The sequence below is a fragment of the Simochromis diagramma genome, unplaced genomic scaffold (genome assembly GCF_900408965.1).
Source record: "Simochromis diagramma unplaced genomic scaffold, fSimDia1.1 OVJJ01000821.1, whole genome shotgun sequence".
NCBI classification, from domain to species: Eukaryota; Metazoa; Chordata; class Actinopteri; order Cichliformes; family Cichlidae; genus Simochromis; species Simochromis diagramma.
The window spans coordinates 28569-100657 of NW_024387547.1; the positions used below are offsets into that span (position 1 = coordinate 28569).

Consider the following 72089-nt stretch of genomic DNA (forward strand, 5'->3'; position numbering starts at 1 on the left):
CTTGGTCAATTAAATTACCTAAACTCTCTCGCACCCTGCAGGGAACCTGTTGCAGATTATCTAGACCGATCTCTCTAAAACAGGGGTAGGCAACCTTTCTGATGATGAGTGCCATTTAAAATTTCCTCAGAAGTCAGTGTGCCATATGATCGCATTAGCAATAAATTTAATAACGCTCTATATTAACGGTTACAGACTATATAGAACCACTTTATAGAATTATATTTGTGCGCAGATGTTGGCAGCTATCAGCGAATAGTTATCAGCTATTTTGAAACAAAAAAAGACTTTTTATCCATCTGAATCTGAGGAAGCTCCGCCATAGCCACCACCAAACAACTGAGTTATTTTTACACACCGACCAGCATCTGACCAATCCACCACCTTTCATTGTTTATACCGTTACAAAAAAAAAAGTCACCGGGCCACCAAGCAAATGCCCGTGATCTAGAAACCAGGTCAATATGTCTGTAGGTTCTCAGTCATCCAGGTCATGGTGATCTAAGGAGCTTGGAAAGAAAAAACAGACTTATTTAAGTTTCTTGAAGACCTTTCATCCGAGAGGCTTCTTCAGTTCTAAAACCAAATGGTGGAGATCCCAGATATTTAAACCTGAGAGGGAAAGACAGCATGTCGCTGACCCACTATTGATCATGTGATTAGTCGCATGACCAGTAGTGGGTCAAAAATATAACAACTATATATATATATATATATATATATATATATATATATATATATATATATATATATTGGCCATGATCCTGATCCTATTAGGATCATGGCCAAGCTTGAAACCTGGATCCCCCGCAGCCGGTTACCAAGATTACGTGAAGTACCCTCAGAAGGTCTGCTAGATGATGTTAATGCAGCACTACGGACGATACCTACAACCACGATTACCGACACTAACAAGCTGATCTACAATACGGCAGCAGTGATCAGTGAGATGCTTGGCTACAAGTTGAACAGCCACAAGGGGCAGTACCCTCCATGGAGAAGGAGGCAAGAGGGCAAGATCAAAGTAGCACGGAGGGAGGTTAGCCAACTAACGGAGTTGCAGAAAGGTGCGACAAAGAAGGTGCATAAGAAATACAGCAAGCTGTCCATACCTGAGGCCTTGGAAACTGCCAAGTAAAGACTCACAGCCTTGGCCAGCCACTTGAGGAGGTACACCAGAGAGATAGAAGGCAGGTTAATAAACCAGTTGTTCTTCACAGAACCAGCAAAGGTGTACTCTCAGTGGCAAGGGAACAATAATAATAATAAGAGAACAGCACCACCAAGGCTGGAGACGGAGCAATACTGGAAGAGCATATGGGCGAAGGACGCAACCCATAACGGCAATGCTCAGTGGCTAGTGGATCTGAGGGCAGACCATAGCGACCTCCCTGAACAGGGTCCAGTAACCATCACAGTGGCAGATATCCAAGAAAGGGTCTCCAGTATGAAGAGTTGCACAGCACCAGGGCCCGACATGGTTCACGTCTACTGGCTAAAGAAGCTGACTGCACTCCACGAGCATCTGGCAGCACAAATGAACCAGCTGCTAGTTAACGAGAGACACCCGGAATGGCTAACCGAAGGTCGGACGGTCCTGATCCCCAAGGACCCCAAGAAGGGACCGGTCCCCTCCAACTACCGACCAATAACCTGCCTCAGTACCACATGGAAGCTCCTGTCAGGCATCATATCGGCTAAGATGAACAGGCACATGGGTCAATACATGAGCGGGACACAGAAAGGAATTGGCAAGAATACCAGAGGTGCAAAACACCAGCTACTGGTAGACAGAACAGTCAGCCGAGACTGCAAGACCAGACTGACCAACCTGTGCACTGCCTGGATTGATTACAAGAAGGCCTATGACTCAATGCCCCACAGATGGATACTGGAATGCCTAGAATTGTACAAGATCAATGGGACCCTAAGAGCCTTCATCAGGAACTCAATGGGGATGTGGCGCACAACACTAGAGGCCAACTCCAAGCCCATTGTGGCTCAAGAGTTGGGAGTTCGGAAGTTGGAAGGTTGCCGGTTCGAGCCCCGGCTTGGACAGTCTCGGTCGTTGTGTCCTTGGGCAAGACACTTCACCCGTTGCCTACTGGTGGTGGTCAGAGGGCCTGGTGGCACCAGTGTCCGGCAGCCTCGCTTCTGTCAGTGCGCCCCAGGGTGGCTGTGGCTACAATGTAGCTTGTCATCACCAGTGTGTGAATGTGTGCGTGAATGGGTGGATGACTGGATATGTAAAGCGCTTTGGGGCCCTTAGGGAATAGTAAAGCGCTATATAAATACAGGCCATTTACCATAAATACAGGCCATAGCACAAGTCACCATCAAGTGCGGGATCTACCAAGGAGATGCTCTGTCCCCACTGCTGTTCTGCATAGGCCTGAACCCCCTCAGTGAGATCATTAACAAGACTGGCTACAGATACCGACTACGGAATGGAGCAGTTGTCAGCCACCTCCTGTACATGGATGACATCAAGCTGTCTGCCAAGAGTGAACGAGACATCGATTTACTGATCCACACTACCAGGCTATACAGCAATGACATTGGAATGTCGTTCGGACTGGAGAAGTGTAGTCGGATGGTAACAAAGAGAGGGAAGGTAGTCAGAACTGAGGGGATTGAACTACCAGAAGGCAACATTGCAGACATAGAGAACAGTTACAAGTACCTGGGGATCCCGCAGGCGAATGGGAACAATGAAGAGGCCGCTAGAAAAGCTGCAACCACCAAATGGTAAATGGCCTGTATTTATATAGCGCTTTACTAGTCCCTAAGGACCCCAAAGCACTTTACATATCCAGTCATCCACCCATTCACACACACATTCACACACTGGTGATGGCAAGCTACATTGTAGCCACAGCCACCCTGGGGCGCACTGACAGAGGCTGCCGGACACTGGCGCCACCGGGCCCTCTAACCACCAGTAGGCAACGGGTGAAGTGTCTTGTCCAAGGACACAACGACCGAGACTGTCCAAGCCGGGGCTCGAACCGGCAACCTTCCGATTCCAAGGCGAACTCCCAACTCTTGAGCCACGATCGCCCACTAGTACCTGCAGAGGGTCAGGCAAGTCCTGATGAGTTAGCTGAATGGTAAGAACAAGATCCGGGCCATCGACACGTACGCCCTGCCCGTGATCAGGTACCCTGCTCGGGTAATAGGCTTGCCAAAGGAGGAGATAGAAGCCATTGACATAAAGACAAGAAAGCTCCTTACCATGCATGGAGGGTTTCACCCCAAGTCCAGCACCCTGAGGCTGTACGCTAAGCGGAAGGAAGGGGGCCGGGGACTGGTGAGTGTCAGCACCACAGTCCAGGATGAGACAACGAACATCCAAGAATACATTGGGAAGATGGCCCCAACTGACCGAGTGCTCAGTGAATACCTCAGGCAGCAGAAACCCAAGAAAGAGGAGGGAGACGAGGAACCATCATGGAAGGACAGGCCCCTGCACGGTCTGTACCACCGGCAGATAGAGGAGGTGGCTGATATCCAGAAATCCTACCAGTGGCTAGACAAAGCTGGACTGAAAGACAGCACAGAGGCACTAATCATGGCAGCACAAGAACAAGCTCTGAGTACAAGATCCATAGAGGCTGGGGTCTATCACACCAGGCAAGACCCCAGGTGCAGGCTGTGTAAAGATGCCCCAGAGACAATCCAGCACATAACAGCAGGGTGCAAGATGCTAGCAGGCAAGGCATACATGGAACGCCATAACCAAGTGGCCGGCATAGTGTACAGGAACATCTGTGCCGAGTATAACCTGGAAGTCCCAAGGTCAAAATGGGAGATGCCCCCAAGGGTGGTGGAGAATGACCGAGCTAAGATCCTGTGGGACTTCCAGATACAGACGGACAAAATGGTGGTGGCTAACCAACCGGACATAGTGGTGGTAGACAAACAGAAGAAGACGGCCGTAGTGATCGATGTAGCGGTTCCGAATGACAGCAATATCAGGAAGAAGGAACACGAGAAGCTGGAGAAATACCAAGGGCTCAGAGAAGAGCTCGAGAGGATGTGGAGGGTGAAGGTAACGGTGGTCCCCGTGGTAATCGGAGCACTAGGTGCAGTGACTCCCAAGCTAGGCGAGTGGCTCCAACAGATCCCGGGAATAACATCGGAGATCTCTGTCCAGAAGAGCGCAGTCCTGGGAACAGCTAAGATACTGTGCAGGACCCTCAAGCTCCCAGGACTCTGGTAGAGGACCCGAGCTTGAAGGATAAACTGCCCGCAGGGCAAAAAAGTATTTAGTCAGCCACCGATTGTGCAAGTTCCCCCACCTAAAATGATGACAGAGGTCAGTAATTTGCACCAGAGGTACACTTCAACTGTGAGAGACAGAATGTGAAAAAAAAATCCATGAATCCACATGGTAGGTTTTGTAAAGAATTTATTCGTAAATCAGGGTGGAAAATAAGTATTTGGTCAATAACAAAATACAACTCAATACTTTGTAACATAACCTTTGTTGGCAATAACAGAGGTCAAACGTTTACTATAGGTCTTTACCAGGTTTGCACACACAGTAGCTGGTATTTTGGCCCATTCCTCCATGCAGATCTTCTCGAGAGCAGTGATGTTTTGGGGCTGTCGCCGAGCAACACGGACTTTCAACTCCCGCCACAGATTTTCTATGGGGTTGAGGTTTGGAGACTGGCTAGGCCACTCCAGGACTTTCAAATGCTTCTTACGGAGCCACTCCTTTGTTGCCCGGGCGGTGTGTTTTGGATCATTGTCATGTTGGAAGACCCAGCCTCGTTTCATCTTCAAGGTTCTCACTGATGGAAGGAGGTTTTGGCTCAAAATCTCACGATACATGGCCCCATTCATTCCGTCCTTAACACGGATCAGTCGTCCTGTCCCCTTGGCAGAAAAACAGCCCCATAGCATGATGTTTCCACCCCCATGCTTCACAGTAGGTATGGTGTTCTTGGGATGCAACTCAGTATTCTTCTTCCTCCAAACACGACGAGTTGAGTTTATACCAAAAAGTTCTACTTTGGTTTCATCTGACCACATGACATTCTCCCAATCCTCTGCCAATCCATGTGCTCTCTGGCAAACTTCAGACGGGCCTGGACATGCACTGGCTTCAGCAGCGGAACACGTCTGGCACTGCGGGATTTGATTCCCTGCCGTTGTAGTGTGTTACTGATGGTGACCTTTGTTACTTTGGTCCCAGCTCTCTGCAGGTCATTCACCAGGTCCCCCCGTGTGGTTCTGGGATCTTTGCTCACCGTTCTCATGATCATTTTGACCCCACGGGATGAGATCTTGCGTGGAGCCCCAGATCGTGGGAGATTATCAGTGGTCTTGTATGTCTTCCATTTTCTGATGATTGCTCCCACAGTTGATTTTTTCCACACCAAGCTGCTTGCCTATTGTAGATTCACTCTTCCCAGTCTGGTGCAGGTCTACAATACTTTTCCTGGTGTCCTTCGAAAGCTCTTTGGTCTTGGCCATGGCGGAGTTTGGAGTCTGACTGTTTGAGGCTGTGGACAGGTGTCTTTTATACAGATGATGAGTTCAAACAGGTGCCATTCATACAGGTAACGAGTGGGGGACAGAAAAGCGTCTTACAGAAGACGTTACAGGTCTGTGAGAGCCAGAGATTTTCCTTGTTTGAGGTGACCAAATACTTATTTTCCACCCTAATTTACGAATAAATTCTTTACAAATCCTACCATGTGGATTCATGGATTTTTTTTTCACATTCTGTCTCTCACAGTTGAAGTGTACCTCTGGTGCAAATTACTGACCTCTGTCATCATTTTAAGTGGGGGAACTTGCACAATCGGTGGCTGACTAAATACTTTTTTGCCCCACTGTATATATATATATATATATATAGTAACTGAGTTACAATATTCTAAAAGTAATTAATTACTTGAAAAGTAACTATTGCGTTACTGTAAAAAACATTTAACCCTCTGGGGTTTAAAAACTATTTCCTTTGCCTTGTTTGATATCTTCAGCACAACCTCACGTGTCTGAATTTACAGTCATGTTTTCATTTTTACACACTGTATTAACAAAATTGATGTAAAATCAGACGAAAAATATAAAATCGGAGTAGAAAAAGTTATAATTTTTACTGTAACAACCACAAACATGTTTAATGAATCATATTTCATAACTTTAATTGCAAATATAAATTGTCAATTTTAAAATCCTATGCACAAGTTTTGCAAACAACACAGTTATTTGGAGCCATTGACCTTTTACCTTTATTTTTTAAATAACCATTTCAAACTATTTACAGAACAATCAGCTGTTCTTCAATTAGATGCCACACAAATTATTTGTGCCACTCCAAAAACATAATTTCTGTCCACTATAAAGAAGAACATCACAGCCTGATACCTGCAGGTCTGACAGCAGTAGGTGTATCACTCCTGTTTCTACCTGGAGACAGCAGTCGCCTCATTGTTCTGACACACAACACAAAACTATCCACAACACATCACACTAACTACACAAGACAACACATTAACTACACACTCCAAACACGCTAAACGTCACAAATCTCTCACATCTCAAAACTCGCGCTCTCTCTTTTTCTGCTCTGTCTCTCTCTCTCTCGCCGTCACTCCTAAAACTTCCCGTTTTGGGTTTTTTTTGGTCATAAGCAGAGAGTGCTTGCTAGCACTGTCCTTAGACAGTAAGCATGACGAAACTATTGAGCTACAGCCACCCCAATGATAATGATAATAATAATTAACACCAACATGGTGTTAATTGGTCTGTAACTGATGATGTATCACAAGTCCACGGGGTGGCTGTAGCTCAGGTGGTAGAGCAGATCAGCCACTAACCAGAAGGTCTGTGATTCAATCCCAGGCTGCTCCTTGTCTGCATGCCAAATATCCTTGGGCAAGATACTAACCCCATGTTGCTCTCCGATGCATCCATCGGAGTGTGAATGTGTATGAATGTTAGATACTCAGCACTTAAACGTAGAAGAAGTGCTTGTGTGAATGGGTGTGATTGGGTGAATGAATTAATTGTATAAAGCGCTTTGAGTGCTCAGACAGAGTAGAAAAGCGCTATATATGAACCAGTCCATTTACCATTCCACAAGAACACAAGTACGCATATTGAGAAACAGCCTCAGAGTCAGTTTGTGCCAGTATTCATTTTGTTTTGGTTGTCAGTGAATTATCAACTAGTAAAAAGTTGCCACACCAGACAAACCAGTGTTCCATGTTAACTGGTTTTTATGGGAACTGGTTACATTTGTTCATGTTTTTCACTCTCTGTGTTCCAGATGTTGGCTCTGCAGATTCCTCATTTTTATTGAACGTTCATCTCCGTTTGTCAGTGTATCTGATATTTGATTAAAGACCTTGGCAAAATAAGCTTTCCAGTTTGTGCCAGTGCAAATGCATACACATATCATTATCTTCTTCAGACAACAATTATTTTAACCCTCTCAGGCTCAAATTAAGTTTTTTGTTGCTAATGCACAACCAAGTCCTGCAGTGGTACTTCTGAGTAAAAAAAACTCATAAAATATGTATGTAGGGTAATCAGGTTGTTAGTTTTTAACTGTTGCAAATCGGCAATGCCTGCCTCGAGAGGGTTAATTAACTCAGATTAACTGGTGATGGTGGCAGACAGTTGATGGATGTTGTGAAAAATAAATCATCTTAAATAATCAATCTCAGGTGTTATGGGCAATATCAAACGTCACCACTGTGTATTTGTCATGTTTTATTATAGCTTAACCTCCTAGGACCTGGTGTCCACATATGTGGACATCCTATTTTGGGTTATTTAGACCAAAATACTGAATTTTGCTCTATAAGGGCCTGATATCCACTTACGAGGATATTGTACTGCTACTGTTCTATCAAAATTTTAAACAAATATGCTAATATGTGGCTCTCATTTTTCTTAGAAACAATAATAAGGCAAAAAAAAAAAAATCTGGCAATATCAAACGTCACCACTGTGTATTTGTAATGTTTTATTATACCTTAAAATAATAAATGAGTTCAGGGTGCTGGGAATTTATTTCTGAGAATGAGTCATTTAGCAATTCACTACAGACACCTCAAACAATAAATATACTTCTCATCTTTACCTTCATTTTAGTACAAAGATTGTCTCACAGAAACGTACTAGCACACGTCTCACACTGATAAATAAAGCACTTAGCATTAGATGAGTCAGATTGGATACAAGTTTCAGGAACCTGGATGAAATCATGTTTTTCTTGTAGGCTGATCTGCTGCTCAGTGTCCATTGCTCCTCATTTTAAATCCTGTTTATCGTCTTCGACTCGGGTCAGTCACTTGGAGGGAAACACAAGTTCCAGCAGCTCTAAGCTCAGGAAACAAACTTCATTTACTTATTTTGTGCACAATATTGTGGTGATGTTATATTGAACAGCAGCTGCCCACATTAAACTATCACCAGGTAACCTGTGTGTTTCCCCAATCAGCGGCAGGTGTTAACCAGCTGACAGGTGAGCAGAATGTATGCAGGTAAAATGAGGATCTGTTGAGCTGATCGTTGGTGTCAGGAGGAAAATTTCAGCTTGTTATTAAGTTCTGAATGATGTTACAGAAACACAGAGACACAAGACCAGGCAGAATTTTAATGAAAATCATTTCTTGAAAAGGAGCTTTAGACACAGACATACTGAAACACTGAGGACAAGACAGACCATGTAATATACTAGAACAGACTCATAACTAAGAATACAGAGAGTAATCTAAACTAGACTTAAAGGCAACCTGTTAATAATACTAAAACTTAACATCCTTTAAATATACCTAAGAAATCACAAATACAACAATAAACTCAAAATGCTGGGTCACATGACCCAGGACCGTGACAAACAGATGGAGCCACATGTTGTATTTGGGACAGATTTGATGTCAGATGCATAAAACTGCTCTTCCTGACACAAACACTGAGGCACTGGAACTTCTTAGAATGAAAACATTTTGAAACTGACTTCTCTCTGAGTAGAGATGTCAGTGCTGATCAGTAATCAATAAGTAATCTGTGTTTTTTAATAGTAATGTGCCATCTGTTAGCAAAAACAAACAAACATGTGGTGTACATCTGAACATGTAGTATAGAGAGTATCGGGGCTGCCTGGTGCTTCTTTACTTGTTTGACAGCAGGGGAAGGATCTCTCCAGATTACGAGTCATCTGCTTTAGGGTACGTGTTTGAGAATTATACCACGGAGTCAGGTACTTCTGATTAGATTTCACTGGAGCTACAGTATCCAGAGTCGTACGTAGTGAGGAGGTGAAATTATTAACAAGATAATCAACCTCTGTTGGGGTAGTGTCCAGGTAGCTGCTCTGCTCTGTGTTGGTACAGGGCATTGAAGATGATAACAGTGGGTGGATTATATTCTTAAACTTAGTTACAGCGCTTTCAGAAAGACATCTACTGTGATAAAGTTTGCTCTCCACTGCTGTGTAATCAATTATTGTAAATGTAAATGTTATCAGGAAATGATCAGACAGGAGAGGGTTTTCAGGAAACACTGTTAAATGTTCAGGTTCGATGCCATATGTTAAAACAAGATCTAGAGTGTGATTAAAGTGGTGGGTGGGTTCTTTTACATTTTGAGAGAAACCAATTGAGTCTAATAACAGATTAAATGCCATGTTGGGGCCGTCATTTTTAGCATCTACATGGATGTTAAAATCACCCACAATAATTATTTTATCTGAGCTCAGAACTAAATTAGATATAAAGTCTGAGAAATCAGACAGAAACTCTGTGTAAGGCCCAGGTGGACGATAGATGATAACAAGTAAGACTGGTTTCTGAGTTTTACAGCTGGGGTGGACGAGGCTAAGCATCAGGCTTTTTAAAATAAATTAAAAGTCTGTCTTGGTCTTTCATTAATTAATAGGCTGGTGTGAAAAATTGCTGACACACCTCCCCCTCGGCCTGTGCTTCGAGATTTCTGGTAGTTAGAATGACTCGGGGGTGTTGATTCATTTAAACTAACATAATCATCCTGCTGCAACCAGGTTTCTGTAAGGCAGAGTAAATCAATTTGTTCATCAATTATTAAGTCATGTACTAACAGAGACTTGGAGGAGAGAGACCTAATATTTAATAATCCACATTTCACTGTTCTACTCTTTGGTTCAGATGTGGATACTGTATTGTTCTTTCTTTGTAATTGTTTATGTTTAAGTTGTTTGTTGCTGGTTTTTAGTTTGTTTTTTGTCTGTTTGGGAGCTGACACAGTCTCTATGGAGATGGGTTTTTTGGGGGGTAGCAGGAGGAGAGAAGCTGCAGAGAGGCGTGTAAGACTGCAACTCTGCTTCCTGGTCCCAACTCTGGATAGTCATATTTTGGGGGGTTTAATAAATTTGTCCATATTTCTAGAAATGAGAGCTGCTCCATCCAAAGTGGGATGGATGCCGTCTCTCCTAACACAACACGTTCTCACTCCCAAAGCGTAACATTTTACGCTAGGTGACAAATCGTCAACATATTACGTTTTCGGCTACCCACTACGTTCCTAAATGACGACCTCGGAAAAAAGAGGAAATATGAGAACCGTCTGGACTCCATCTACACATGTTCGCTCTTTTTCTTCAAATCGCTTAGAAACACGCTATTTAACATCATTATAGTCCTGGTTAAGCTCAGGAATAAGGTTATGGTTAGGGCTAGGGATAAGGTTAAGGAGAACATGCGGCTAAACATGTCACTCCTGGTCTGATTGGGGAGGGGACCAGAGAAAACTACAGAGTCCGACATTGTTTTAGCAAAGTTGCACACCGATGTTTTTTATGTTGCGGCTTTTGAGCCGGGTCGTAACATAAGTGGCGGCTCGTCCAGGATATTTGGACATTTTAGTGGATATTGAATATCAGTTTTTTGTATTGCTTTTAAGTGGGTGAGTGAAGGTGTCACTGTGATTGAGTAACGTCCCTTTAGTCAGTGTGTTTCAGCTGGATGGCTGTGCTGCCCTTCCATCGAAGCACTTGTTTGTTGTTTTGCTTTGTTGTTTTAATTTGTTGTGTTTGGTGGCTATCCTGGGTGGGGGTACACTTCAGTTTGGTAGGAGACTATATCTCTGGACTGCTGCCTGCTCTCGAGTTCACGTTTAAAGTTGCCTCGAGCCTGGTACACCACTGAAGACTAGTGTAGGTAAAGTTAGGCTTTTGTTGTTTTTAGTGTTTTAGGCTGGGAGTTGCACATAGTAAATCAGTGGCACCAAACTTGGTAGGAGGTTTGAGACCATTCATGATTATGGTCTGTAGCTGAGGCAGGTAGGCTGTTTTTAAGTTGGCATTGCGTGTACACCATGTGTGTGCATATGTCAGTGTTGATGGATGCTTATGAGATCCTTGTGAGGTGAGTGTTTTGTGCTGTGCCCTTTAGTGTTGTGGGGACTATGGCTATTTTGTTGGATCACTTGTGAGTGTTGTTGGCCAGGTGATGGCAATAACACTGTGGGGTGCTGAGTCACCCTTGATGTGATCATTGTGTGGCCATAGCTCTCCATTTTGTGTTTGGTCACTAGTGTGCTTGATTTACTGAACTTTTTGGATTAAAGTAACTTGTTGTGGTATAGGGCCACTTGTATGTGACTGTTTGTGTGGTGGAGACAACAGATCACTTGTGATTATTTGTTGCTACTTTTGGTTTTGTGTTGTAGCAGATCAGGTAATCATTTTGGGTTGGTGACTGTTGTGCTCCTTTGTGTTGGTCACATGTTACTTTTTGTGTGTGTGTTCAGTGTGGCAACTTCAAATCCTCATGCCCATCCATGCTTAGAGATGCCAACTATAATGTGAACACTGTGCTTCTGTTAGCTTTAACTTTTATTCCAGGTTTGTGGGTCAAGGACCTGAAGGCTTTAGAGGGGCTTTTAATAAATTTAGGGGTCCTAGAGGAACCCTTTTAAGGGAGGAGGTGTTACGTCCCTCTACAGCCTCTAATCTGCTCAGTGTGTTCAGCTGGTGCTAATTGGCCACACCTAGTCAGGTGTGGATAAAAGCTTACCTGAGGCAAGCTTCCCAGGGAGCTCACTTGTCTTTGCCTTGGTGGCAGCAACCATTTTAGCCAACCTGGTTTTCCATTTCAAGATGAAACCTCTTCTCACCCATACTCTGGTATTCATCTCCGTTTTTATGTTGCGGCTTTTGAGCCGGGTCGTACCAACTGCTGTTTCCAAAGTGCAATGTGAAGGATCCAGATATATTCTTTTGTATGTTTGAGGTTTTCAGATTGAAGAGGTTGATGGGATGGTGAACCACTACAGTCTATTTTCACTGCACTGTAGTGAAAATGACACAGGAAGTGTTTGCAGCTTTAACATCAGAACTGTGCAAATCCTTTAAAACAGTGAAGGATATTAAAAAGGTATTAAAAGCAGATGAAATGGCATTATGGTCCGTTTATTTCACTTTAGATTTTTGAATTCAACAAGCTGCAGGAACTCTGTTCAATGTGAGTGCAGAACACCCAAGTCTCCTCTTCTGATAAACCTCCATCTGTGCCACTGAAAACAGTTAATGATAGTCTGACTCTGACGTGTTCTATATTATATGTTCTAAGCTGACACTCATGGCCTGCTACACTAAACCAAAGGAATCCCAAAAAGAGTGAGGACAGACTGAGGGAGCCACTGCTGCACATCATCTGTGAGGCTTTGCAGCCCTGATGATCCACCAGGACAAACTCAGCAGTGTGTGAGGAAGAGGACGAGGAAGAGCCAGCAGCAGCTGACAGATGGAGAGAATAGACAGACTGTTCCCTGTTTGTGAAGGACTGCTAGGAAAGTTTAACATAACTGTCTGTGCTGAATCAGTCTTATTAGGTAATGTTCAAATAATGTGATCATCCCAGTGTTTCCAGTGTGGGAGAAAGTACTCAGGGCCTTCAAGTTACACACTATGAAAGGCAGCAACAAGTTTAATGTTCAGAAACCTAAAGTCTGTATCAGCAGCAGGATGGAGCTAAAAATAAATGTTTGTTTCAGTTTTATGAAGCTTTGAGTATTTTGGGTTAGTAGTACTGCTGTGTTTGTTTGTTTAAGGCTCTGATGTCTATTCTGTATGACTTAAAGCAGTTATGACATGGTCTGATTTTCTCACCCAATAAAGGAATATTTCATATATCAGTCTACTCTTCATTCTATCAGACACAGTTATCACAGCTCGTACATTTTTTTTACACATATATGTAACCATTGAGTCAAATTTAGTAATGCCAACATATTAAACAAACAATATTTGTTTTGTTTTATGTTTCCACACACAGTGGGGTATGGTTCATGGGAGGTTAGACAGATAATGAAACTCCTTCTCCTTATCTCAGGAAGGGGGGAGGATTTGGGATGTAATTCTTTAGTTGGTGGTTAATTACACATTTCCCCATCTCAAGGACTGTGGAATGTCTTTGTCTACCCTGCACTTAAAGAAGGGCTATGTCTTTTTCTTTAGAGACTGCATGACAGCGGCCCCACTGGATGCCATCTCTCTCATGCGCATGATATAAAAGGTATTAATTACAGCTGACTGAGTCTGCGGACTTTTTTAATTAAACTTCCAAGACAATTCCCTTGTGATCCATCATTTTTTAATTGGGTCCATTTTAACAGTTTTATGGACAGTTCAAAAGTTGTCAAAACAACAGGTGCAACGCCAGCAGCACAGTAAAAACATTTAATCCTCTTGACAACTTTGTTGGGTTTGCCTAAGATAGGCTACAATATTTGTTAAAGAAGGATTTTTCACCAGTTTGAGCAGGGAAGACAGGCAGAGAGAGGGTCTCAGGTGCCTCCTCAGTAGTACCAAGTTTAGTTAACCCTTTGTTTGGTGCTTATAGAACGAGGTGGCACAGACTTTTTAAAAATAGTTGTTGATAATACTTGGCCTATGTGGGTTTTGTGGTTTGAATATGGTTAAATGCTTAACACAGTGATTCCAATATATTCCAGTGATTCTAGTGTAGGTATATATAGTGTATACAAGTATAAATGATTACATAGTATATATGTGAGTATATGTGATTATAATGACATAGTATGTCCAGTGTATACAGAGATACAGTATATAATAAAATCTACAACATGAAGACACACACACATCACATTATTTGTTCCCAGGTTTCTTCAAGGTCTCAGAGTCGGAGCAGAAACCTGCTGCAGGTTAATTATTAATCAAACTGATTTAATATTAGTGTTGATCTTTGCCCTGTCAACAGAAACTTAAGAATCTTTTATGGTGCGAAGTGTTTAATGTGACACAGCCTGCAGACACAAAGGACTGATACGGAGAAGAAGCAGAAGATTTTCTCTGTTTCTACACAGACATGGTCCAGACAACAGAGAGCTGCAGAGTGAAGACGTTCATGGGAAGAAGCTGAGTAAGTGCAACTTTCATTCCAGTCTCTGAGGTTTTCTCTTCATCACAGAGCAGCTGCTCTTTGTTTGTTAGTGTGTTTCTGTGGAGAACACACAAAGACTGGTTTCATCTCTGACGTCTGGTGTTGGATAAAGACGCCAAAGCAACAACAAAGTCTCCAACATCCAGCTCAGAGCCTTTCAAACAGAGTGTGCAGGTTTGTTCTCCTCACGTCACTTCAGACTAACAGTCTGTGTGGGCGTCTTCATCAGACTGTGCTGCAGGCCGGTACCAACATCATGAAATGTTCTTCACACATCTGCCACTGTTTGATCCTCTTTAACAGAAGAAGTGTGACTGTGCTGTGATGTTTAATCACACTCAATGTTCATGTGGACTCTGAACAGGCTCACAGTCAAACTATCAAACTGGAGTCCTGATATGAGGACCTGCTTCAGAGTCTGGTCTCCAGTTTGACTCTGAAGTTGTTTTATGAAGGATCAGAGTTCATGTTTGTTGGTTAAATATTCTCCAGGATTCATGGAGAATATTTAACAGGACTCAGTGAGCACCCCCTGCTGGTTCCCTCTGACCACTGCTGTCAGTCTGCAATGATCCTGTAGATAGATTTATGGAGGCTTTGAGGGATTTGCTGAAGTCCCACTGTAGTTAGTCCACCATTCTGAGCTAGGTTCGTGTTTGTGTACTTATAATTCGTACTTTGTGAGTTCACTGAGAGTCCACAGAGGACGCAGCGTACGTGTGTGTGTGTGTTACTTTAGCAACTATAACAGAAGAATAAAAGTCCTGTTAATGGAAAAATGAGCATTAATGAGAAATTAGGAAAAACTAAAGTAAACAGTAATGTGTTCATTAATTTACGATGGAATGATCTGAGAAGTTGATAATGAATAGTATTGAAATAAATATTCCATAATCATAAACATCATAATTCTATCAGTGCTGACTGTTGTTGTATGTAAGTGAATGCATCGTGTGTGCTTCAGGCTCCATCTAGTGGACTGATAGCAGAGCAGCTGATGGCAGCTTCCTCTGCCTCACACTGCTGTCTGACTGCATCCAGCTGACACTGAGATGAAGCAGGAAAGAAGCAGCTGATATTTGGACAGCACACATGATGAAAGGAGGATTTCAGTTGATGTGCACATGAATGATTTGTGTTTCCTCTGCAGGTAGAAAGTGTGTGTGAGCTGATGTGAATTGAGCAGCATGGATCAGTGTGAGGACAGAGAGGAGGGAGCCCCTCCCTCTAAAAGCACTCTGTGTGGGGAACATGAGAGCCAGACCAAAGCTCAGAGGTGAGATGACCATCTCTAACTGTCCATGACTCTTCTCCATGTCACAGCTCAGCACTCACATCACTGCTCCATCATTATTCACAGGAACCAGCCTGGACCTCCACCCAGCTCTGTGTCATCTAAGAACAAACGGATGAAGGATTTGTTTAGTAATTTAGGGGAGAAAAAGTCATCCGGTAAAACGTAGGTTCATGTCAATATTCAATTATTTAAAATTTTATCAGTTTATACAGTTCACATTTTCATTAAAAATTCATAAGAGGTATTTATTGAAGGGGGCTTTTTTTTTTTTTAGGAGACTTCGGAGACTTAAACCTGGACCTACACCCAGCTCTGTGTCCTTAAAGAGTGACTGGTCTAATGATCGCCTCATTCATTTTAATGACCAGCAGACATCTGCTGCAGAGAGGTGAGCTGTTAGTAACATGAACTCTTTGATTTAACTGCTTGATGTTGTTAGATATAAACTGCAGTGCAAACACGTCATTCGGTCAATCCCATTTAAACTGTCTCTTAAAAACAAGCCTTTGGTTTCTAAACAACTGAAAATCCACTTCAGCAAACAGGAAGTAATCGATAGCAGGTAATGCATCATTTTACAGGTGGGGCTGTCTGACGACCTGTCAGTCTCAGTAAACAAGTGAAGTACAGTGTGAAGATACCAAAAAAACCCTCACATATATGCATTTTCTTCTAATATGAACCAAAGCAGTATGCTGTAGCAGTTAACGTACTGTTTCTATGTTATACAGTCGTGGCAAAAAGTTTTGAGAATCACATAAATATTGGAAATTGGAAAAGTTGCTGCTTAACATTCTTGCACTCCAGAATGTTATGAAGAGTGATCAGATGAATTGCACAGTCCTTCTTTGCCATGAAAATTAACTTAATCCCAAAAAAAACCTTTTCACTGCATTTCATTGCTGTCATTCAAGAAACTGCTGAGATCATTTCAGTAATCGTCTTGTTAACTAAGGTGAGAATGCTGACGAGCACAAGGCTGGAGATCATTATGTCAGGCTGACTGGGTTAGAATGGCAGACCTGACATGTTAAAAGGAGGGTGATGTTTGAAATTATTGTCCTTCCATTGTTAACCATGGTGCATGGTAACTTTTGGAAGATGGCCTGGTGTCAAGAAGGGCAGCAAAGAAGCCACTTCTCTCCAAAAAAACCCATCAGGGACAGATTGATCTTCTGCAGAATGTATGGTGAATGGACTGCTGAGGACTGGGGCAAAGTCATATTCTCTGATGAAGCCTCTTTCCAATTGTTTGGGGCATCTGGAAAAAGGCTTGTCCGGAGAAGAAAAGGTGAGCGCTACCATCATTCCTGTGTCATGCCAACAGTAAAGCATCCTGAGACCATTCATGTGTGGGGCTTCTTCTCATCCAAGGGGATGGGCTCACTCACAATTTTGCCCAAAATCACATCCATGAATAAAGAATGGTACCAAAACACCCTCCAACAGCAATTTTTTCCAACAATCCAACAACAGTTTGGTGAAGAACAATGCATTTTTCCAGCACGATAGAGCACCATGCTATAAGGCAAAAGTGATAACTAAGTGGCTTGGGGACCAAAACGTTGACATTTTGGGTCCATGGCCTGGAAATTCCCCAGATCTTAATCCCATTGAGAACTTGTGGTCAATCCTCAAGAGGCGGATGGACAAACAAAAACCCACTAATTCTGACAAACTCCAAGAAGTGATTATGAAAGAATGGGTTGCTATCAGTCAGGATTTGGCCCAGAAGTTGATTGAGAGCATGCCCAGTCGAATTGTAGAGTTCCTGAAAAAGAAGGGCCAACACTGCAAATACGGAGTCTTTGCATAAATGTCATGTAATTGTCGATAAAAGCCTTTGAAACGTATGAAGTGCTTGTAATTATATTTTAGTACATCACAGAAACAACTGAAACAAAGATCTAAAAGCAGTTTAGCAGCAAACTTTGTGAAATCTAATATTTGCGTCATTCTCAAAACTTTTGGCCACGACTGTACACTGCCAGTCTTCAAGATTTACTGTTCAAATTAACTGGTTTCTTAGGAGCCACTACCAACAAGGGAAAAAGATTAAACATTGAGTATTATTTTTTCACACAACAATCTATTAGTTACATCAATTTATACTGACAGAAAAAAAAAATCAAACTTAAACACACTTTCTGTGTGCCAGACTACAAATATTATAATACAAAATATTATATTATATTATATTATATTATATTATAATACAGATATGACAATTCTGATGTTTGTTCATAACACAGGCAAAGTTAATAAAATGACTGGAGAATGTTCTTGTCATTTCCAGAGATTGTTATTACTCAGATGTGATGTGAGGATTGTTAACCTACAGCTGACGCAGACATTTTTCATTCAGTGGTGCTAGTTTCAGTCGTTATGGAAATATACTGTTTATTAGTTTGGGGAAACCTGCAGTCAGCTGAGACTGAAGATGTCACTTGGATGAGTGACGAAACATTTCCATAATCAATTGCCGTTTTGTAAAAGCTGTCATTGAGTCTGTTTGTACACAAACTATGGGGGCCCATATTGACGTAAAAAGACCTTTCTGACAAGTAGGACCGAAACCACGGGAGGGCAGTCCTTTTAGGCCAGCATGAAATTCTAGCCGTGATAACAGGATGTCATGGTCGACCGTGTCAAAAGCTGCTGACAGGTCTAACAATAAAAGAGCAGCAGGGCTGCCAGAGTCCAGGGTTAAAAGAATATCAAAATTATTAAAAAATATATATATATATATTATAAATTATTATTAATTATTATTAAAAATTCTTAAAAGTGCCGCCTCTCTCGCTATGTAGTGATTTAAAACTAGATTGAAATTTTTCAGAGATCTTGTTAAAATCAAGGTGGGCCTGCAACTGTAAGTACACCACTTTTGGCTGTAATTAGACACAACAGTTGGGTCCAGGTTATGTTTTTTAAGAAGAAGCTGAACTATAGCTTGTTTAAGGCATGATGGGACACAGCCTGTATCAAGGGACGTATTAATTAATCTCAGGATAAAAGGCCCAACAGTATTAAAAGTGTTTTTAAGCAAGCTTGGGGAGAGACAATCAAAGGGGCAGTGTGATGATCTTAGGTTACGAACTACCGCAGTCAAGTGTCACGGCTCGTGGGATGAGCCATGTGGAGAATGACACGAACAGGAAGAGGGGGCATGAGAGGCAACTGAGGAAACCTAAACTGGGAAAACTAAAGAACAAACCTGAAATGATAACCAAACAGGGTGAAGGACAGAGAGACGCAAACAGATGCAGGGAAACCACTCAGGATGACAGAGGGAACTAACACAGACAAACCAGCAACAGGCAGGAGGACACATAGGGCTTAAATACACACAGCAGTAATCAAGGGATGACAAACAGGAGGGGAACACACCTGGGAGAAATCAGGGCTGACGAGACAGGGGAAACATATTCTGAACACGCTCACATGAGACAAAGACCGTCAGAATAAAACAGGAAACTTACAGACACAGAGAACCAGGCAAGACACTGAACTTAACAGACAGACTCACAAGCAATGACAGTGACACCATGGACAGACAGAGGGAACACAGGCAGGCATAAAACAAAACCCAAACACATAGCAAACCTAAACAAAAGAAAATGACACGTAATGCACACATGCAGCCCGTAGGAGAGCACCAAGTCCAGTGTGTGACATTTTTCATGTGTGGGACCAGTAACCCATTGGGTCAAGTTAAAAGAGTCAATAATATTTAAAAAGTCCTTGACCAGAAGTTTAGAGTAACAGCAGACATGGATGTTAAAATAACCAAAGATTAAAAAACGGTCTAATTTAAGAACAATTCCAGCCATTAAATCTGAAAACCTTTTGATAAAATCCTTATTAAACTTGGGAGGACGGTATATGAGGGCACACAACAAAGGCGCAGTAGAGTTCAGGTGTAACTCAAATAGATGGAGTTCAAAACTACAAAATGAATAGTGCTGTAATGTTTGATGGCAATGAAATCGAGTGTTGAACACGGTGGCCAAGCCCCCCCCCCTCCCAGCAGAGGACCGAGGGAGGCTGAAGAATGAGCAATTAGGAGGAACCAGTTCCGGAAAAGCTACAGACTCACCCGGTTGACGCCATGTTTTTCTCTCAGAAACAGAAAATACAGCTGTTGTGACTTTAGGAAGTCATTTAATATAAACGAATTGTTTGCTAAAGATCTTACATTTAGTAGAGCCATTGGAAGGACGTAGATCCTAGCATCTGATGCTCTGGCTCCGTCAAGCTTGCGAAGATTTTTGTGGTCCACACCGCATCCAGGGGTCCGAGGCCGCTTAGGGAAATAAAAAGCTGAAAGCTCCAGGGACAACAGGCAGGATCCACCTAGTGATTTACTCTCCTGGTCCTATAGTTCCACAGGAAGCACAGAGAAAAGCCTTGATTTTGATGAGTGTACCAGCCCGCTTTCCTCGTTTCCTCGGGCCCTTCTTCCAGGAAGTGGTGTAGGAGTGTCGGTATAGATAGGCCGGAATACGGGGCTCAAAAAGTGGTGGAGGAGGCCCATAATCATCTCCTGTCGCCATTTGTTTAAGAGCCAGATCATACGATGCTTTGATTTCTAAAAGTAGCTGGCGATTGTACACACGTAGACTAAGGGCATTTTGGGATAATCTAGAAAAGGATAAAGCTAGCGAAAGCCAAAGCAAAGCTAGCAAAGTTGATGGACGCAATGTCGACAGACGTGTCGCAATGTAAAAGTGCACCAGACAAACAAATATTACCTTGTTTTGGAATAAGTTTATTTGAATTCATCTAATAGGATTGCTGATATATGAGGTTGTTCACATAGTGCAAAAAATGAGGGTAGATAACATCAATCTATGTGCGGTTGACAAGTTTCAAATTGTGAAAATTCTCCAGTCATAACAGGTTTAATTTTAATGGTGTTATGAACAGTGACCTAGGTACTCTTCTTACTGGTGTCAGTGTCAGGGTCCTGGGTCGGTGACCCAGTGTTTTGTGTTGTCAGTTATTTATAGTTTTTGCTTTCTTTATTATTTGAGTACCTCTTGTTTCTTGGTTGCTCTGTCTGTGCTCCATGTTCTCTTGTTCCCCCTTTCTCTCTCTGTGTTCTCATGATAGGGTAGGGCTAGGTTTCACAATGAGCTCACCCGAGACCCTGGCTGATTGTGACCTACACCCATTTTCACACCTTGGCTGGTGTGATTAGGTAGAGGATCAACAGGGGGTCCATTGTCCCTCTTGGGGGGGTTACTCCCACAGAGCTTAAATCCTGGACTTTCCACCATGTGACCCTAGAACTGAAGAAGCTTCTAGGATAAGAGGTGAAACGTCTTCAAGCAACTTAAAGAAGTTCAGATGCTTTTCTTTCCAAGCTCCTTAGCCTCCTATCTGCTTCCATTTCCTGGAATCAAAAAGACAGACACAAAAACACACCCTGCGAAGCCTTGGTTATCTAATATTATTCCACTGTTGATCCTGAGGTCTGGTTCGATGACATCTTGTTTGGACTCTCTGATCCAGAGACTATTTTAACCATTGTCAGTGTATGTGTAAGCATGTTGCAAAACCCTCTGCACTCTACGTCATCTCCCAATATTTCAAATCCAGACAGTAGCACTGGACGAAGCTTTTAATCCTCAAACACAGAGCGCCAACTCGATTATGAGCACATTTGTATTGTGTATAAATAAAATAACAAAATAATAATTTTCAACCCTAATGTAACACTGGTGGTGCAATACTAGACCTGTTAGTGCTACTTCTTGCCTTCTTTGCCTGTAGTACGGGCAGTATAGTTACCTTTAACCACAGTACGAGGACAAAAGGGAAATATGGATCAGATCAGACAGGTTCTAGATTCGTAGGAGCCAAGGGTGTATGACAACAGAGGACTTGTACACAGTAGGTGTAGAAAACACAATTGCATTTATTAACAATTATTAAAGTTGTGCACATTTAACAAAAGTAGAGCGCGCTTCTTGAAAACAAAATAAAATAAACCCCACAAATGGTCGACCTAAGGATATATTGTCTTTTGTGTCTTTTTTAAAGTAAATTTCAGTCTTTCAATGTTCAATAGTCACTCAGTGTGTTTGTAACCAGTCGGGTTACAATCTACCAGTTCATCCGGCTCTTTGGGCTGGGCTCGCCATCCAGTACTGGAAAAGGGATCCTCGATTCTTCTCAGGTCCTCAAAACCAATCCAATCCAAATAAGCAAAGGGAAAAAACCTGACCTGGGGACCAGGCCAGAACACAGTAGTTCAACATTTAAGCTGTCATGCCTGTAACTTATTATTACTACTGGTTGCTTGTAGTGCTTCTAAATTTCTTTCAAAATATTCTATGTTGTACAACAAATTATTCTCATTTCAAAGGGAAAAAGTGCATAGGAAACACACATTTAAAATAATACAAAATAGCTCAGCAGTGCATTAGGAATACACATTGGCTTGAGACTTATCAAGTTTCAGCTAAGTAAAGTGGAGGTGAAGGCACTTAATTTCACATTGCTAATACTTAGTGTGCAGAACTATAATTAGTACCATGAGAAAAGTGAACATGTGCTAACATAACAACTTCGCACAAAACCATACATTATACATCAATACCACAGTAATGTGACATAAACCTTTAAAGAACATCTCGTATAAAGTGCAGCAGACTCAGTGCTAATTGCTTTAGCCTCAGAAAAGACACTTTCATTGCAAAATAGCTAACGGAAGTTAGCATCGGAGCTAGCGGCAAGTAGCATGCTATGCTAGCGCACGTGTGCTGCCTGGGACTTACCATGCGAAGCAACAAATGCTACACGGGCTTCACAGTGCTCACGTTGGCTCACGGCCTCTGGAATACAGTATCACTCTTATTATTCTTGCCGAAAAAAGGACTTTCACTATCCAGCTAGCTTCTTCGCCGCACGGGTAAACTGATCTTTCACCGTCTGTGTCTCTGGCGTATCTGACTGGCACACGAAGGCACACACAGGTGTCTGAGCAGCGCACAGACTGGGGGAGGGTCAGACCGGCCAATGATTGGTCGCTCAGTGGATCTGACAAACACACTCTAAAGGACTAAGTCCTGCCCCCACGCCATTTATATACCACATATACATATGTACATATTAAACTTATGTTTACATGCTTTTTATCAGTATTTATTCCCATTGTGAGAGTATGAATATTTATACTTTTAATCCTGTTTTTAACACTAGGTTACACTAACACTACAGGGAGTTATCTGAGTCAGTTTGTTTGTCAAAATGCCTTTTTCTTGATATTTATCCTGTGCTTGAACTAATTCTTCAGGATTCCTCCACAGAGTGGACCAGCAGAGCTCAGAGGTTCCTATTGGTCAGTCTGGCCAGCAGCATCAAACACACCTGGACTCCATATTTATGGTCTGTACATGTACAACAACTACTGTTACATCTATTCTGTTCACAGCCATCTCCAAGCTACTCTTTGTAGACCAGTGGATTGTCAGTGTTTCCCATATATATCTGATGTTTGGCTCCATGATTTCAGTCTGATTGGCTCATTCATAAATATTCTGTTCCAGCTGCTTGAGGACAACATCTTCACTTTTGTGAAGAACGAGCTGAAGAGGATCCAGAAGGTTCTGAGTCCAGATTACCCAGAATGCTTAGAGAGTCAGAGGATGTATGAGGAGGTGTTGGAGGGAGAGAATAGAGAGCAGAGGAGGAGCAGCAGAGAGGCATTTGTGAAGATCACACTAAACTTTTTGAGAAGAATGAAGCAGGAGGAGCTGGCTGACCGTCTGCAGAACAGTAAGAGGATTTATCTAAATATTTAAGCTGCTAGTGATAAAGGCAACACTTACTAATATTATAAGAGATGCACCAAACCTCAAAATGATGTATTTGATTAAAACTGTCATGTGCATTTTACAGATCCGTAACTTGCATATTGCATTGTTCTTCTTTTGATTCAGAACTCTGTACTACTGTTTGTCAGCATGACCTTAAATCCACCCTGAAGAAGAAGTTCCAGTGTGTGTTTGAGGGGATCGCTAAAGCAGGAAACCCAACCCTTCTGAATCAGATCTACACAGAGCTCTACATCACAGAGGGAGGGACTGCAGAGGTCAATGATGAACATGAGGTCAGACAGATTGAAGCAGCATCCAGGAAACCAGACAGACCAGAAACAACCATCAGACAAGAAGACATCTTTAAAGACTCACCTGGAAGAGACGAACCAATCAGAACTGTGCTGACAAAGGGAGTGGCTGGCATTGGGAAAACAGTCTTAACACAGAAATACAGCCTGGACTGGGCTGAAGACAAAACCAACCAGGACATTGAGTTCATATTTCCATTCACTTTCAGAGAGCTGAATGTGCTGAAAGAGGAAAAGTTCAGCTTGGTGGAACTTGTTCATCACTTCTTTACTGAAACCAAAGAAGCAGGAATCTGCAACTTTGAAGACTTCCAGGTTGTGTTCATCTTTGATGGTCTGGATGAGTGTCGACTTCCTCTGGACTTCCACAAAACTACAATCCTAACTGACCCTAGAAAGTCCACCTCAGTGGATGTGCTGCTGATAAACCTCATCAGGGGGAAACTGCTTCCCTCTGCTCACCTCTGGATAACCACACGACCTGCAGCAGCCAATCAGATCCCTCCTGACTGTGTTGGCATGGTGACAGAGGTCAGAGGGTTCACTGACCCCCAGAAGGAGGAGTACTTCAGGAAGAGATTCAGAGATAAAAAGCAGGCCAGCAGGATCATCTCCCACATCAAGACATCACGAAGCCTCCACATCATGTGCCACATCCCAGTCTTCTGCTGGATCACTGCTACAGTTCTGGAGGATGTGCTGAAAACCAGAGAGGGAGGACAGCTGCCCAAGACCCTGACTGAGATGTACATCCACTTCCTGGTGGTTCAGGCCAAAGTGAAGAAAGTCAAGTATGATGGAAAAGCTGAGACAGATCCACACTGGAGTCCAGAGAGCAGGAAGATGATGGATTCTCTGGGAAAACTGGCTTTTGATCAGCTGCAGAAAGGAAACCTGATCTTCTATGAATCAGACCTGACAGAGTGTGGCATGGATATCAGAGCAGCCTCAGTGTACTCAGGAGTGTTCACACAGATCTTTAAAGAGGAGAGAGGACTGTACCAGGACAAGGTGTTCTGCTTCATCCATCTGAGTGTTCAGGAGTTTCTGGCTGCTCTTCATGTCCATCTGACCTTCATCAACTCTGGACTCAATCTGCTGGATGAACAACAGACAACCTCCCAGAACTCTGACACAAGAGAATCTGCAGAGAAACTCTTCTACCAGAGTGCTGTGAACAAGGCCTTACAGAGTCCAAATGGACACCTGGACTTGTTCCTCCGCTTCCTCCTGGGTCTTTCACTGCAGACCAATCAGACTCTCTTACGAGGTCTGCTGACACAGACAGGAAGTAGCTCACAGACCAGTCAAGAAACAGTCCAGTACATTAAGAAGAAACTCAGCAAGAATCTGTCTGCAGAGAAAAGCATCAATCTGCTCCACTGTCTGAATGAGCTGAATGATCGTTCTCTAGTGGAGGAGATCCAACAGTCCCTGAGATCAGGAAGTCTCTCCGCAGATAAACTGTCTCCTGCTCAGTGGTCAGCTCTGGCCTTCATCTTACTGTCATCAGAAAAAGATCTGAAGGTGTTTGACCTGAAGAAATACTCTGCTTCAGAGGAGGCTCTTCTGAGGCTGCTGCCAGTGGTCAAAGCGTCCAAAAAAGCTCTGTAAGTAAATATATAATTATCCTTTTTTAAAACAGCAATAAAGCCAGTGTGCTTTTAACACAGGTCAACATATTCATATGCATAAAATATTGTCATATGATTTTATTAATGTAGCTGGAACGTATTTGTTTTCCTTTGTAATACTAGAAATGATGTAAAATAAAATAAATTCCTGCAGTTTGCAAAAGGAAGTTTTACTCTCTAAGACATCAGTACTGAACCCTTAGTTTGTCACGGTTTGCCGGGGCAAGCCGTGGGGAGTTGGAGAAAGGACCCAAAAGGCGGCAGCTCTGGTGCAGGTGAGTATTTATTTACAGGAGTGGGTACAAACAGCAATGGTGGGTGAACAGGAAACCGGAAACCTAAACTGGGTAAAACTAACAAAACAAACCAGAAACGAAGATGCAGGGAGGTCCAGGGGAGTTACATACGGAGAAACACAGGGAGACCGAGGGGAAACAACACAGACGAACCAGCAACTACTATGACAGAAGACACAACTTAAATACACTCAGAGAACACAGGGAGATTACACACAGGTGGGGAACACAGCTGGGAGTGATTAACGTGACGAGACTAGGGAGGCAAACTGAAAACACTCACATAAGATGCAGACCTACACAATAAAACAGGAAACACATACACGCAATGACGTAACACACCAACTTAATACAGACTGGGGGACACAGAACATAGGAACATGAACCAAGAAACAGAAGAGTACAAACACCCAAGGTAACCAAAACCACAGAATACTAATAAACTAAACATAAACACGGAGTCGCAGACTCCGGACCATGACATAGTTATTGTTAAACACAATCTTATAACATTCAACATGAACCACGTGATAAAAATTGGACCCTTAGTTTTTTTTCAGGACTCACATTTAACCTTCTGGCATCGATGTATGCCAGTATGTCAAAATCATATAACCAGTATGTATTCCAAAATGTATTCCACTACAGATTACAGAATACATGCCCCAAAATGTACTTTGTAACGTATTCCGTTACGTTACTCAATGAGAGTAACATTTTCTGAATACTTTGGATTACATAATATATTATCATGCCTTTTGCAACTACATGAATGTACTATTGCTGTGTGACTTATTACATTACTGAAGGTTACTCACCATACCAATTCCAACTAGATCTTTAAATCTTAATATAAAATGAGTAACAGTAGGGTGGACAGGTAAGGCTGCACTTTTTGCAGCAATCTTGTATAGAAAACTATTCCGCTCGTATATAAAACAGGTCCGCGGCTCCAAACCGTAGTAAAGGGACCTCTGGCTAATACGTCAGGTTCTGTATCAGGATCGTAGCCGAAAACTAGCTTTACTTTGTTGTCTGCGTCAACTTTGCTAGTGAGAGACAGAGAGAGGCATTGAAAGTCTACTCCAGTGGAACTTATTGTCAAGTCTTAATAGCTTACTTAAAACTGGGCTACACTGCCCATGAGGCTACATTCTTTAGGGCTATGCCTGTAACTCTCTGCCTATTGCCTTCATATTAAATAATTTTTTGACCAATAATTTTAAAAAATATTTTGTCATGTCATTATGTGGGCTGCAAGTATGGGCCGTGAGATTGAGACACAGGTATTAAAGCCTCTTAATGCGTGTTTTGTTTGGGTTTCCACCGGCATGGAATTACCAAAAATAGAGAGGGCATAGCCTAACATATGAAACAGCAAAAGACCGCCGTTCAATCCCTTTATTCCAACAAAGTAACTGTATTCTGAATACCACCCTTTTAAACTGTAACTGTAACAGTTACTCATATTTAGTATTTTTTTTAAACAAAGAACTTTATTTAACAGTGCACAAAGTAAACAGTGTTAAGGCCAAGAACTGAGCAGGAGCTAAGAGCATGAACTATGAAAGGCTGTAAATAAAGCAAGAACTATGAACATGATCTAGGAAGAAGGAAGTGGCAAATAACATGAACTGTGAGGGGACACTATGACGGCTGGGTATGGGAACTTGATGGGGGAAACTGTGGCAGGTCAAAGGCATTGGTTGCAGGTAGAGAGAAGCTGGAGGGAAAGGCGACAGACAGAGGTCTGGGTGAGTCCAAAATTCCAAGTAGAAGCACAGGGTGGCAGGCAGGTGAGAGTGGTGAGCAGCAGAGAGGTTTTACCAGCAGCGGCAGTATAAATGAGACCAGCGTCCAGGCAGATCTGACTGGCCTGGATCTGACTGACTGGTGTCAACCAGTTGTGGGCCAGGTCTGGCAATGATGGCACTATTTATGCTCCCATTTTCCTATTTTAGTTAGAAGACCCAAATGCCATTTTGCAATACTATACTGCTATGCTAGCCAACCTTTCAAATGCAGGTTTGTGAGTATACACTTTGGTACACCATGGGCTCATGTGTGGGCCACCTCTGGCAAACCAGATATGGGCCACCAAAGGGCCATCATTCTTTGCGGAGTGTGGGCCATGTGTAAGCATATTGTGTGGGCCAGATCTGGCCAATTTTGTTATGTGGGTCACAGATCCCATAACCAGAGAACCTGGAGCATAGCATGTTATTCATTACATTAGCTTTTAACAGTAAGTTCAAGTGTATGTTTTTTTAATTATAGTTTGAAAAACTAAACCCACTGTGATGCTTCACAGTAAGGAGGTAATGAGCCAAAAATGTAACATACATTCTCCTACAATCTTTGTTGCTGCAGAGGTTTGTGCTATCCATTTAGATGAGGAGTTTCTATTTCTTTTCAGGAACGAGAAACGATTTTATTTATTACTCTTCTTAGGCGGTGTCACGGTCCTGGGTCAGTTCGACCCAGTATTTTGAGTTTCTTATGTTTTGGTTTATTTTTGCATTATGGATTAGTTCTTATTCTCTGGTGATACCGTTTTGATTATAATTATATTCTGATTCTTTACTTATCTGATGATGATGATTATTTCTGGTTTAGGTTTTGTTATCTCGCCCTCATGTTTGGTTTAGGTTGCCTGTGCTTAGTCTTCTCTGCCCGTATGTCCCTCTGTTTGCCCATGACGTCATTATGCCTGTTTACGAGTCTGTGTCTCTGTCTGTCGTGTGCTTCCCGTTTTATTTTGTAGGTCTGTGTCCTATGTCAGTGCGTTCAGCTTTGTGCTCTCCCTGTCTCGTCAGTGTAATCAGCGTCAGCCGTGTCTCCCAGCTGTTTCCTCTTCGCTCCGTTCACCTCTTGTGTTTAGTGTCTGTGTCTTCCCCTACTCTGTGTCGCGTCGTTAACGTCTGTTCACCCTCTCTTCCTCTGTGTGTTCCGTTTGCCAGCCAGCCTTCCTGCCTACTTATTCCGTTCTTCCAGTTTAGTTAGTGTTTTTCTGTTCTGCTTCTTACCAGCAATAAAGCTGTGTGTTTTGAATTACTTCCGCCTCAGTGAGTCCTGCATTTTGGGTCCTCTCTTCCTGCCTGCCTACACACAGACATGACAGAATGACGCGACCACAACCAGGACCCAGTGGACTCGTCCTGGGAGTGTGATCTCTCCCGCATCCAAGGTTTGATGAAGCGGATTTCCCACACCAAAGACACTAAGACTATGGTGGTTGGGATTAACGCTATCAAAGCCATCCTGGAGGGAAATCCTCACCTTCGCCAGCTAAGAGGATTTATGGGCTATATGGACCAGCTGCACGAAGCCCAGGAGGTGCTACAAGCTCGGGAGCTCGCGGCTTTTGCCCGCTCCCAGTTTGCTAACCCGAAGCCACCGCAGCAGCAGCCGCGGAGCATGGAGCTACGCAGCAGCGACGGTCACGGGGAGAGGCGTCTCCACACCTCTGCCGCGGGATTCCTCCGCGTGCTGTTCCGAGCCAAATTCACCGGCCTCCTTCTTGGCAGCGATGTGGTCAGAGGATGAGGAGCAAGTTGTCATCCCTCCACCATCACAAGTTTTCTCCGCCACTTCTGTTCCCTCGTCTGGGAGAAAACGCCGCTCACGCCGCCGGCACCCCTTACCTCAGCTGAATTTGGGAACTTCTGAGCAGCCGGCTGGGGTGAGTGACAAGAACACTTTTTCTGTCTCGTCTGAGGGGGGCGGTTCCCTCTCAGGGGATTTAAAGGACTTTGTTCATTCTCCTTTGGAGCTCAGAACCATACCCGATAAACCAAAGGTTAGCTCAGAGACTAAAAATTCCAGAGAAGCGCTTGTTGCTGCTAAACTAGCGTCTCCTGACGCTATTGGGCTAGTGCAGCCTGCTCTTCCCCCCACTGGCAGCTCAGCCGAGCCGTCTTTGCCTCCTATTTCTGCTAAGAGCCCAGACGAGCTCAGCCTGCCTGCTAAAGACTGTTTTTTACCTGCCCACTCAGAGCAGGGGAACCCAAGGAAAACTGTTTTCTCTGAGCCCATCCAGCGGGTTAAACTGTGCTCTGGAGGCTCAGGAGAACATAGGCCACCACCCTCTTTATGTTTGCTACAAACACCTCTTCAGCCAGAAGCTCAGGTAGCTGCCCGGCGGTCCCCAGTTCAGTCTCCTCCTGTTCTCCAGTCAGTTCAGTCTCCTCCTGTTCTCCAGTCAGTTCAGTCTCCTCCTGTTCTCCAGTCAGTTCAGTCTCCTACTCAGTCGAGTTCAGTGCACTCTCTTGTATTGCCAGCACCTCAGCCATTAGCACTGCCTGCTCCTCAGCCACCATCTCCACCCACTCGTTTTCAGGAGGAGGATGGCCCCACACAGACTTTTGTTGCTCCTCAAGACCTGGCTAAATTTGAGACTTTTACTCTCTCCGGGGCCTCCCCAGAGGTTAAATATCAGTGTTCAGTTAACTCTGGACCCCTGGACATAAAGAAGCCAGCGCAACCTGTTTCGTCCCTGCCAGAGGCCCGCGTGCCTGCTGGTTCTGTTTTGCTCCTGCCAGAGGGCCCCAGGCCTGCTGGTTCCATTCTGTCCCTGCCAGAGGTCCCCGGGCCTGCTGGTTCTGTTCCGTGCCTGCCAGAGGTCCCCGGGCCTGCTGGTTCTGTTCCATGTTTTTCAGAGGCCCACGTGCCTGCTGGTTCAGTCCTGTGTGTGCCAGGGGCCCCGGTGCCCGCTGGGTCTGGGACTGTTTTCGCTGGGGGGCCCGTGGAGCCCGTCCAGCCTCCTACCTCGCCAGCTGGGGGGCCCGAGGAGCCCGTCCAGCCTCCTGCTTTGCCAGCTGGGGGGCCCGAGGAGCCCGTCCAGCCTCCTGCTTCGCCAGCTGGGGGGCCCGAGGAGCCCGTCCAGCCCCAAGACTCGTCAGCTGGAGGGCCCGAGGAGCACGTCCAACCCCAAGACTCGTCAGCTGGAGGTTCAGGAGAACCTAGCCAGCTTCCTGCCTCGTCAGCTGGAGGGCCCGAGGAGCCCGTCCAGCCGCCAGCTGCAGCCTCACCCACGCCGCCGGCAGCAACAGCAGCTTCATCCACGCCGCCGGCAGCAGCAGCAGGTTCGTCCTCGCCTGCTGCAGCCTCATCATCCTCGCCAGCTGCAGCCTCCTCATCAGCTTCAGCATCCTCAGCGTCGCCTGGTCCAGCTTCAGCATCCTCATCAGCGTCGCCTGGTCCAGCTTCAGAATCCTCATCAGCTGCCTCATCCTCGCCTGGTCCAGCTGCAGCCTCTGTGTCTTCATCCTCGCCGTCGCCTGGTCCAGCTGCGGCCTCTGTGTCTTCACCCACGCCGTCGCCTGGTCCAGCTTCAGCTTCACCCACGCCGTCGCCTGGTCCAGCCCCGGCTTCATCCCCGCCTGGTCCAGCCCCGGCTTCGGTTTCAGCCTCGCCTGCAGCCTCCGAGTCTTCATCCGCCTCTGCCTCGCCTGGTGCTGCGGGGGCCAAGCAGTCTTCAGGTCCCAAACTGCCTCCTCAACATCACCGGCCGCTTTCCAGGCCACCGTCTGGGTGTCATTGCCGTCGGGGACGACCTCCTGAACGCCGCCACTGCCTTCCACGTGGCCAGCCCCCGGATCTGCTCTGTCACCACCACTGCCTTCCACGTGGCCGGCCCCCTGAACTGTTTGCCCGTCGCCGCAGTTGCCGTCCAGACGGTCGGCCCCCAGAACTGAACTGTTTTGGCCTCCTGAACTTGACCATCTGGGTCTTTCTGGGCTCTGTCCCTCCTTCCTGGACCCCTGCTGCCCGCCCTGATTGGGTTGTTTTCTGTTTTTTGGTCGGTTTTTGTGCGTCTGTTGGGCTGTCTGGGGCCAGCCCTTGATGGGGGGGGTTCTGTCACGGTCCTGGGTCGGTTCGACCCAGTATTTTGAGTTTCTTATGTTTTGGTTTATTTTTGCATTATGGATTAGTTCTTATTCTCTGGTGATACCGTTTTGATTATAATTATATTCTGATTCTTTAGTTATCTGATGATGATGATTATTTCTGGTTTAGGTTTTGTTATCTCGCCCTCATGTTTGGTTTAGGTTGCCTGTGCTTAGTCTTCTCTGCCCATATGTCCCTCTGTTTGCCCATGACGTCATTATGCCTGTTTACGAGTCTGTGTCTCTGTCTGTGGTGTGCTTCCTGTTTTATTTTGTAGGTCTGTGTCCTATGTCAGTGCGTTCAGCTTTGTGCTCTCCCTGTCTCGTCAGTGTAATCAGCGTCAGCCGTGTCTCCCAGCTGTTTCCTCTTCGCTCCGTTCACCTCTTGTGTTTAGTGTCTGTGTCTTCCCCTACTCTGTGTCGCGTTGTTAACGTCTGTTCACCCTCTCTTCCTCTGTGTGTTCCGTTTGCCAGCCAGCCTTCCTGCCTACTTATTCCGTTCTTCCAGTTTAGTTAGTGTTTTTCTGTTCTGCTTCTTACCAGCAATAAAGCTGTGTGTTTTGAATTACTTCCGCCTCAGTGAGTCCTGCATTTTGGGTCCTCTCTTCCTGCCTGCCTACACACAGACATGACAGGCGGGTTTCCTGAAAGTGGCCTATTCGAAGAATGGAGACTTTATGTAGGTTGGCTTTATATGAGAATGAGTTAAAAATTTAGGTGCATCAGGGGATTGTTTTATACAGTGAAGGTCCAGTATATAACTTTAGAGCTGGTAATGAGAAAATATAGTTCTCCTTAATTTACTACATCTTTAAAAAAAAAATGTGATTATGGTTTATTAGCAAGAGAATTAATTAGATGGCCAATAGCAATGTATGCCTACGCCACTCGATACTCAACTAATCTACCCCAATTTACTACTTTCCATTTAGATACATAAATATAAATGTGTTATTGACCACATTTAAAGAGTTAACTAGCCTAAGCCTAAGCCCAAGATACTTCATCCCTCTAGGTACCCATTTAAAATTGAATTTTTGAAATTGAATTTTTTTAGGCTAAGCCAAGATATGGAGGACCTACCCCAACTCAATTTTGACCCAGTCCTTCTAAAAATAAAAACAAACATAGAAAAATGGGGCAAATTAAAAATCTCATTGTGGGGCAAAATAAATATTGTAAAAATGATCATAGCTCCCCAATTTAACTATGTAGTAATGATGTTACCAATTGCGATACCGCCTGGCTTCTTTAAACAGTATGAAGACTTAATAATCTATAATCGATGTGATTATAGATGATAAATTAAACTGGAAGTCACATATAAATCATATACATAACAAAATTTCAAGAAGTGTCTCAATCTTGAGTAAAATAAAACACATTCTGGACCACAAATCACTCCACATTCTCTATTGTTCCCTGATTGCATCCTATGTGAATTACTGTGCAGAGGTTTGGGGCAATACTTACAAATGTTCGCTATCATCAATCTTTATATTACAAAAAAGGGCCATAAGGATAATCCATAAAACTGGTTACAGAGATCATACAAATCCACTATTCTTAAAATCAAAAATTCTAAAATTCACAGATCTGGTTCATTTTCTCACTGCACAAATTATATATAAAGCAATAAATAACCTGCTTCCTGACAATATTCTAAAAATGTTTTCTAAAAGGGAACGGGGATACAATTTGAGGGGGGAATTAAATTTAAAACGTCCTCGTATCCGTACAACATTAAAAAGTTTTTGCATCTCTGTGTGTGGAGTGAAGTTGTGGAACAGACTAAGTAAAGATATGAAGCAATGTCCAAGCATGGCGCAGTTTAAAAAGCGGCTTAAGGATATGGTTTTTACAGGGTACAGGGAAAAGGTAGAGATTTGATAGAGTGTTCTTGTCTAATATTTTCATGTGTGTGCGGGTGCACGGGTATGTTGGTATGGGTATATATATATATATATATATATATATATTTGTAGGTTGTGTATCATTGAGGTGTTAATGGGGTTATTGTAAATGAGTATATGTGCATATGTGTATATACGTATGTATGGATAGATAGAAACATATATGTATATATATAAAAAAAAATACACATAACATATAATGTAATTGCAAGGAGGTATTTCTGTAGTCTATTGATATTAGATAGTGGAAAAGGGGTGGGATTAAATAAGCTTATGCTTCTTCCTGCTCCTTTTTGAACATGAACGTTATTTGGAGTTGTGGTAGCTCGTTTTCCTTTTGTTTTGCTTTGTTCATTTGTTCATTCTATTTTGGTGTACTTTTTCAACATGTTCAAAATAAAGATTCAATCAATCTTTATTTTGAACAATCTTTATATCCCATCCCACAGTTTCTGTGGGATGGGAAAAGGGCAAGAATCAAGCTAAGTAAATTATATGCTCCTAGAGAGAAGGGTGGTTTAAGTTTACCCGATCCAAGATTATTGGATCTCATTCGAGATGGCAAAATTGGTTAATTACTGGGGAAAAAATCAAGCCGGACAAGAATGGCTAAGTATAGAGTCTGAGATTTATACTCCTTTTGATCCAAAAGGTACGTTGTCTCAAAGCTGCACTTCAACGAACCCAATTTTGTTTCATTCTAGCCAGGTTTGGCTCAATATACATAGAATTCTTAAAATATCACCTCATGTGCAGGTTTACTCATCTCTTTGGAACAATCCAGTTATTCGTATAGGGAAAAAAATTGTGTTTTGGAAACTGTGGCAGTGTCATGGCATAAATGTTATTAGCGACTTATTTAAAGATGGGGAAATTATGTCCTCTAGAGACCTTGTTCAAACATAAAAATTGGAAGGGAAGGAAAATTTCTGGAAATATTTGCAAATTAGACATTGTGTGACGTCTAAGTTCAGAAGGGAACATGAAAATCTTGTTCTAAATTTTATAAATATGCCTCAGGAGCACCACACAGCATCATGTTTTTATAGGTTGGTAAACGATAGTTGAAGTGGGGAATGTTCAAATATTAAAACTTTGCGGCAGAAAGATTTAAATGCACCAATTCCAAACGAATTGTTTGTTTGTTTGTTTGTTTGTTTTCTTGGGGTTTTTTTGTTTTGTCCCCCCCCCCTTCATACAGGTTTAAGTATATGTTGCAAAATCAATAAAAAAACTTAAATGGCAAAAGAAAGAGTTAACTATATCCATTCGCTTCCGCTTATCCTTTTCAGGGTCGCAGGGGGTGCTGGAGCCTATCCCAACTGTCATAGGGCGAGAGGCGGGGTACACCCTGGACAGGTTGCCAGTCTGTCGCAGGGCCAACACACAGGGACAGACAACCATTCGCACTCACATTCACACCTAGTGGCAATTTGGATTATCCACTTAACCTATCCCCACAAGCTGCATATCTTTGGATGGTGGGAGGAAGCCGTAGTACCCGGAGGGAACCCAGGCAAAAATGTGGAGAAAATGCAAACTCCACATAGAAAGACTCCGGCCTGGTGGAATTGAACTCAGGACCTTCTTGCTGTGCGGCAACAGTGCTAACCACCGTGCCACTGTGATACCCTAAATATAGTTAACTATAATGGTAGATAATTGAAATAGTTGAAGTTTTTACTACAATGATTTTTCGCATTGAATGGTATTCATTTTTATTTTTTTGTCTTCTCTAGATTAAGGATTTAAGATGCTCACATTTATCATCGCTTCTTTAGGTTGAACTGGTGTAAACTGTCAAAGAGAAGCTGTGAAGCCCTGTCCTCGGTTTTCTGCTCCCAGTTCTCCAGTCTGAGAGAACTAGACCTGAGTAACAATGACCTGCGTGATTCAGGAATGAAGCGTCTGTCTTTTGGAGTGAAGAGTCTACATTGTACACTGGAAACTCTGAGGTCAGAATTCAGACTTTCCCACAGGTTATCATTTAATATTTGAATTATATTATTGCATAAACAGTTAATTCAATTCAATTCAATTTTACTTATATAGCGCCAAATCACAACAAAAGTCGCCTCAAGGCGCTTCATAGATACAGAGAAAAACCCAACAACATATGACCCCCCTATGAGCAAGCACTTTGGCGACAGTGGGAAGGAAAAACTTCCTTTTAACAGGAAGAAACCTCCGGCAGAACCAGGCTCAGGGAGGGGCGGCCATCTGCTGCGACCGGTTGGGGTGAGAGAAGGAAGACAGGATAAAAGACATGCTGTGGAAGAGAGACAGAGGTTAATAACAGATATGATTCAATGCAGAGAGGTCTATTAATACATAGTGAGTGAGAAAGGTGACTGGACAGGAAAAACTCAATGCATCATGGGAATCCCCCGGCAGCCTACGTCTATTGCAGCATAAATAAGGGAGGATTCAGTGTCACCTGGTCCAGCCCGAAATTTTTGCTTTAGCAAAAAGGAAAGTTTTAAGCCTAATCTTAAAAGTAGAGATAGTGTCTGTCTCCTGAATCCAAACTGGAAGCTGGTTCCACAGAAGAGGGGCCTGAAAACTGAAGGCTCTGCCTCCCATTCTACTTTTAAATACTCTAGGAACAACAAGTAGGCCTGCAGAGCGAGAGCGAAGTGCTCTAATAGGGTGATATGGTACTACAAGGTCATTAAGATAAGATGGGGCCTGATTATTTAAGACCTTGTATGTCAGGAGCAGGATTTTGAATTCAATTCTGGATTTAACAGGGAGCCAATGAAGGGAAGCCAAAACAGGAGAAATCTGTTCTCTCTTTCTAGTCCCTGTCAGGACTCTTGCTGCAGCATTTTGGAATAGCTGAAGGCTTTTCAGTGAGTTTTTTGGACATCCTGATAATAATGAATTACAGTAGTCCAGCCTGGAAGTAATAAATGCATGAACTAGTTTTTCAGCGTCACTCTGAGACAGGATATTTCTAATTTTAGAGATGTTGCGCAAATGGAAGAACGCAGTCTTACATATTTGTTTAATATGTGCGTTGAAGGACATGTCCTGATCAAAAATGACTCCAAGGTTCCTCACAGTGTTACTGGAGGCCAAGGTAATGCCATCCAGAGCAAGAATCTGGTTAGATACCATGTTTCTAAGATTTTCAGGGCCGAGTACAATAACCTCAGTCTTATCTGAATTAAGAAGCAGAAAGTTAGCGGCCATCCAGGTCTTTATGTCTTTAAGACATTCCTGCAGTTTAACTAATTGGTGTGTGTTATCTGGCTTCATGGACAGATAGAGCTGGGTGTCATCTGCATAGCAGTGTAAATGTATGCTATGTCTTCTAATGATGCTGCCTAAGGGAAGCATGTATAATGTAAACAGAATTGGTCCTAGCACTGAACCCTGTGGAACTCCATAATTAACCTCAGTGTGTGAAGAGGACTCTCCATTTACATGAACAAACTGGAGTCTATTAGATAGATATGATACAAACCACTGCAGCACAGTACCTGTAATACCCACAGCATGTTCTAATCACTCTAATAGAATATTATGGTCAACAGTAGAGATGTGCAAAGCAATTTGTATCTGTATTTGTATTTTTAGAGGGTGGGAAAGTATTTGTATTTGTATACATAAAATTCAAAATAGGCCTAAAAATCTAGTTTTTTTGCATTACACTTCTAATTAATGTTATAGTGTAAGTATTCTTTACTTATATCCATAACAATAATTATGCAGTATTAGTTGATGGTTTTCTATAAATCCAGCAATGAACATGTAACATCATTGAAAAAAAAATACCATAACAGCCATTGCCTCATCCATGGTTAAACCAACAACTAATAAAATACCATTGTGAACATTATGAACCCACCACTACCCGTCCTTGTTGGAGGACACTGAACAGACAGTGAAACTGACTTGCAGGGGCAGAACATGGCTGTGATGATGAATTGGTTCTTGTGGGGGGGTTGGCAGACAGTACCAGGAGAGAATGCTTTAAGTGCATGTGATTATGCCAAGCAGATGTTGACAGATGTTTGATATATCTGCCTCTGCTGATTTGACTTTTGCACACATTACATATCACTTTGGTTTTATTGCAGTACTGACTGTAAAATGCTTCCACACAGCAACACTCGTTTCTATTTGATTGCCCAAATCCATGTGGGGAGTTTTAGCTAATGACTGACAGGAAGCTATGCTAAAGTTAATTAGTCTATAACCTACATCTTGCTGTCTGTAAAACTAAGTTAAACGTACCATGTAACTCCCACAAGTGCATAAAATTCGACACAACTACACAAGCATCGTTTTAACCTTTTACAATGTTACAATGTAGCTTGCCATCACCAGTGTGTGAATGTGTGTGTGAATGGGTGGATGACTGGATATGTAAAGCGCTTTGGGGTCCTTAGGGACTAGTAAAGCGCTATATAAATACAGGCCATTTACCATTTTAAACCGAACGTTAAGTCAACAGTCTGTTTATACTGAGCTAACAGAGCTATGTCAACAGAACGAACATGAGAGACCCGACTGCACTCGTAATGCAACGTAATGGAATAATCTCCTTATCTTCGCAAAAGTTATAAACTGCCTCTGGAACCCAGTTAAGGCACAAAGAAATCTATTCAACAAAAATAGTGATGCAGTTCTGTCTTTTTTCGCTCAGCCTCTCTGTTGCTGTGTGGATCAGCCTGTGTCAGTCACTCATCCGGTCATGCACTGTGGTCTCATAAGGAAACTCAGCTTTTTGATATAGTTTTTCTTGTTCCCGAATACAAATATTTTTTTTAGTATTTGTTCGAAATAAGTATCCGTAAAAAACCACTTTATTTGTGCCTTTCCAAATACTGTGTTCGGGTTCGGCTCCACCCCTAGTCAACAGTATCGAACGCTGCACTAAGGTCTAGCAGGACAAGCACAGAGACGAGTCCAGTGTCAGAGGCCATAAGAAGATCATTTGTAACCTCTGAAACATGACTGAAACTCTTCAAATAAGCCATTCCTCTGCAGATGATCTGTTAGCTGTTTGACAACTACTCTTTCAAGGATTTTTGAAATCAAAGGAAGGTTGAAGATTGTCCTATAATTAGCTAATACAGCTGGGTCTAGAGATGGTTTTTTAAGTAAAGGTGTAACTACTGCCAGCTTGAAGGCCTGTGGTACATAGCCGAGTATTAGATATAGGTTGATCATATTTAAGATAAGATAAGATACGCTAAGATCAGATCAGATCAGATCAGATAAGAAGAACTTTATTTATCCTGAGGGAAATTCTTTTGTGATACACATGCTCAATGCAGCAAGAGAGACAGAGGAGCAGAGGAAAAAGATATACAATATGTACAACAGAATACAATTATACAGTAATATTGAAGCATTAATTAATGACAGGACTTCTTTGAGCAGTTGTGTGGGAATAGGGTCTAAAGGACATGTTGAAGGTTTGGAGGAAGTAATTATTGAAGTTAACTCAGAAAGATCAATTGAATAAAAGAGTCTAAATGAATAACAATGGTACTAAAGGGAGCTGTAGGTAATATTACATCTGTGAGATGGTTATGGGTAATTTTTTCTCTAACGATTAAAATTTTATTTGCGAAGAAGTTCAAGAACTCATTACTGTGTCTGTGAAGGTTTTCAGTCATCCAGGTCATCATAGTCTAAGGAGCTTGGAAAGAAAAGCGTCTGGACTTTTTAGGCTGTTTGAAGATGTTTCACCTCTCATCTGAGAAACTTCTTCAGTTCTAGGGTAAAATGGTGGGGAGTCCCAGATTTAAACCCAGTGGGAGTACCCCCCCCCCCCAAAGAGGGACAAAAGGACCCCCTGATGATCCTCTACCTAATCACATGAGCCATTACTAGTCATTACTAGTTAACATTAAAGGGATGGTTGGCTCAACAGTGCTCTGACCTTTTGTCAGCCTGGCTACAGTGATAACAGTGGGTTGATTATATTCTTAAACTTAGACCTCTCTGCACTGAATCATACTTGTTATTAATCTCTGGGTCCCTTCCACAACATGTCTTTATGCTGTTTTCCTTCTCTCACCCCAAACGGTCGCGGCTGATGTCTGGCATTCCCTGAGCCTGGTTCTGCTGGAGATTTCTTCCTGTTAGAAGGGAGTTTTTCCTTCCTACTGTCACCAAGTGGTTGCTCATGGTTTGGGGTCTTATGATTGTTGTTTTTTTTTTTTTTTTTTTTTGCAGGGTCTACCTTACAATATAAAAAGCCTTGAGGGGACTGTTGTGATTCTGATCTGTATAACTGAAATTGAATTGAACGGAATTATAATGGAATGGATAGTTGGGGCTTTCTCTCTAATATTGTAAGGTGTTACCTGACACTAGACATTTGTCACTCATAAATGAAGCTAAATGAAATTGAATGGGTGGAAATGGAAAGATTTTATTGTATCTGACAAATAGAATATCATTATTCACAGAATTTTGTTTGTCTGCAGTCTGTCAGGCTGTCTGATCACAGAGGAAGGCTGTACTTCTCTAGCCTCAGCTCTGAGCTCAAACCCCTCCCATCTGAGAGAGCTGGACCTGAGCTACAATCATCCTGGGAGGGCAGGAATGAAGCTGCTGTCGGCTGGATTGAAGGATCCAGGATGGAGACTGGACACTCTCAGGTATGGAGAGAATGACCGCTAGAGGAGGAAGAGCTGGAAACATTTCCTGTATCTTTCACTCAGTTCCTGTTTGATTCATGGAGATGTGACATGTAAAGATCACAATGTGCTTTGAAAAGCCAGTGCACAAGTAATGAAACTGAAAACAATGCAATGATTACATTTACAGACTCATGGAAAGAGTTTGTGCTGAATTTAACATCGGTATCAAGAAACATAGCAGGAATTTACAGCTGGGAAATTTCCAGGAAACAACAATGGGAAGAGACCACAATCTCATTTTTTGTAAAACAGGACTGAGCTGATAAAGAAATGGAAAGGGAAGGTGGAAGTTTGGCGAGTATTGGTGGACTATATTTAAGTCTGAAGTTAAACAAGGGTTAGATAATATTAGGACACAGGAGGACATAGATGATATCCAGAGGAAATGAAGAATGAGAGGAAGTTGAAATGCAGCAGAGGAAGTTGTCTCAGTGAGTAGAGGAAGTGTACAGAGGATGATGGTGCCATGATGGGATCAGGAATGTAACACAGAAGTAAAGGACGGAAACTGCATTCAGGCAGCTTAAAGGAAAACTAAAATGACTTACTGGCAAGAATACTGCAGTACTTAACCCTCTGGGGTCGCCGGATGCGCAGGCGCGTCAAAATCACATGACCAATTTAAGACGACACAGCTACAAGATGCAGCGCGTCAGTGTCTCCATTTCAACTTGGGTTGAAAGTGCGGACTTCAAACTATATACCAGTTTTTGAATTGTGTCGATGGGCCATGTAAAACCAGAGTTATGATAAAAAATACACGCAATGTTTTTTTCTGAACAAAACAACGGTGTTTACTCCGGGAAGAATGGTAAAAACAGCGTTTTCTACAGACAGCGCTAGCAAACACTCTCCGCTTGTGAGTGAAAAAAGAAAAAGAAAAAACACCCTTTGCCTATTGGTGTTAGAGTTTACCATGTCAGCCAATCAAAAAAATGATAAGGCAACATGTCACATTTGGTTGTTTAGGGAGAAGGGGAAGTTTTTAGGAGTGACACCCGCAACGGAAAGCGGGCGAGCGAAAGAAGGAGAGAGAGCGAGTTTTCATATGTGAGACATTAATGGCGTTTAGCGTGTTTGGAGGCTGTAGTTAGTGTGTTGTTTAGTTATTGTTTTGTATTGTGTGTCAGTTAGACTGCTAAATTTCTTATTTGCTCTAAAAAAGCCGTCAAAGGCAGATTCCAGTGTAAACGCTGTTCCCTTATGGAAAACTGGACTTATGCATCTCCTGCTGTCAGACCTGCAGGGTTTAGGCCTGTGCTGTTCTCCTCTGTCTTATACTGAACACAAACTACATTTTTTGGACTTGCACAAATAATTTGTGTGCCTTCTTATTTGATGTAGCACACCTGATTGTTCTGTAAATAGATTTAAATGGTTATATAAAAAAAGCCTGAGGCCTTGGCTGCATTTTTAGGTAAATGGTACCATATAACTTTGTTGTTTGCTAAACATGTGCATAATTTTTAGAAATGTACAATTTCAATTTGCACTTCAAGTTATGAAAATGGTTCGTTAAACATGTTTGTGGGTTTTACAGTAAAAAATATAACTTTTTTCTACTCGGATTTTGAATTTTTTGTCTGAATTTACATCAACTGGGCTAATATAGTATACCAAAATGAAAAAATAACTCAAATTCAATCAATCAATCAATCAATCAATCAATCAATCAATCAATCAATCAAGGCTTTATTCGCCACATGCAGGTTGCCCTGCAGTGAAATAGGACGACCCCCCCCCCCCCACCGACCTTACACACACAACACAGACATCACATGGGGATACAGGTCGGAGATCGGTAGCGTTACAGAAAAAAAACACTGAAATATACACTACAATGGGAAAGTACAAGAGGAAAAAAAGAGACCTCTACTCATGCTGTCCTCCCAGGAGCCCAGCATGAGAACAGGAAACAAAAAAACTCCTTTGCACAAAAAAAGCACATAAATGTCCACAGCACAACATTATGGAACACGTGACAAGCCACAAGGTCGGGTGGGGGGTGAGGAGTAATCTGAAGCAAACACAGCAGCCATCCTGCCCAGCGCTACCATTCCAGTGGGGGCTCAGACCCGGCGTGTTCCCAGGAGGGAACAAGTATCGAAGGTGTTTGGAAAGGGAGGGGGGGGGATGAGTGTGTGCATATCAGTGTATATGTATGTGTGTGCATGTCCAGAGTTCAGCTGAGACAGTGTCCTTCGCCCTGCTAGACTAAGTAAACAGTCTTCCAGCCAACCCAGGTGGCCTTGCATGGAATGGGAAGGAACAGACTAAACACAGTCGTTATCAGGGTGTTTTTGTTCGGCTCCAGCCTTGCAACCGCAGCTGGCGCCGAGAGGGTATCCGCATGAAGTGATGGTGCTTTTTACTTTAGTGCGAACAGCTCATATGAATTTCAAAGCAGTTCTACAGTCCAACACTGGTCTCTCAATCTCCCATTGTAGAGCTGCGAGCTTCACCATACTTGCGTTCTGTTATGTTGTCATTCTTGTGTTTAAAGAGCCGATTCTGAGAAGTCACGACAGTGTGCCTCCCCGAGATGGTATCCGAGTTGCGCTCAGAGATGTTATTCCGAGCTAGCCCTTCCCAGATGTAATCCAGTCTGCATTCAGAGATCTTATTCTGAATATTCACAGCAGCCGTAGCCTCTCCAAGATCTTATCCGTGCTGCACTCAATGAGCCCATTTTGAGAAACTCACGCCTCTTCCCATCGTTTCAATCCCAGCGGGCAGCCTTGTGGAGGTTTGAACAGCTGGTTCTGCTTTCTTAATTCTTCGATAAGTCAGGGCCAAGCCAGCTCCGATCAGCCAGAACCCTGTTACCATGGTTCCGAATAGGTAGATATCTTCAGCTCTCAGGCTCACCCAAGCCCAAACTTCTCGTTGAGAAAGGGGTGTCAATTGCATGTAGAGACCAGTTGATCCAATCCATAATTCCTCTTTTAGGTTTTAGAGAACAGACTGTGAGAGAGTGTTCCAGGGAAAAGTAATACAAAAAAAACACGAGACTAGACAAGGACATTAGAGGCTAAGCAGGGAAGCTGAGGGAGAGGAGGAGAGGAGAAAAGTGCGACCGCCTTCGTCAAGAGCAAGAGCAAGAGCAGAGTATTTCAGATATTTGAGGTTGTGCTGAAAATAATGATACCAAACAAGGCAGAAAAACATATTTTAAAGGTGAAATATAGAGGTAAATATAGAGGTAAAAATCAAAAGCAGTCAAAAACGGCCAATTATACCCTGAACCCCAGAGGGTTAAGAAGAACTACCCCAATTCAGAATGTGTGATGTACAGTTAAGAACATGAATGGAGACAGGAAACAACACCAGTATCCAGTATTAGGAGACCGTTCTCATTCCCGATGCGTAACATACTGATCTGTCATGTCCCGAAGCATCCCATGGGAACGCGAAAGATAACCTTCTGCGCCCCTATGATACGCTGCGAATTGTGGATGGAATTAAATGGAATGACACTTCTGGTGGTAAAACACACATTCCAGCCATGTATTCCATCCCTAATCCTATGGTTTAGGTCCCAGATGGCTTGGGGATAGAAGCTCCTCTTGAGTCTCTCTGTCCTTGCCCGGATAATGGGGAACCTTCTACCAGATTGCAGAAGTTGGAACAGTTTGTTGCCAGGATGGGACAGGTTCTTCAGTACCTGCGCTGCTCTAGTCCGGCATCTCCTGGTGTAGGTGTCCTGAAGCGGGAGGAGAGCAACCCTGCAGCAGCGTTCTGCTGTATGGATCACTCTCTGAAGAGGTTTTCGGTCCTTAACACAGCTGTTCCCAAACCAGGATGTGATGTTCTGTGTGAGGATGCTTTCCACAGCGCCTGTATAGAAAATCCTAACCCCAACCATAACCTTATCCCTAACCTTAACCACAACCTTAATCGTGTTAGAAAATGTTTTCCAAAGCGATCCACAAATAAATAAATAAATATACATGCATAGATTCAGTCCAAATGGTTCTCATGTTTCCTCCTGTTTCTGAAAGCGTAACACAGAGATGTTTTGGGTGGCCGACAGCGTAACATACTGACAATTTGTCACATATATGTTATCGCATAATATGTTACGTTTTGAGAACATGTTGGTATTAGTAGGTCAAGGAGCAATAGGAAGTATGGATTAGGAAAATTAAGAAATGCTGGTTAAAGAATTTTGCTCAAATCCACAGCGGAAATAATTGAAATGATAAAGGTAAATGCAAATGAGAGCAAAGAGGAATCGCATTGAAATGTAAAATCAGAAAAACACTGGAGAGGAGCATAGTTCTAATGTTTATGTTCCAATCTGTGAATTCAAAGAAGCTCATAAATGCATAAAAATGACTTCCCCTGGGAAGCGCCAGTTGTGTTAGATCATGATGTAGCAGTTAGAGGAAGGACTGATTGCTCCACTTCTCTTCTACAATACAATATGGCAAGTAGCTAGAGAAAGGGAATAATGGCAGGGATAAAATAAAAGCAGAGGAATAATGATTTACAATAACTGAGGTGAAATAAAAGCATTTATAATAAATTTAATTTCATTATGAGAAATAAAATATCTAAGACAGGCAGTGCTTTGCAGATAAAAAAAAAGAGTTTATAGAAGACAGAAGGTGCATATCAAAGCTGAACCTGATCAAAAGGAACAACAGATTTCTCAAAGTGGGAAACTGAAGACTCCTCAGCGAATCGCAAACTTATTGTGGTGGAGGGGTTTGTGTGCCCAAGGGATCCCAGGGGCTATGTTGTCTGGGGGCTTTTGCTCCCTGGTAGGGTCTCCCATGGCAAATTGGTCCTGGGTGAGGGATCAGACAAAGAGCGATTCAGAACAATCCTATGACAAGACCATCGAGGGAACAGTTCACCCTGCCTGAGATAGCGTTACTGGGTCCCTGCCCTAGAGCCTGGCCCGGGGAGGGTGCCCGAGGGTGAGCGTCTGGTGGCGTGTCCATGGGGTCAGTGGGGTCCGCCGGTCACAGCCCGAGAAAGGGACATGGGCCCATCTTCCTGCAGGCCCACCACCCGCAGGAGGCACCGTAGGGGTCAGGTGCAATGTGAGCCGGGCGGCGGCCAGGAGCAGACGTCCTGGCAGACCAATCCCCGACTACCGAGACTGGAAATTGGGACTTGGAATGTCACCTCTCTGGTGGGGAAGGAGCCTGAGTTAGTACATGAGGTTGAGAGGTACTGGCTAGATATAGTCGGGCTCACCTCAACGCATGGCTTGGGCTCTGAAACCAGCCTCTTGGAGAGTGGCTGGACTCTGTCGCAATCTGGAGTTGCTCCTTGTGAGAGGCGGTGGGCTGGGGTAGGTATCTTGGTATCCCCTCAGCTTGCTGCTGGTATGTTGGGGTTTCTCCCATAGGGAAGAGATGGTTTGTTCCCTTTGCCTTCGGGTCAGGAAAAGGGTCCTGACCATCATCTGTGCTTTTGCGCCAAGTGGCGGTTCAGAGTACCCAGCCTTCTTGGAGTCCCTGGGTGGGGTACTGGAGGATGGTCCTCCTGGGACTCTCTTGTCCTACTGGGAGACTTCAATGCTCACATAGGCAATGACAGCAAGGCCTGGAAGGGCGTGACTGGGAGGAACGGCCTTCTGGATCTGAACCCGTGCTGTGTTTTGTAATTGGACTTTGTAATTGGACTTCTGTGCAAACTACAGTTTGGCCATAAGGAACACCATGTTCGAACATAAGAGTGTCCATAAGTGTACATGGCACCAGCACACTCTAGGCCACAGGTCGATGATCGATTTTGTAATCGTATCACCAGAACTGAGGCCATATGTTTTGGACACTCGGGTAAGGAGAGGGGCTGAGCTGTCAACTGAACGCCTCCTGGTGGTGAGTTGGATCAGGTGGCGGGGGGGGACGCTGGACAGACCTGGCGCGCCCAAACGTACAGTGAGGGTGTGCTGGGAATGCCTTGCAGAGGCCCTGGTCTGCGAGATCTTCAACTCACATCTCTGGCAAAGCTTCAACAGCATTCTGAGGGAGACTGGGGACATTTAATCTGAATGGACCATGTTCAGCACCTCCATTGCCGAAGCCGCTGCACTGAGCTGCTGAGGTAGTTGGTGCCTGTCGTGGTGGTAATCCCCAAACCAAATAGTGGCCACCGGAGGTGAGGGGAGCCACCAAGCTGAAGAAGGAGTCCTACCGGGCTTGGTTAGCCTGTGGGACTCCAGAGGCAGCTGATAGGTACAGACAGGCAAAGTGGAATGCGGCACGGGCTGTGGCAGAAACAAAAACTCGGGTATGGGAGGAGTTCGGAGAGGTCATGGAAAAAGACTTTTGAACTGCCTCGAAGAGATTCTGGCAAACCATCAGGCGACTCAGGAGGGGAAAGCGGTGTTCTACCTGCACTGTGTATAGCGCGGGTGGAGTGCTGCTGACTATGACTGAGAAAATTGTCAGGCGGTGGAAGGAATACTTCAAGAACCTCCTCAATCCCACTGGCATGTCTTCCGTGGTGGAAGCAGCCTGGGGACAAAGGGGATGACCCGCCAATCTCTGAAAGCGAGGTCACTGAGGCAGTTAAACAACTCCTTGGAGGCAGAGCCCCTGGGGTGGATGAGGTCCACCCCGAGTTCGTGAAGGCTCTGGATGTTGTAGGGCTGTCTTGGTTGCCACACCTCTACAATGTTGCGTGGAGATCAGGGGCAGTACTCCTGGACTGGCAGACCGGAGGGTCTTAAAAGGGGACTGGAGGGTGTGTTCCAACTACAGGGGAATCACACTCCTCAGCCTCCCTGGGAAAGTCTATGCGAGGGTGCTGGAGAGGAGAGTTCATCTGTTAGTCCAACCTCTGATACAGGAGGAACAATGCGGTTTTCATCCTGGATGTGGAACACTGGAGCAGCTCTTTATCCTCTCAAGGATCAAGGGTGCATGGCAGTTTGCCAATCCAGTCTACATGTGTTTTGTGGACCTGGAGAAGTTATTCGACCGTGTCTCTCGGGGGGTCCTGTGGGGGGTGCTCTGAGAGTATGGGGTGTCTGGCCCATTGCTATGGGCCATTCAGTCCTCATACAACTGTTGCAAGAGCTTGTCCGTATAGTCGGCAATAAGTCGGACTTGTTCCTGGTGGGTGATGGGCTCTACCAGGGCTGCCCTTTGTCACCGATTCTGTTCATAATTTTTATGGATAGACTTTCTAGGCGTAGCTAAGTGGCGGAAGGCTTTCACTTGGGTGGTCTCAGGATCTCGTCTCTGCTTTTTGCAGATGATGTGGTTCTGTTGGCTTCTTTGGGTGATGGACTCCAGCTCACCTTGGAACGGTTTGCAGCCGAGTGTGAAGCAGTGGGAATGAGAATCAGCACCGCCAAATCTGAGGCCATGGTCCTCAGCCGGAAAAGGGTGGCGTGCCCACTCCGGGTCGGGGACAAGTTCCTGCCCCAAGTGGAGGAGTTTAAGTATCTCGGGGTCTTGTTCACGAGTGACTGGAGAAGGGAGCGGGAGATCGACAGATGGGTTGGTGCAGCGGCCACAGCGATGCGGACGCTGTACCGGTCTGTTGTGGTGAAGAGAGAGCTGAGTGTAAAAGCGAAGCTCTCAATTTACCAGTCGATCTACGTCCCTACCCTCACCTATGGTCAAAATCTGTGGGTAGTGACCAAAAGAACGTGATCGCGGATACAAGCGGCGGAAATGGGCTTCCTCCTAAGGGTGGCTGGCCTCTCCCTTAGAGATAGGATTGGGTGAGAAGTTCGGCCATTTGGGAGGGGCTAAGAGTAGAGCCACTGCACCTCCACATTGAAAGGAGCCAGTTGAGGAGGTTCAGGCATCTGACCAGGATGCCTCCTGGGTGAGGTTTTCCGGGCATGTCCCACCGGGAGGAGGCCTCGGGGCAGACCCAGGACACGCTGGAGAGATTATATCTCTCGGCTGGTCTGGGAACGCCTTGGTGTTCCCCCGGACAAGTTGGGGAGAGGGAGGTCTGGGTTTCTCTGCTTGGGCTGCTGCCTCCACGACCCGGCCCCGGATAAGCAGAAGAAAATGGATGGAAATGGATGGATGGAAAACTGAAGAGAGACCAGAGATTTTCAATTATCCTGGCAACAAAGTTATCAGGTGCACAGATCAGAACTTCATTTTTTTTGTATATTTAAAGACATTTGCTGCCATCTCGCTCTATATAATAAGAATGCAATGATGAGGAACGGATAATTTCAGTCGAAGTTTCAGTCTTTGGACTGAATCAGATTATTCAGGATGACAGTCTTATTTGACATACATCTTGAATTTATTAATGTTATCCCAAGAGAGGCCAGAGCTTGGTTCTTTGCCAAAGGTTACTGTGGCAGGGTGTGGTTTCTATTTCAGCTGAAGGGGAAGGATGTAACAGTGGGTTCAGGGTGTGGCTTCAGGTGAGGCTGACTCACACACCTGACCTCATCATCTAATCATGTCTCCTCTGTAAAAGATGTTGCTGGGACCTGAACAGAAGTTTTTGTTGTGTGTGCTATGGAAGTGGGGCAGCTGGAAAGCTGCACAGTGGAAACCCAGACAATAAAGACATGGAAAACTACAAACACCCCTGTTTCTGGTCCTTCATTGTCACCGTTACAATGGCATGTTATACAGGACTTGTAGAAAATATACTCTGCACATGTCAGTTTTCAGGCACCAGTGGGGTGGGCATCAGATCCACTGCCAAGAAATACTTGATAGATGGTGAAAGAGAATACATGCCCCAAAATGTATTCTGTAACGTATTCCGTTACGTTACTCAATGAGAGTAACGTATTCTGAATACTTTGGATTACTTAATATATTATCATGCTTTTTACAACTACATGAATGTACTATTGCTGTGTGATTTATTACTATTACTGAAGGTCCGCGGCTCTGAACTGTAGTAAAGGGACCTCTGGCTAATACGTCGGGTTCCGTGTCGGGCTCGTAGCTGAAAAATAGCTTTACTTTGTTGTCTGGGTCAACTTTGCTAGCAAGAGACAGAGAGAGGCGTTGAAAGGCAGCTCCAACGGAACTTATTGTTTCAGAGGAAAACACGAACACGGTGTACAGTCGAGTCTTAATAGCTTACTTACAACTGGGCTCGTCAGGCACTCTTCTTGGCTGCAGTGGTTATTATTATATTTACATGCTTCCAGCTCCCGTTTTTGCTCGATGACAGCTCGTACTTTTCCACTCGCCTTTTTCTCCCACCTCGCGCTCACAGACACATAACGGGTATGGCAGTCCATTCTCCCTGCAGCACGGACTACACTGCCCATGAGGCTACATTCTTTAGAGCTATGCCTGTAGCATAGCTCTAATCCTATTAGCTTAGCACAACAACAACAACAAAAAAAGGCGCTCTCTCATCCAGGAAACACGCAGTCGCAGAGAGTGCGCATCACCATGGCAACCGTAACGCTGCAGCCTGGAACAACAGAACTTGGCTGTCAAACAAAACCTAAACAGTCCTGACAGTACCGCCGTGTAATCCATTTATTTCAACAAAGTAACTGTATTCTAAATACCACCTTTTTAAACGGTAACTGTAACGGAATACAGTTACTCATATTTTGTATTTTAAATACGTAATGGCGGCACATGTATTCCGTTACTCCCCAACACTGAGTAGCACCCACAGTGGTATGTGTAGTAGAGCTTGATGATCATACACAGGGAAGAAGTTTAATAAATGGCAATTTTTACACGGAAATAATTAAATTATTAAATTATGCTACTTGGTGTTTAGACTCTCATAGTGTTTAATCATTGATGGTGGTCAGAAAGATGATTGGAGTACAGCAATCATGTCAGCATTGAGTTTAACAGAGTGTCAAAGTAGAAGCGATGTAAAAAATAAAATAGGAGACAAATATTTGAGAAAGCAGACAGATGAGTGAATACAGATCTTCCTAAATGAACTCACAGAGAGAGTAAGTAAGTAAGTAAGTAAAATTTATTTATATAACGCTTTTCACAGATAAAAATCACAAAGTGCTTTACAACACAGGAAATGGGAATATAAAAACAATATAACAGTAAATAAAACAATGTAAAACAATAAAACTATAAAAACAGCATAAGAAGAAATTAATCAAATGCTTTTCTAAATAAAAATGTCTTCAGCTGTTTCTTAAAAGAATCAATGGAGTCCGTGCAGCGAAGAGACAGTGGGAGAGAATTCCACAACCGTGGTGCCACAGTCTGAAAGGCCCGATCACCACGAGTTTTAAAACAAGTGCGCGGTACCACCAGCAGTCTCTGATCTAATGACCTTAAAGCCCGAGAAGATGAATGTGGTTTCAGCAGGTCAGATAAATATTGAGGAGCCATATTGACCATGTAGGGCCCTAAAGGTTAGAACTAAAATTTTAAAATGAAACTTAAAATTTACAGGCAACCAGTGAAGGGAGGCCAAGACTGGAGTGATATGCGATCTTCTCTTGGTGCCTGTTAAGAGACGTGCTGCAGCATTCTGCACAGTCTGAAGACGATTTAAGGCTTATTTGTTAAAACAAGTAAAAAGGCCATTACAATAGTCTAAAGGAGAAGAAATAAAAGCATGAATAATCATCTCAAGTTCAAGCTTTGATACAATTAGTCTGAGTTTAGAAATATTCCGTAAATGATAAAAACAGTTTCGGACCAGCTGCTCGAGCGACATCGAGCTGTCAAATATGACACCGAGATTTCTAAGGCTTGATTTTACATAAGGGTCTAAGAAGCTGATATTCTGTCTAATTTCTGGGACCATGTGGTCTGGAGCACAGAGACAGAGAGAGCCTGTATCAAGGCTTGAGGCTGCTGATATCCTGCACAGAGCACAGAGTATGCAATAAGGCTGAGAGCTTGCAAAGCACAGGAGAAAGAAGAGAGAGAGCCTGCATTAATTCAATTCAATTCAATTTTATTTATATAGCGCTAAATCACAACAAAAGTTGGCTCAAGTTGCTTTATATTGTACAGTATATCTATAATAAAAGATGCAGAGAAAAACCCAACAATCATATGACTCCCTATGAGCAAGCACTTTGGCGACAGTGGGAAGTGTGGGATTATAATATTATTTTATGCCATGTTATACCCCTAATTAAAGATTGTGAATTATTATGTAGTTTTAGTTTGCATTGTTCTCCTGAATTAGAAGAAGGTGATAACTATTACATTTGTTAAACTGATTTGCATTACATTAGACTGCTGATTTATTGTGAATGAATGATATTGTTTTATGATGCATTATACTGCTGAGTTATAAGAAATACTGTTCGCAGAAAGTCATCGCCTTATTTGTCTGATTAGAAGAGAACAGAACATACTGGAGAGGTTTTCTGCCCCATCTCAGCAGGAGCAGATAAACAGGGAGCCAAGGTCGTAGCTTAGGCGCCGTGTGAGAGAAAGAATGTGAATGTTTAGGCTTTTATGACTAGGTGGGGGCCACTAGAGGCTATAAGCGTTTGATCAATGCTCCACCATTTTGAGATCTGATGCTGTCTGCGTACGGTGTCCATCTCCCACGCATGTGATCATTAAAATCATCGTTCGACTCAACCCGGCCGGACCAGTGTTAGTATTTTGGTCTTTCCTCTTGTATCCATCCCCAATATTTGAATCCGTAACAGAAGGAAAAACTCCCTTTTAACAGGAAGAAACCTCCGGCAGAACCAGGCTCAGGGAGGGGCGGGGCCATCTGCTGTGACTGGTTGGGGTGAGAGAAGGAAAACAGGATGAAAGACATGCTGTGGAAGAGAGACAGAGATTAATAACAGATATGATTCAATGTAGAGAGGTTTAATAACACATAGTGAGTGAGAAAGGTGACTGGAAAGGAAAAACTCAATGCATCATGGGAATCCCCCGGCAGCCTATGTCTATTCCAGCATAACTAAGGGAGGATTCAGGGTCACCTGGTCCAGCCCTAACTATATGCTTTAGCAAAAAGGAAAGTTTTAAACCTAATCTTAAAAATAGAGATAGTGTCTGTCTCCTGAATCCAAACTGGAAGCTGGTTCCACAGAAGAGGGGCCTGAAAACTGAAGGCTCTCCCTCCCATTCTACTTTTAAAAGGCCTGCATTGTTGTTTGCTGTGCTGTTTTCTATGCTTTGCTTGGGATTACCATAATGACCCTAATATAATGGAAGAAGCACAGAGTTGCTCCTTTCTGGAACTTTTGGAATTTTTCAATTGCACCAATAGCGTCCATAGAGTTATGGATGTTTGATCTGAAATTTTCACCTTTTTGACATCAGTCCCCGTTCTACTGGCCAGGTTGTCACCTGGACGTAGAGCTCTATGTTCATCGTAGGGCTGCCACAAACAATTATTTTGATAGTCGACTAGTCACCAATTATTTTTGCGATTAGTCGACTAATCAGATCATCATCCACTGGACGTAAAACGTACAGCTTATTGCACCAGCAGCATCTGCTCTTATATAACTATCATTAGCTTACAGCTTTTAGTGTTTAAGGTCCGTGCTAACTAAAGACAAGATGATAGTTTATTAAATTTTAATGACATTTGCAGATTGTTTCGGTGAAGTTTAATAAACTCCTTGCTATCTAAAATATAACAGGACAACGGAGTAAATTCTGGAGCATCTCACACTTCTGATGATCAGCTGTCTGCTTTACGTTTATTCAGCTGTGTAAAAACTATAACTTTAATCTCAGCCAAACCGATTTACTCAGGAACAAATAAAATACTAAAAAAAAAAAAGCCAAACAATAACATTTTGAAGTTATCTAAGTGACTTATATTTAACCTGAGTAGCGAAAGACAGCGGTGGGTTTGAAAACGATTTGCCGGGAGTCCGGTGTTCTCACGGCTCTAGTGAGCCTAGCCCCCGGCTAGCTATCGAGCTAGTGGGTAACAGACATCTCCGAAAACGTCGGAGCGCTTTTGAAAATATGTGGTGTCTTGATAAACTGAGCAGATATTTGAGGTTTACACAGCTACATTCTCGCCTGAACATATGTTAAACGTTTATTTTGTGACCCAGAAAGAATAATAAGAGTAATATTAAAACTAACCAGCTGCCGCCATTGTTAGAAACTGAGCAGGGCTGCGCTATGAATTCTGGGACACAGCTTCTTCTTCGGGGTTTAACGGCAGCTGGCATCCTTGTACATGCAGTGCTGCCATCTTCTGTTTCAGTCCGTTATTACACTCTTAAATCCTGCTACTTATTCCTGCGTCTTTTGTGATCTTACAAAGCTTCAAACGACGCGTCGACTATTAAATCAGTCGTCGACGATTTTGATAGTCGACGTAATCGTGACTAGTCGACTAATCGTGGCAGCCCTAGTTCATCGGTGTGATGCTTGCACTGCCCAAAAGCCCCTTTCAACAGTATCAGGTGGGGGCTTTCATGGAACAGCTTGGGGTAGACATCCTTGGCCTTTTCCCTACCACGAACCCAGGAAACCACTAGTGTTCAAGGAAGTCTGCTGGCGTCTGGGTATCAAGAACACATGGGCTACACCACTGCACCGTCAGAGTGCTCTAACTGCACCCTTGCCACCCAGCTTGCCATCCCGACCTTCCGCAAGCAGCGCGACTGGGACTGGCACTACATCTTTCCATTAATGGTCTGTCGCAAGGCAGTCCAAGAGTCCACTAAGTGTACTCATGCAGCCCCTAACCTTTGGACATAAGCTTCATACTCCAGTGGACTTGGCATTTGGGCCTTCCCCTGAACCAGAGTTGTGAAGTGAACCTGGATTGCAATACCTCCACAATCTCCGAGAATGGTTACAGGAGGTACACAAGCTGACCAGACAGACTCTCCTTGAGGTAGGTTCCCGGCAGCTTATGATACTCACTGCAGGGGTAAGTTCTTGCACCTGGGCAGCAGGTGCAAATTTATATATGAGGGAGGAAGAAAGCCCTCTCTCCCAAACTGATGGGAGTACTAATGGCTGTGCGTCCTTAACAGATTCTCAGTCATGGTTTACAGGTTGTGGCTGGTCAAACAGAATAGGGTGGTTGTGCTCCATGGTGATCATCCAACACTCTACCAGCCCAATTTGAGCCTCAAATCCCAACTTCAGAAAACACAGAGGAACCCTAAAAGCTGACTTGATGACAGCGTTGGCTTCCTCAACACGTGAAATATTTTGTCATGGACACTTAAGATGCTGGGGACCACAAATCACATAGGTGTGGGCTGTGTGGCATGTTGGGAGTGGCTAAATGTAATCTCCCAACATGCCTCTGGTAAACTGTGGTCCATGTTAAGGTTAGGGAAATTGTGTGCCTGTAGCTGTTATTGTGATATAACTCTTTCAAAGTTCAAAAGTCTTCAAAAGCCATTCCAAAGAAACGTTTCATTAGCAGTTTGATGCACATATGGATTGAAGTGTATTTGTGAAAATGTCGGACTGTTCCTTTATCAGTGTCTAACAGTATGTGTGTCCATGTGTGCATGCTGAAAGAGACTGTGCTGCTCTGACCCCCCTCCTCCTTTCAGGGTGGAGCCTGCTGGAGTCCGATGGTTGAGACCAGGTCTGAGGAAGTGTAAGTGTGTTTTTAATGGGATTCATGAAAACAAAGCAGCACACATTCAACCATCTTCATCATGTCAGGAGTCATCATCAAAGTGTCAATCAATGAACAGATGATGGATCAATAACTGCAGCTGGATTGTGTTTGTTCTCTCCATCAGATTCCTGTCAAATCACAATCGACACAAACACAGTCCACACAACCCTGAAACTGTCTGACAACAACAGGAAGGTGACACATGTGGAGGAAGTTCAGTCATATCCTGATCATCCAGACAGATTCGATTGGTGGTCACAGCTGCTGTGTAGAAATGGTCTGACTGGTCGCTGTTACTGGGAGGTTGAGTGGAGAGGAAGGATTCGTATATCTGTGAGTTACAGAAAAATCAGAAGGAAAGGACGCACTGAAGACTGCTTGTTTGGATCGAATGATCAGTCCTGGAGTCTGAGCTGCTGTGATCTTCAGGGTTACATTGTCTGGCACAATAACAGACAAACATCCATTTCCTCCTCCTCCTCTGTCTCTAACAGAGCAGCAGTGTATGTGGACTGTCCTGCTGGCACTCTGTCCTTCTACAGAGTCTCCTCTGACACTTTGATCCACCTCCACACCTTCAACACCACATTTGCTGAAACTCTTTATCCTGGATTTGGGTTTAATTATTTGTCTCCTGGTTCCTCAGTGTCCCTGTGCTGAGTGGAGTGTAAAGAGTGTCTCCTGTTACAGAAACACTCTGACTGTTGAACAGATAGTTCAGTCTGTACATGTCTGTCTCTTTCACTCACAAACACGTTTTCAGATTCATGGATTCAATCAGTTGATGTTTGAAACTCTTCTAAATGATTCCTTGTAAACTTCTTCCTCTTCAGCCCTTTAAAGATGCAAGCTCCCATTATTCCAGGATCCACATGTTGTTTTTCTGTCTTTTTCCACTTTCCACTTTCACAGTGAATATTAAGGCATTGTTTTTGTGCCTCTATTTTGAGAATACGTATAAAAAAAGAAAAAAAAAACCCCACAAGGTGCAGTACAAGCAAAAATTAGCAAAATCAGTACTTACTCCCATCCAGTCTTTGGGAATTTCTCCTTACAGTAAAGAGGCTCATCTGCCGCCTGCCGCTCAATGAGAGCTGGCATTTCTTCAGTGGTCCCTTGATTAAAATATAAAATGTTAAATATTGCATAACAATAAAAATAATTCAAGCAAAGAAGCCTTTATAGTAGTAATGTAGTAGTAGTAGTAATAACAGCAAAACAATCAGGCGCTCTATTAAAACTTAATGTTCATAGAACTGTAAAAAGAATTTAAGGTTTTTAAACATTATATATGACACTATAACATTTGTGTGAACAACTGGCTATTAAAAATACCAAAGTGATTTATATCAGAGCCTTTAGAGATAGCAGCAAACTTCCATACAAAATGCAGGGATCAGACGGTTTTCTCCAGGCACACTGAACCTTGTTCTCTCTGTTTGGTGGGTAAGGCATCTCTGAAAACGTCAGAGGAAATATTTAAGTATGGTATACAGTAACCCTGGGTTCCTCAGACCCAGGTCTGTGACCAGTAGCAGTTTTAGATATGGGCAACACGGGCGGTTGCCCGGGGCGGCATCACAGGGATCGGCAAAAAAAAAAAAAAAATGCTCGTACTCATGCTGCCCCGACGTCATGCCAGCGCATATTGGGAATGGCATAGGCACCGATTGGTTTTCTATCGCCCATTTCCTGGGAGTAAGGGCGCCCTCCGTTTGCGAGGTGCGCCTGCTGCTTGCGGCACAGTGAGGAGAGGGCGGGGCGGCGGGGGATTCACTGACCGGCTGGAGCAGCGTCTAATAACCAACTCACAAAATAAAAACAAACCAACAAACACGAAAACACCAGACATTATGATACAGACTTATAATTTGCACCAATGTTTTTTCGAAATTATATACACAAAAAGTGAGCGCGAGAGCCCTCGGTGCACCTGCTTGCTGCTGAAGTCAAAGTAAACTTTATTGTCATCTCCGCTACATACAGTCCAGCATATAGAGAGACGAGACGACAAGGCTGCAGTTACAGCAGTGCAAGTAAACAAACAATAAATATAAGAAGAGTAAGAAAATAAATATACACTTTAGGACTAGGAGTAAAGGGATCATCAATTTAAATTGATGATTTAAAGTCTCACACACAACCCGTCGAAAGGGGAGGAGAGCGGCTGCTTCCAAATAGAGCACATTTCATTTATAATGTTGTAAATCCAAGCCCATTATGTATTCATGATTTGAATCCTGGGTTGTGTGAAATCTCAGAAGTGCACCCTAGACAAAGTGAATCTGTGAACTAAGGTGTAGGTCTGTTAGATCATGTTGTAGTGATCCTCGGGTTGAGGGATGGGTGTTCATACTGGAGTGCAATATTAAAACCAATGGAAGATGGACAAGAAAAGTTCAAAGCCATCAGGTCCTCAGTTTAGAAAAGAGAGAAAAGAAGAGGAGGAGAAACGAGCAGCAGATGCAGGTAAGCAGATGTGTGATTGGATAATGGCAGCTCATCCTGAAACAATCAGAATACTTTATTAATCCCTAAGGAAATAATGTGCGTTACAGTTGCTCCAAGAAGAAATGGTAAAAATAGCAACAGTAACAGACTAAACTCCAAACAATACATTATGTTACAGATTTTAATATTAATTAGTCATTGTCAGTTGTTGATTTGTCCTGTTCTCACTGTATGACGAATTATGATGGCTGTTTGGTAGCCGTTTGCATACTATGCATACTCTCTCTCTCTTCATATGTGTGTGTGTGTACAACAGTTTTATGTTAATGTACAATCCTTAATATGTTTTGTTTGTGTGTGTGTGGGTGTGTGTGTGTGGGGGGGGCGCCAGAGGGAGTGTTCGCCCAGGGCACCAAATAGGCTAGGACCGCCACTGTCTGTGACAGTTACACAAAGTTTTGGCTGTCTCACAATGTTTTGGTACAGTCTCCCAGGTGTAACATTTTTTTAATACTTTGTTTTTGCTGGACAAGTGCAAGGTTTTACTCAACACCATCAGACACAAAGAAATATAAAAATATATATTTTTTAATTAAAATTGTTTCAGCTGTTTTGACTGTTAGCAGCTTCTCTATTCTACTATTTATGCACATATGTTGTCAAACTAATTATACCACGTTTAAAAGTATGATTTTTGGGCTTTTTATTATTAGAGTTACAGTCATACATATTTTCAGAAGACTGTATTTAATCTCCATAAGAAACAATCATATTTAGCATTAGCATTTAGCATTAAATGACACATTTATTCAGGAAATTAAGTATTTTTATTGGAAGATCATGAGGGAGCAAAACATATGGTACTTCAAAAGAGAAAAATAAACAAAAAAAATCCATATTATGGAGTTGACAAGGTGTTGACGGTGGTGACAAAAATCTGACAGTGATGACACACTAGTAGAAAACAAGATATTATTTCTTTCAAAATGACCATTAAACTTTATCAACTTATGGAATATCACAAGACACTTCATAACATTTCTATTTTTGCACACGTCAAGTTCTACAGTTCACCAGCAAGCAGCTACCTATTACGCTTTGATTCCTCAGAATTAATGTCTAAAGTACTCTGTAGTTGTGTGTTTAGACCCTGCTGGACTTTATCTCCGTTTTTCCTTCATTCTCTTGTTTCCAAAACCTTCTCTTCTGCCTTTTTTCCTTTTCTTTCAAATCCCTGATGTTCTTTATTTTTTCCCTCTTTCAATCTATTTCTCCATCTTTCCCTTTCCTTTATGAGAAACTCTTTTTTCAACTCAGGCTGGCTGTATATTTTTTCTCTCCTTCCTTTTTGATACTCCCTGTTCCTTCTCTTTCGTTCCTCTACTGACAGGTTCCTCTTTGCCATTCTAGTCTAAAATGTACCTACCTGATGTCTGTCCTGATGTCCAGGTAGGACAGACTGCAGTGAGTTTAATAAGCTGTGTTAGATTACACTTAGAGGGACAGCTTCATCTGTGAAACAGGATCTATGATCTATGATGGTTTGATTACTGCATTTAACAGAGTTCATGGTTGAGCTGAAACAACAAGAAGACTCTGGAGGTCACCTGGGGGTCTGTCATTAGATTTACTCCAGAAACTGGATCAAACTGGATCCAACTGGAGCACTTGTTGGGATCCAGGGTGCAGCAGGTCTGTGCTGAGCAGAATGAATAAAGCCAATAAGATGTCTCTGTATGAGGAGGCGGGGTCACAGGAGGTTCACAGAAACTCTGCAGCAGCATCATCAGCTCACATGGAAACTTTGATGATTCACTTCTGTGGTGTTTTTACAGAAACACGTCACAAAATTAGCTCCACCTGTTTTGTGAGCTTTGAGTTTCTTGTCTTCATCCTGGATTCTTGTGTTGCTGTTTTTACACACAGCAGATATTTCCTGGTTGCTTCCTTGATGACCACATGAAGCTTTCTGAAGCTTGGATTGAAAACGCTTCATTACTCAAAGCTTTCCAACACAGGCCTCTGTGCTGCCATCTGGTGGACAAACATATGAAGTGCAGCGTGAAGCTACAAATGAAACTGCTTCAGCTACGTTTATATATAACATACTATAAGCTATATAACTATATGTATAGTGTATTATGTAGGTTTTAGAGCTGGGGGTAGAACTGCTGATGGCCTGGTTGTTATTTATGTTCCCCATGGTTCACCAGCTCTCACACAACATCAGCACCAATGATCCACGTCCTCATAAACCTCTGAATCAGGTCCTGAAGCAGTGACGTCCTGAGTGAAGACCTCACTGATCACATGACTCTGGTAGCCTGACTCAGTGTTTCTGAAGCAGTGTGCTGGGTTTTTAAAAATACGTGGCTGCTGCCTGATGTTGGGCCCACAGAGGAAGACGACTCACTCACTCTTCTTCACTTCCTCCTTAAACATGTGGAAGGAGAGCAAAGTGCTGCCAGACTCTTATTTCTGACAGGAACAGAACAAACCACTGCAAACTGTTCCAGTTCTTCATCTTCATCACAATCTGTTTATTTCTGATGGTGTCTTCAGTCTGAGGGTTTGAAGTTTCCATGTCTGTGTGATGTGTGGTGTGAAGGCTGCTGGTTAAACTGGGACTCACTGTTTAAAGCACTGAGTGCTCATAGAGAGATGCTCCATGAGTCCCAGTACAGACTACAAACATGGTGGAAACTTAGCTTTGATATCCACACACTCTGCACGTCTGTGAGTAACTGTGATGAAGATGTGCAGAGATCTGTGTCCAAACAGGAGAAAGACTGTAAAGACTCTGTGCTTCTAACAGCCTCTGTTAACATATGTGAGGCTGTTTGTTGTTGTTGCCATGGAGCTTTTCACTGTTTGGGTCAGCAGGTCATGTGATCAGGTTTGTTCTGCTGGACGATGGTTCAGTGTCAGGGTTTGTTTGCATTCATCAATAAATATCTAAATAAATCAAAGACTCCATGTTTGTTCTTTCATCATGTGACCTCTGCTCATCCATCTCTGTGTGTATCAGGATACATTTAGTTCATAATACACAGAAAAATCAGAGTTATTACCTGTAACAAATGTGAAAGTAAAGATTCCTGCAGTGATAACCAGGCAGGACTGAAACACATCCAAGCTGTCACCACGGTAACAGCACCGTCCATCCACAGGTGAGGGGAGGAGCAAAAAGAGGGACTTTCACCATTTTATACTAAAAACACTCAACAGTATGTATAAAATAAAATGTATGTATAAAATGTTCAAATTTACAAGCCGGTTTTTAAAAAAAGTAATATGTAATAAATAGTGTTGTGTATATACAGTTGGGTTATTGCATATAGAATTGTTATTGCACAGTGGTGGTCTAAAGAGGAAGTGGGAAGAAAAAAAATAATTGGGGGGGTTGTATTATCGGTGCATGTGTGAGTTCAGGGTGGTTATAGCTTTGGGGAAGAAACTCTTTTTGAGTCTGTGGGTTTTTGTGCTGATGCACCTGTAGCGCTGCCCTGAGGGAAGCAGGCTGAACCTGTTGAAACCAGGGTGGGAGCTGTTCTTGATAATGTTTGCTGCTCTGCTGAGGCAGCGGGAGGAATAAATGTCCATCAGGGAGGGGAGAGGGAAGACCACACTCTGAAGCCTCACTCTATCCGCCTTGGTGCAGCTGCCGTACCATACCGTGATGCAGTAGGTTAGCAGGCTCTCAATGGACGAGCGGTAGAAGGTCAGCAGCAGGTTGGAGTTCAGCTTGTACTTCCTGAGGACTCTCAGGAAGTGCAACCGCTGTTGGGCCTTCTTGACGACCGCTGAGATGTTGTCTGTTCAGGAGATGTCAGCAGAGATGAGGACACCAAGGATCCGGAAGGTGTGGACCCTCTCCACACACTCCCCGTTGATGTAAAGGGGGGCTAAGTCAGTGCTGTGTCTCCTGAAATCAACAATAGAGATTAATAACAGATATGATTGAATGCAGAGAGGTCTATTAACACATAGTCATATTTTGGGGGGTTTAATAAATTGGTCCATGTTTCTAGAAATGAGAGCTGCTCCATCCAAAGTGGGATGGATGCCGTCTCCCCTAACAAGACCAGGTTTCCTCCAGAAGGTTTGCCAATTATCTATGAAGCCCACATCGTTTCTGGGACACCACTCAGACAGCCAGCAATTTAAGGAGAACATGCGGCTAAACATGTCACTCCTGGTCTGATTGGGGAGGGGACCAGAGAAAACTACAGAGTCCCACATTGTTTTGGCAAAGTTGCACACCGATTCAATATTGATTTTAGTGACCTCCGATTGGCGTAACCGGGTGTCATTACTGCCGACGTGAATTATGATTTTACTGAATTTACGTTTATCCGGGAAATAAAGGTAACATGGCTTGTACATCTCAGTCCGCTGTGGAGTACGTCAGGAGGGACAAGCCCAAACTGGTGAGAACATTAAAGGAGCTCACTGTCAATGTGGAGCATCTCTACCAGAAAGAAGTTTTCTCTGAGGAAGAAGTCAGTAAAATAAAGACAGCAGGTGACGACTTTGACAAAACCAGAGAAATTGTGAACTGTGTCATAAAAAAGGGGGAAGCAGCCTGCTATGAGTTTCTCAGGATTATTGACATAACAAGAAAGAGAAGAACAGAAAGGCTGCCATATTTTCTGGAAATTACAGCATTAGATTCCTCTTCACGAGACAAATTTGACCTGAACTACTGAATCAGCTGCTTTTCCATCAAGGACGACATCAACATGGATGTAACGTATTTACAAGGTATTTTTAAACAAACTGAAGTCTGTGGCAAGATTTGCAGTAATAATGCAGTGTTGTTCAGTGACACATGAGTTAAATCCCTCAATTACTTTTTAATTAATTTCTCCTACACCTCTTTTCTTTCAGGCCCTAAACCGTGTCACAGATACCAGCAAAAGTTGAAATTTGAAGCTCAGAAGATTTCAGAAAGATCATGGATCCAAAGTAAAGCAGTCCTATTCAACAAGGAGACATCTTTGTCCTCCACTTCACTTGTGTTAGACACACAAGGACAGGCTTTAGCATCCAAAATAAAAAAGTCAAAGATCAAGAAGAGCAGGAAGGTTCACACTAAAAAACTCAAGGCCTACATACCTGAGGACAAACAGGGAGCCTCTCCCAGTGAACTGCTGAAAACATATGAAAGAAAAATCCTTTTGGTAGGAAAACCTGGAACTGGGAAAACAGCTGTGGTCCATCAGATGTTGAAACTGTGGTCAGAGAAAGATAACAAGGATCTAGATTACATGTTCTACTTTGATATGAGAGAAACACTCAACATCACAGAGGTCCATAAACTGGAGGATCTTCTCTTCAGTGTGTTCTGTGAACCAGATGAAGGCAAATATGAGGTCTTAGAGGACATAAAGGATATTGCTGACAGTGTTACCATCATTTTTGATGGAGTACCAGATGTTCCCTTTACAGCGACCCAGTCAGTAGTGCTGGAGCTCATCCAGAAGACCCTTCTACTTGAAGCAAACATCATTATCACCTGCAGACCAGAGGTGGAGTCAGCAGACTTCCTGTTGGATTAGGGCTGTCTCAGAGTGGAAGTGAAAGGCTTCAGTGAGCAGGGCATCAGAGAGTACTTATCCAAGAATCTGAGTGAGGACGACTTCAACAAAGTCTTATAATAATAATAATAATAATGGATTGCATTTATATAACGCTTTTTCGGACCCTCAAAGCGCTTTACAATACCACTATTCATTCACTCTCACATTCATACACTGGTGAAGGCAAGCTACAGTTGCAGCCACAGCTGCCCTTGGGCAGACTGACAGAAGCGAGGCTGCCATATTGCGCCATCGGCCCCTCTGGCCATTACAGTCTTGTGTAACTTGGAGTTATTCTCTCTTTGCCACACCCCCATGGTGGTCGCCTGCTTTAGCTTTGAGGGCTCAGATTTCTCTCCACATCCCTGCACAGTTACTGAAATATACCTCAATATCCTCCATTTCTGCAATCAGAGAAATGTTTCCAAGACATCTGAAAATAAAAGCACTAAATGGGATGCAATACTGTCTTTATCTCAGGCAGCTTTTTGTGCAACAGAAGGGAAAAATGTGAACCTGACATCACTGCCCAAACTAGACAGCTGTGCTAATTTGGCCATTTTGAGCAAGCTTCTGATTCAAATCAGCCCAACTGTAAGGAAACCCTTGTGTGCCTTTCTCCACTACACGGTTCAGGAGTTTTTTTGCAGCTCTGTGGGTCTTAAAGGATCCAGAGAAGACCAGATGTGTTCTACAGCAGTGTCTGGTTTAGGGGAGCAAACACATTATTTATTATTATTAACCTTTATTTAACCAGGAAAAGTCCCATTGAGATTAAAAACCTCTTTTTCAAGGGAGTCCTGGCCAAGAGGCGACAACATGTTGAAATTACAAAGTTACATACATATTATAAGTAACAATTACATTTTAAAAACATTTTTCTCTGGCTCTCTCAATCTGGACTTAAAAGCATTTAATGAAATAAGATCTGCTATCTTCCAGTCTTTTTGCATCATGTTCCATGTGAAACGGGCAGCATAAGTAAAAGCCCTCTTTCCCAGTTCAGTTCTGGCAAATGGAACATTGAGCAAAAAAAGATCGCTTGAACGCAGGCTGTAAGAAACAGTACTCCTCCGTGTGAGCAGATCGCAAATGTAGGTGGGCATTTGTCCAAGCAGGGCCTTATAAATAAAGATGCACCAGTGACCAAACCTCCTGGAGGACAACGAAGGCCATCCCACTCGAGCGTACAGATCACAACAGTGGGTCAAGGCCCTACAGTTTGTAATAAACCGTAAAGAGGCATGATATACTGAGTCAATCTTATGAAGACACTGGGTGGAAGCATTCATGTACAGCAGATCACCATAATCTAAAACAGATAAAAAATGTGGCATTTACAAGACGCTTTTTTGTCTCAAAAGAAAAGCAAAATTTGTTTCCAAAGAAAAATCCCAGTTTTAGTTTGAGTTTTTTCACAAGATTGTCTATGTGAGATTTAAAGGTCAGAGAGTCATTAAATTAAAATCCAAGATATTTATAGGTATGCACCACTTCTATGAGGTTTCCCTCAAGAGTAGACACCAAAGGGACAGTTTGAGGAAATCTCTTCATGTTTGAAAACAACATTAGCTTTGTCTTTTCAGCATTGAGAACCAATTTCAGCTCCAGAAGTGTGTGCTGAACCACGTCAAAAGCTTTCTGCAAAGATTCTATTGCCTTTTCAAGGTTTGAGCCAAAGGAATAAATAACTGTGTCATCAGCATAAAAATGCATACTAGCATTGGACACATTTTGTCCCAAATCATTTATATACATGATGAACAACAGAGGTCCTAAAATTGAACCCTGTGGCACCCCAGTGTGAATATTCAAAAGTTCTGAGCACAGATTTTCACATTTAATGCATTGAGTCCTGTCACTCAAATAGTTAGTGAACCAGGAGACGACATGTCTAGACAGCCCCAAAGAAAGAAGCCTATGCTTTAAAATGGCGTGATCCACAGTGTCGAAAGCTTTTGACAGGTCGATAAACAGAGAAGCACAGTGCTGTTTTTTATCAAGAGCAACAAGTATGTCATTTATCACTTTTGTGGCAGCCGTAACAGCACTATGCTGTTTTCTGAACCCAGATTGCAGTTTTGAGAGAACTTTATTAGAGTACAAGAACTCTTTTAATTGCTCACTGACGAGAGACTCAAGGACTTTTGCCAAGACACACAAGTTTGATATTGGCCTGTAATTAGTCAGAATGGCCGGGTTGCCTCCTTTTAATATTGGCGTAACAAAAGCAGACTTCCAAACAAGTGGAATTTCTTTATTTTGGATTGAAAGATTAAAAAGGATCGTAAGAGGTTGTGCAATGTAATCAGTTGCTATTTTCAGAAAATAGGGCTCTATTAAGTCTGGCCCTGGGGGTTTCCTGTGATCTAAGGCTTTAAGAGCTTTATGCACTTCCTGGACAGAAAAAGGAGAAAAATCAAAAAGCTCCCCAAAATATGTTTGGGGTTCTGTGCAGGGAATCATGGGGGCTGCTCCAACAGAGTTAAATAAAAAACCAGTAGCTACGAAGTGCTTGTTAAAGCTATTTAAGACCTCAGTTCTGTCATAAACTGGGACAGAATCTTTTAAAATGAATTTTGGAAGAGCCTGTGATATTTTATTTATAGATAAGGACTTAATTACTTTCCAAAATTTCTGGGGGTTATTGAGGTTTTCTGTCGTAACGGATAAATAATATTCTGACTTAGCCTTCTTGATAAGTGTCGTGCATTTGTTTCTTAATTTCCTGAAATCTAACCAGTCAGTCAGGGAGTCGTTTTTCCTAGCTTTTGCCCATGCCACGTTGCGCTGATGGATGGACTCTGATAATTCCGATGAAAACCAAGGGTTCTCCCGTCCCTTGACCCTAAATTTTCTGGCAGGTGCATGCTTATTTAAAATTTTCATAAAAATTTCTTTTAAATAAGCCCAAGCCAGATGGATGTCTGGTATCAGACTCAAATTTTCCCAATTTGCCATGGACAAGTCATAATGAAACGCTTGCTCATTAAATATTTTAAAATTTCTTTTACAGATGATACGCGGTTTACATTTAGGGATTTTAGTGTTCCTACAAGTAGCAACTACACTATGATCGCTTAAATCATTACAGAACACGCCTAGAGACAGGAACTTATGAGGGACATTTGTTAGAATTAGGTCAATCAAAGTAAATTTGTCAGGACTCTTTGGCCTTGTAGGTAGGTTGACCAACTGGCTAAGATTAACAGAGTCACAGAAGGATTTAAATTCATCAGAAGCTATATTCAGCCAGTCCCAGTTCAAGTCTCCGGCCAATAGAAGTTCGTTATAATTTAATTTGGACAGAAGATGCTTTAGAGATAATAAAGTTTCCTTTACAGAAGACGGAGGCCTATAGCACCCAACAACTGTTATAGAGAGAGAGACTTTACTATTTTAATATTCAAATTCAAATTCAAATTTTTATTTGTCACGTACACAGTCATACACAGTACGATATGCAGTGAAATGCTTAGACAACTGCTCATGACCTAAAGAAAAAAAAGAAAAAGGAAAAGGCTATGAATAAGATAGGAAATAAATATGAAAAATTAAAAAGGGTAAATTTAACTAGGAAGGAATAATATATAAATTAAAGTTGAAAATAAAATAACTGTACAACAAAATACACAATACACAGTATAGAACTATATAAGAATGTATGAAGAAATATAAATAAATAAATAAATATATACACAATAACAGCAGCTGTACAAGTATTAACTGGAAAAAGCCAAGAATTCCATTTGTTTAGGAATAGATTCAGATAAGACAATGGATACTTCATATCTTGATTTAACATAAATTGCTACGCCTCCACCTTTCCCAGGCCTATCTGTACGATAAAGATTGTATCCCGTTATGTTGATGTCATCATCTGTAATAGATTTGGACAACCAAGTTTTGGAGATAATCACAATATCCGCGTTTGTCGATTTCGCCCAAATTCTGACCAAGTCCATCTTGTGTAATAAACTGCGTACGTTTAGATGAACACATTTTAACCCTGGCTGAGATTTAAAATCAGCAGGGGTCTGGACACTTTTCAACTCAGGTCCAGGATTTGGTTGCACATCTCCGGATATAAGTAAAAGTAAAACAATCATCATTAACCTTCGTTTCATATTACATTTAAAAGCATTTTCGTACTTTGCAGATGTTAACGACAAATACTGCTTTTTCTTAAGTGAAAATGAAAGATTATACAGAACAAGATAACCTTGTAATTTGGGTAATACTTCATATTGATTTAAGCTAACAACCAGAGCCAAATGAATTGTTGGTGACTCCAGGTGCACTGCTACAGTTGACCTAGTGCCACTAAAATAAGTTTCACCCATACTCAGCTCATATTCTGCAGTTCTCACCCAAGGAGCACCGCAATGTCCCAAGTCCCAAACCACGAATACACACAATAAAGCTTCGATAAGTGTCCTTGTCTTCATAATGATAGCCCAGGGTCCAAAATGGGGATGAATACAAAAGGCTCCAACCTATTAGCTCCGAATCCGAGCGGAGGTGGACTAAGCAATCTGGGGATCAGATGGAGGTGCGTCGTAGCAGGCTTCAGCCCGGCCTGTTAGCTGCGTGTCTGGACGGTGTAGCAGTCTCCGGCCTGTTAACTCTGCGTCCAGGCAGTATAGCAGGCTCCGTCCTGTTAGCTCCGAGTCCGGGCAGTGTAGCAGACTCCGGCTTCGTTAGCTTCGAAATACGGACAATGTAGCCGGCTCCGGCCTGCCAGCTCCGAGTCCGGGGAATGCAGCGGGCTCCGGCCTGATTAGCTCCGAGTCTGGGGGACGCAACAGGCCCCAGCCTGCTAGCTCCAAGTCCGAGTCCGAGCGGGGGAGGACAAGGAGGACAGGGCAGGGCCCAGCCTGCCCTCCCAGGAATCTAGTAGACGCAGTAGGCTCCGGCCCGTCAATCCAGAGTCCAGGTGGAGGCGGACACGGTAGACTCAGGTTTGCCTACCCAGAGTCAGTATTTAGACCGGCCCGCTTTGCCCAAAGCCCTATTTCAGTCCAGAGGGAGACGCTACGCTGAGAGTTTACGTGTCGCCATGAAACATTTGGTCCCTTTCCTGTGTGGACTGTTGAGTGAGAAGAACACTGATTTGTTAGAAAGTCTCCTTCCTTCTCAGCAGCTCAGAGACACGTCTGACTGGTTCTTCAAAGACTTGGTGACCACCTTTGTAGGTTGTAGTGACAGTGAAGACTGTGAAATGGACTTAATGTTCTTATGTCAATGTCTCTATGAGTCTCAGTCACCTGATGTCTGCCTCTGTCTCCTGGATAAACCGGTCTACTGTATTGAAGTGAGTGGAGAGACTTGATCCTCAGCAGTGTTGTGTTCTGGCCTATGTAATCAGCCAGAGTAAGGAGAGGAAAATAGAGCTGAATCTGGAGGATACAACAGTATCAAAGCAGGGAATGAGGCCTTTGCTGGGATGTCTCAGCAAACTTCAAAGGTAAGTGAGAACATTTAGAACTGAAGTTAAAGGGTTTTGTACATCTGTTTCAGCTTTGTTTCATCACGTTTCCAGTGAGTTGTAGACAGTAGAAAGTTTGTAGGTAGTCTTTAGGTATTTGGTAACATTATTGTTTAGTCTTGATACATACATAATAATGCAGGTGAGGAGATCTCAGAAAGCTAACTAACTTCACCTGGACATTTGTCATTTGAATGAGAGATTTTATTACTTATTTAAGACATTTTCAGTCTCAGCTGAAGCGCATTTAACTTATAAACTAACACCACTGCATAACACTGACCCATGGTCTCATAATTGTTGTTTAATTTCATGATCAGAGGTCAAGAGCAATGCTAAAGACAACCCAAAGTAAGGTTAGAGTAACATACTTATCTCCCAGATTAATGTTGTGTTACTCCTGAGTTATCATGCAGACACATATAGCTTTTATCCTCCAATGACAAACATACTGCCTTTGTTACATTGTGTTCAGTCAAAATCCACTAAGTCAAAATGTCTCACCCTCTAGCTTACATCTAAACATAAATATAAGAATTTCCCCTACAAAAATGTGTTTAGATAAATTTTCATGTTGTTAGTCTGCTCATTCAATACAGTTTTCTAAGTAAAACAGGAAACATGGAGATTAGACATGACATGAACTTAACATAACCACACAGACAAGACGCATGACAGGTAGATGCACGAACCAGGGAGAATGAGTACAGGAGGAACTGAAAAAGCTTCTCGGATGAGAGGTGAAACATCTTCAAGCAACTCAAAGAAGTCCAGACGCTTTTCTTTCCAAGCTCCTTAGACTACGATGACCTGGATGACCGAGAACTTTCACAGACAGTACAGGAGAAGATGACATAAACCACTAAGAAACAAAGGACTGATCAGCAACCTAGAAATTAACTAGATGAACTAAGCTAGACCATAAATGAATACCAAAGATACATAAAAAACTCAAACACTGGGTCACACGACCCAGGACCATGACAACACCTGTAAGATTTAAGAGAAGTGTCTTTGTTTTTTAGTTTCTAACCAAACAGTGAGACCCAAACACGTCAGCAATGATCAGTCCATTAACCCCCCAACACCCCAACTCTTTAATGGCGTGTATTTTTAATTTCTCTTTGTTCTTGTGACTTTATAGTGTCGATAGAACACTATAAAGTCACAACTGAGTAATGATGTACAAAACTCTTTATTTGGTGTGTGAACACAGCAGCATTTTTCCTGAGTACAAAAACAAACTGAGAAACAACAACTGTGCCCCTTTGAGCCACAGGGTTCATTTGAAAGAGCAAAACTTAGTATTGTTGTCTAGGCAACCAAAATGTGATGTCCCCATATGTGGACGCCACATCCTAGGAGGTTAAACTTGTCCTTGTAGCCAGAGACAAAAACTGCTACAACAGGTAAACTTAGTCAGAAATGTAGACTTTTATCATTTAGAAAGAATGATTCTTACATCCTGTTCAAACTTCGGTGACTCTCTGCTGACTTTATCTGTTCATATTTTGAATGTACATTTTACACTTGTTTAAGATTTACTTTCTAAAACTTGAAGACTGTAAACTCACTTCAGCTCATCAGTCTCTGGTCTATATCGTATGCAGTTATCCTCTTAAGCCTCTTGCAGCTCTGCACAAATTAGAAGTTTTGTATAAAAAAGGCGAACATGGTTCTTCAGTTTCAGCATGAATCTACACAAATAGACTTTGTTCTCAGCAGCTGATTACATGTGAACTAATGAAGTTCTCTACCAACCTTCCAACTGTAGGCGTGACTCCTTGTCACGCCAGCTGTGGACCATTTCTCTTCTGAGTGAGGTGGACATGGATTACCTGAGTTTACTTGACTTTACTGAGAATCAGCTGCACCTCCCAGTCAACAGTGAAACACAGCTGTATGGCCGAGCTGTGAGAGTCCTGCAGGAGAGGAAGGTGAAAGTCTGCATTCACTGTGATCACAGAGTCTGTCAAACTGCAAGCTCGTTCCTCTTACACTGTTTACCCCACATCCACTCACTCAGGTATGCTCTTTGGTTTTACTTATTAAACACTCAATTTGCTCATGTGCTCTTCAACTGTGGTTTAAAATCCAGTGGAGTTACTCTATAGAAATAATTGAACCAACTCTTTTTTTTTTTTTTTTTTTTTTTGATTTGTGTCGTACTGAATGACTCCTAGTGTATCAAATAAATAAATGAAACTATATTCATTACTAATAAGTCTTAGAAATGGCAGTAAAGGTAGTTATTTTACCATCAGTCTTGGGTAGGCTGAACAAGAGATCGGGGAGAGGTAAGTGATGGAAGTGACGGACAAGGTAAGCGACTCATGTTGTAACTGACGTCAGACGCCGGAGATTTTGGCGGAAAATTAAAGCAAATGGTAGTTTAGATTTGAACAAATTCATTTAAGCTTCAGCATTACCAAATACACTTATCAATTGTCTTATAACTAACACTATTTGTCTAAATAATCTCCAACACCCTGGAGAACAACGAGGAGAGTTTAGAGACTCTCCAAGATTATATTGATCAGTGCTTTCAGGATCTCGTGATGAAGAAGACCCAGTGTGCAGCTTCCCCGGCCAAACCTGAGACGCCGTCGTCGAAAAGACAACGCCCGGCAGATTCCCCCGGCTCAACATCGCCAGCCGGCAAAGATATTGCTGACATACTGGAGTCAATCGACAAGCGATTGTCCAGTTTCGACGCAAGGCTGTCCTTGGTGGAGATTCTTCACCGAGAATTTAAATGCTTGCGAGAATCCCTGGAGTACAGCCAGCAGCAGGTGGAAACGCTTGCTGCTGAAAATGCCACGCTAAGGGAGTCGGTGAAATCTCTCACAGATAATGTTACCCAGCTCAATAGAGAAAATAAAAAAAATAAAAGAAACAGTTATCGATCTACAAGCTCGTAGCATGCGTGATAATCTGGTATTTTCTGGTATTCCAGAAGCCGCTGGAGAGGACGCGGAGACCACGGTAAAAAGCTTCATCAAAACCCACCTGAAGCTGCCGGAGGACACTGTGAAGAACATCGTCTTCGATCGGGTACATCGCCTCGGCCCCATTCGGGCTACGGCCGGGAGACCACGTCCTATCGTGGCCAAATTCGGCCACTTCAAACAAAAGCAACATGTGAAAAGCCGCGGCAGGGAATTAAAAGGAACGGACTTCAGCGTGAATGACCAGTTCCCCAAAGAGATCTTGGAACGACGCAGGGTCCTCTTCCCAATCCAACGCGGCTTCATCCAGAAGGGCTCCCGCGCTGTCATCGCTGTGGACCGGCTGTACGTGGACGGACAGCTCCACCGCGACCCCAACATCACTCCGTGGCTGTATTAACCTCACACCAGATAAGAATCAGCTGCACCCTTTCCTTATCCACTCACACTAACTTGCATTAACATCTGTTTAACTTACCAGCATCAAATCGCATCTTAAAGTGTGATTTCATAGCAGAATTAACACCGTCACTCTCCGTCAGTGATTTAATTGGAATGTTTACGTTTTGTTTTTGTTTTGTTTTTTTCTTCTCGGTTTTTTTTTCTCTCTTTTCCCCCCTCTTGGTTTTATGCTGCTCACCCCTGTCCTTGGTTTCTTTCTTTATTCCTTTCACTGCCTCGATCACCTGCTTCGACACTCATCCACAAACATCCTTTATTTCGACACATACGCACCATGCGCTCAACGGCAGCACATTTACATCAGTCAGACAGCGCACACAGTCATATAAGATACACACACACACACTTAAGCCAAGCCTACTCATATTAGTAACTATGCATACACAAAGTCAGACTCAGGGAGCATCTCGCCACACATTTTTTCTCT

General features: G+C 43.0%; 1 protein-coding gene and 2 long non-coding RNA genes across 3 annotated transcripts in view; 2 read left to right on the forward strand and 1 right to left on the reverse strand.

Moving 5' to 3' along the window:
- Positions 1-10579, reverse strand: part of LOC120727432 — a 14739-nt gene extending 4160 nt beyond the window's left edge. The window contains exon 1 of the long non-coding RNA XR_005694538.1: positions 10567-10579. This is a non-coding gene — a long non-coding RNA (uncharacterized LOC120727432). The remainder of the gene's footprint in view (positions 1-10566) is intronic.
- A 12261-nt stretch (positions 10580-22840) lies between these two features.
- LOC120727430 (NLR family CARD domain-containing protein 3-like) lies at positions 22841-55640 on the forward strand. Its single transcript, XM_040021656.1, has 8 exons — positions 22841-22853; positions 23009-23100; positions 23262-23490; positions 23655-25452; positions 35355-35528; positions 40023-40196; positions 54661-54707; positions 54856-55640. The coding sequence occupies exons 1-8, from the start codon at positions 22841-22843 to the stop codon at positions 55389-55391; spliced, it is 3063 nt and encodes a 1020-aa protein (XP_039877590.1). The 3' UTR covers positions 55392-55640.
- Positions 55641-57615: 1975 nt separating this feature from the next.
- LOC120727431 overlaps positions 57616-72089 on the forward strand; it is a 15880-nt gene continuing 1406 nt past the window's right edge. Inside the window, exons 1-2 of the long non-coding RNA XR_005694537.1 lie at positions 57616-57627; positions 60540-60541. This is a non-coding gene — a long non-coding RNA (uncharacterized LOC120727431). The remainder of the gene's footprint in view (positions 57628-60539; positions 60542-72089) is intronic.

What these genes read in the sequence shown, in the direction of transcription:
- LOC120727430 (XM_040021656.1), top strand. An exon ending in GGCTGACCGTCTGCAGAACA is followed by an intron (nt 23,491 to 23,654) that starts GTAAGAGGATTT and finishes CTTTTGATTCAG; the next exon opens with AACTCTGTACTACTGTTTGT. An exon ending in GAGACCAGGTCTGAGGAAGT is followed by an intron (nt 54,708 to 54,855) that starts GTAAGTGTGTTT and finishes TCTCTCCATCAG; the next exon opens with ATTCCTGTCAAATCACAATC.